The sequence below is a fragment of the Pantherophis guttatus genome, chromosome 6 (assembly GCF_059756535.1).
Source record: "Pantherophis guttatus breed Tessera chromosome 6, ASM5975653v1, whole genome shotgun sequence".
Classification (NCBI taxonomy): Eukaryota; Metazoa; Chordata; class Lepidosauria; order Squamata; family Colubridae; genus Pantherophis; species Pantherophis guttatus.
The window spans coordinates 40,982,878-41,043,825 of record NC_142068.1 but is presented as its reverse complement, the minus strand read 5'-3'; the positions used below and the strand labels follow the sequence as shown (position 1 = coordinate 41,043,825).

Sequence of the window (60,948 nt, the reverse complement as noted above, 5' to 3'; positions counted from 1 at the left end):
CAATTATACTGCTAGATAGGATAACCCATTTTTAGCTCATGAAAAGTCAAGGGGAAGTTGTGTGAGAAGTGAATATGTATATAAATAAATTGATTGAAAACTTTTCAGGCATATGGGGAGGTTTTTGATCAGTGTGTGCTACATGTTCTAACATATGCCAGAGAAACATGGACCCTAACTCACAATCGATACAAAAGCTACGAGTGGTGCAAAGAGTCATGGAAAGATACATGCTTGACATTATAAGACAAGATAAGAAGACCTGCACATGGATTAGAGAACAAACAAAAGTATATGATATCATCAAGAGAGTAAAAATAATTGAAATGGAAATGGGCCGGTCACATCGCAAGAACAACTGATGGCAGCTGGACTAAGGCAGTCATAGAATGGATTTCACTTGATAAAAAGCATCCACAAAAGAGACCTAAATGAAGATAAATAGATGACATCAACAAGTATTGTGGGTCCATTTGGCAAAAGAAAGCTCAGGACCGTAGTGGTTGGAAACATGAGGAAGAGGCCTTCATCCTGCAGTGCATACACAATAGTTAGAATGATGATTCAAATAAGTAAGAAATCAGTCTGGAATAGAGATATATAAAACAGTTTGTACTTTGAACTGCAAGTTTTCGATTGGGATGTTGGCAGCAGCCTGATTGAGGTTTGCAGATGAGAGAAAGAGGACTAGTGCTAAGAAGGTCAGCAGGATGGGAGGGCTGATGGAAGGACTTCACTGGAAGCTGCAGAGAAAACAAGGGCAGAAATTCAGAGGCATAGACCAGCCTTGTCTTTCTTCCATGTAAAATTATTCCTGAGGGTTTTGTTTTTGGTTGAAATCATATACAGCAAAAACATTCCAGATTTTATTTCTGGCGAACTGTGACCCATTCAGAATAGTTAAGTAGAACTTCTGGAATGCAATGTTTTTGTTTCATGTATGAAAGATGTTTGTTTTGTTTTGTTTTATACAGTCTCCATCTTTGGTATACAACTAAAGTCCACTAATTTGGGTTTGAAGAGGAGGCTCAGAGTCAATACAGCTCTTTGCAGGAATTCTGTGGCACCATACATTCTCTTAGGAATTTGGATGGGAGCAGGATTATGTTCTGAGTTCTCAGCTTCTTTCTCTCTCTCAGAAATATGCTATTTGTTTCTTTTTTCTGTTGAAACTGAACACTGGATAAATACTGCAAAGAATTGTTGAAACTTCTTGCCACTCAGAAGTAGGCTGCATATGCATGTTATAAATATGGGATCGTTTGCAGTTTTGTCCATAGACAGAAGCAACTTAAAATTCAAAGCATGTCTAACTTTTGTGAAATGTAACATGATCTGTTTTTCTTCTGCCCATAATTACAGTGTTATGGTTTTGGGGTTTGATGCAATGTTTCATTCCAATTTCCCACAGTGCGTTCCTGCCAGCAGGACTTTTAAGGCCACAGTTGAGTTTTCTGCAAAGAAGTGAGAGAAAGAGCATGATGAAGCACCTCTTCTGCTTACAAATAGTCCCATGTGTAAGAGCTATAGCATTTCAGTGCATTTAGTAATTCTTGGTGTTGTAATTCTTGGTGATGTAATAATAATTCTGTTCCGCACTTAAATGTATATCACCAGTGGCAACTTTGCATTGCCTAAGTCTGCTATTTTATTAATATTACGAACGTATCTTTTATGTACACTGAGAGCATGTGCACCAAGACAAATTCCTTGTATGTCCAATCACACTTGGCAAATAAAAAATTCTATTCTATTCTATTCTATTCTATTCTATTCTATTCTATTCTATTCTATTCTATTCTATTCTATTCTATTCTATTCTATTCTATTCTATTCTATTCTATTCTATTCTATATACCAGCTCGGTGACTTTAAGCCAATCACTTTCTCTCAGCCCAACTGACTTCACAGAGTTGTTGTTGTGAGGAAAACACAAAGGAGTATTAGATATTTATTTTAAAATTTTACTTATTTATTTGATTTATTTAAAAAAATAATAAAAGGGGATTAAAAACAAACAAAGAAGCAAAAATCATATAAAGAGAATCAGAATAAGCATTAACTTATGATTTGATTAGGGGGCTCCCACTGTTTTAGACCACAGTTAGCCATGAAAGCTTATAGGGTGACTTTGGGACAGTCATGATTTTAACCAAACCCACTTACAAAACCACATCATATAGTGTCTTTTTGGCTAAGTTCCCATTTCATGATAACCATTACTGGGGTTTGTTGTCATGTAATTTATGGCTTAATGGTTCTTAAACATGGCCTCTTTCACTCTGATCCAGAACCCTAAGCACTACAGGTCGTCCTCAACTTATAACAGTTCATTTAGTAACCATTCAAAGTTACAAAGGCACTGAAAAAAGTGACTTATGACCATTTTTCAAACGTATGACCATTGCAGCATGATCAAATTTCAGACGCTTTAAAGTTCAGTTTATTTATTTATTTATTTTATTTGTCAAGAACGTATTTGGTAATAAGTATAAGCATGGATTGGATACATAAAATAGGTACAAATAGAAGAAACATTAGGACAGGGACGGTAGGCCCGCTGGTGCTCTTGGCAACTGACTCATATTTATGACGGCTGCGGTGTCCCAAGGTCATATGATCACCTTTTGCGATCTTCTGACAAGCAAAGTCAATGGAAAAGCTAGATTCACTTAACAACCATGTCACTAACTTAACTGCAATTATTCACTTAAGAACTGGGACAAGAAAGGTCATAAAATGGGGCAGAATTCACTTAACAATTTTCTCACTTAGTAACAATTGTGGTCAGAAGTCAAAGACTACCTGTGTTTCATACTGGCTGTCTTTGCAGACTAGGCATACAATAGCAGTCTCAAGCCATGTGGTTAGGTAAACTATGCACATACTATGTATATACAGCATATAAAGGCAGAAATGAATGTTGCTTGGGTTGTATTTGTCTCAATTAGATAATGGACCCAAGACATTCTATAGTATATTTCTCTTCAAGGCTGCAGTCTTAGAATATCTCTTTTTGGGTCGTGCGCAATAACATCTTTAGATATCTAATTTCAAAACTTGAAATTTCAAATGGTACTATGATCCAGGTTATACTGTCTGCAGATGCACTCTTTCTGTCCTTTGTGAATATTATTTTTGCTGATATTTTGATTGGATCTTTTTCTCATGTTTTGTTTGCCTTGTCTCTCAGTCTCTATTCCAAATACTATACTTGGCAAAAACAGAGTCATGCTTGGCATTTTAAAGCCATTTTCCCGCTACAGCCTGCACAGCTGTGGGAGAAGCAGGAGGAGGCAGATCTGGCAAGGAAAAAAGTTCCTTTGCTGAACATGAGGAAATAGGAAGATGAAAACATGCTCCACCCGCTTTTTCCCAGCCAGCCATACCCTCTGTTTTCCAGCCCAGTCCTGGCAAATGAAACTCCCTGATTTCTGGTGGTGCTTGGCTTGACGTATAAAAGACTTGGAGGTTTCCTTTCCAGAGACTTTACTTTACGAACAACACTGAAGTGTTCCTGGCTTTGCAAATAAGTGACTCCTGACTGGGAATGTTTCTCCTGCAAATTCTTCTCCAGTCTTGGGCTCTCTATCACTGGGCATATGGTGAAGGTAAGTTTGGAAAATCATGTTGGCTTAATTTAAAACTAGAAGTAGTGAGTATTCTGTGTGGTTTGATTAGATTTCTGAGTAAGGAGCAGGAAGGGTGAATATAAAGCTGGCTAAACACTCTATGAATGTGAGTTGTGAAAAGCAGCGGAATAAATGTGTTAGTCTTTAACACTGTGATTTTGGCTGTAAAAGATTAACATGCTTATCCATGGATCTTTCTCTTTCTTAGTCATACTGCTTATTTTCACAGATCCAATTCACATACCTGATGGTGGATCATCTATAGTACCAAGTTACAGAATAGTCTCCTTAAAATTATTTGCCTGGGGCTAATCCTACTATTGTTTAGGTAGAAAATAACTATTTTTTTTATTTATGTTGGGTTTTAAAAATATTTAACTAATTCAGTAACCCTAAATATCATTTACTGGGGAATATATCCTGTTGAAATATGTGGAAGTGATTTCTAAGTACATGTGTGCAGAAATAGAGTGATTGGATTGAAACTTTATCTGTGTTTTTGTTTCTTGCTGCATCCAAGTCAGTAAAAATATTTTAATGACATTCTGAAATGTACAAAGAATCCGTTTGGAACTCCCAGTCATGATTTGGAAATTAGTGCTAGACCCAAATAACCATATTATAATCATGTAAATGTCTATTTATATGTAAAATTCTATTATCATCCAAGAGTGACGGTGAAAGATGCAGAAATGTTAATTGGAACAGATTAGTAATAATTTTCAGCCTTGTGCATAGAATGAATTTAGGACTATTCCTTTTGGAGTAGTCAGGACAAATTTGTGCAAATGATTAACTAAAAAGATTCCTCAGGGGTGGGATATTGTGCAATAGTTATCATGTTCTAAAGAATAACCATGTTTTAAAATAAGGGAAGATTCCATAAGATAAGTCTGGTATCCAATTTTAATGGAGCCTGAAGAACTTCAGAGAGCTTCTCTTATTTAAGCTTGGAGTTTCTTCTCATGTACAGGCACATGCCCCATATACATCCATGCATTCCAAACGCACCCATATTCCATAGTTTTTTTTAGGAATAGTGACTCAATCTTGAATCTATCTCCTATTTTATTATTGGCAAACACGCCTTGCAAAAACAGTTTCTCTCCTCCCAGATATATGATGAGCCAATTGCTTTCCTTTTTCTTATCTTCACTCTTGCATATTTTAAGGTTAAATATGCAACCATAATGTAAATCAGCTTCACATTATTTTTTAAATTTTAAAAAAAAATACAGTCCTAAAATCTTGATACAATTGCATCATTACATTGTTTACCATGGAAAACTTTGGTTTCCCCACAATATTAAACATAGCTCCGGCCATCAAAAAGTATCCCCCTCCCCACAAATTGATCAATTAAAAATAAGGTGAACTAGAGAACTTGACAGGAGATCAAGAAAATGATTTGCCCATAACTGATACTGGTGGACAGTGGATCATCTCAGAAGTGATAGATTATTCTCCCTTTTAGCCACATTTTTTGCACTAGAGGAAGAATGTTGAGGTCACCATAAACAATGGTGCCTGTCAGTCTGGCTCATATAGTGCCTTGGCAATCATCCAGTGCCACAGTCAGTGCTATGAGAAACATATTTTCAAAGGGGAAATTAGGCAGGCAACCCCACCTTCCTGAATGTGTAATACTTCCTGTACTAATCTCTCTGCTCTTTTCAGTTAAGATTACAGGATGCCTTCAAACAAAGGGAGAGAAAAGTGAGATAAAAAGATCACCCAAGCTGATTTCCTTTCCTTTTTTAAGGGGAGGGAAGGTGAGGATTGAGCAAACCCTTGCCATCCTTCACCTCTTTAGCCAGAAGCAGTAGACTGTGAAGAAGAGACTTAAACTATTACTTCCACCGGCTGATTATTTCCTTTTTTTTATTCTCAGAAACTCATACCTTCATCATGACATTGACTGCCAACTTTTCAAAAGGCAACTTTGCGAAATTTGTAGGCAATGCCGCCCTAGATGGGATACTGACCCATAGCTTGGAGGGTCATAATGAACAATTGAACGTGAGCCAGCTGTTACCATTAGAGGAATCCAACCTCTGGGAACAGACAGAAAGCAAACTTCACAAATACCTGCAGAGCTTCCAGGGAATGGTTATGATACTCTCCAAGGAAAAGATCATATCCTGTGAGTAATGAAGGAGGTTTTAAGGTGGCAATAGTTGGGAGTATATGTTAAGGCAACAGACTTTTTGCCAAAAAAACCTGTATTGCTGAGCACCAACATTTATGATTGATGAAAAAAATGACTATATCATTTCCACTATTTTGAGTTGAGAAATGTAGGCAATGTAATTTCTAAAAGCAATTTCAAAAGCAAAGCCTTACTTCCCAGTAACAAGAAATAATGAAAGAATTCAAAAATTCCAGCTTTACAAGCAGTGGTGGGTTTCAAATTTTTTTACTATTGGTTTTGTGGGTGTGGCTTGGTTGGCGTGGGTTGGTGGGCGTGGCAGGGAAAGGATATTGTAAAATCTCCATTCCCTCCCCAATCCAGGGGAAGGTTACTGCAAAATCCCCATTTCCTCCTGATCAGCTGGGACATGGGAGGCAGAAAATAGATGGGGGTGGGGCCAGTCAGAATTTTTACTACCAGTTCCCTGAAGTACTCAAAATTTCCACTACCGGTTCTCCAGAACTGGTCAGAACCTGCTGAAACCCACCTCTGCTTACAAGTGATGTTACCACATCTATTTTGTATTGTACCCCTTCTTTCTGCTAAAACTGAATTTTCAAATTAACACCTAAAAGGGGGTTGTCTCCTGTAAAGAGTGAGAATAAATGGAATTATTTTATCAGAGGTATGGAATTTATAAACAACATGTTTGTGATCATTTAGATAGCTGTGCTGTGTCTAACAGGAGTTAATACGGGTTAGTTGCAAACAAAACATGACAAGCTAATGTTCTTTCTTTTGTTAGTTAGTATATTAGATGAGGGGAATGCTGCAGCCATGCTGCATTTGGAACTCATCAAAGACTTTGTTTCTCAAGGTATTCTCCATAAAATGATAAAATAGGGCCTAGCTCATACCATAGTTAGATGAACTTTGGCGAGTACTACTTATGGCTGCATGTCAGCTTGAGGGAAGTCAGTAGTATAGAGTCAAAGAGCTTGGTCCATATCCCTATATTGTTCAACTTTTTATTAAAAGGAGTTGAGAAGACACTTACTTTTTATTAAAGGGAGTTGAGAGAACTTGGGAGTTGAGAGGACACTTACAAAATTTGCAGTACTAAGGAGGGAGGGATGGCCAATACTTCATGGGGGACGGAAGATTCAGACAACTTGAATAGTAGTACATTGAAATAAACAGAATGAAATTTAATAGAACATAATATTCCACATCTGGGTAGGAAAAAGAAAAGACCCAAGTATAATCATAGGGGATATTGGTTGGCAGTAGTCCACATAAAAAAGATCTGGGCTATGGTCAAACTCTTTTGAATACTTTGGGGTCCTAAAGGTAAAAAAAAATTGGAGTAGGTTCAGGGTATGATTTCCAAGATAGTAAAGAATCTGGAAGCTAAGCCATATAAAGAATGATTAAAGGATTCAAATATGTTTGGCCTACAGAAGAACTGAAGGAAGATATGATAAACTTTAAAAAACTGAAGGATTATCAGATACAAGGGGATGAATTCTCTAATGTTCTAGAGGGCAGGATCAAACTCACCGAGTTAAAACTGCAAGGAAGTAGTTTAAGCTAGAAATCCTGATTTTTCTGAACTGTCAGCCAGAGGTACAAGTTGCCACAATTCTCCTTTGCTGAAGGCCAAATAGAAGTTGGTCATCTGTCAGAAATGGTCTAATAGATGCCACAGGGGATGGACTAAATAATTTGTAAAATTCCTTCCAACTCCATGATTCATAGCACTGGCAGCAAAAATAAGGAGTTACGTTATCTAATAGATGTCCACAAAATCTGTTTAAGATAGATCTGTTTAAGAAGAGTCCTTTAACAGGGAAGTAAAACTGAAGATTAGAAGCCACTTTTGTAACTCCCCCCCCCACACACCTTTTATATTTCTTTCAGTTATTTTCACTTATTTTATTTTACTTTTAATTTTTGGAAATTTTCAGTTTTAAAAAAATTAGATATATAGATTCTATTGAAGTTATGATAAAGCAGGTAATTGGAAAAATGTACGTTGTATAAGAATATTCGCAAAGCCTGTTTGAGTGCTTCCTTTGTTCTATTATGTTCCATTACGTTGTGTGTGATGTTCAAATAAATATTTACTACATATTTTTCTAATGGATCTTTTGATTGCAGATCCCATATCCATATTTTGCACAAAGGGGTGCGAAGTGTCTGAAAATGGCACCAGAAGCTTCTACAAGATTTTGCTGGATGGGAGTGATTTCCTGAAATTTCACACAAAGAATAATAACTGGGAAGGTTTATCTAACACTTTGGTGGCCAATTATACCAGTAAGAAGCTGAATCAATTCCAAGAAACAACTACCAATCTACAGTTCTTCCTACAAGAAACATGTGTCAACTTTGTAAAGATGCACACTGACAACAAAAAAGCCATTACTGGTATGTGAGACAATTGATACCGGTAGTTGCAGAGAAGCCCTTGCCTAAACAGATACCCTGACAAATTATCCTGGCTCAGTCAATTCGTCTTATTCACTAATTCTCAGGAATTAGGAAAGGATATACAATAAAAGTAGCGCTGTCATCTCAATAACACTGGAGAGCAAAATTCTGTAGTATTTTGCTTTTCCTTAATAGAAAGTAATAACCTTAGAAATGCGTAACAAAACAGGAAAATACCTGATTGTCAGGAAGGGCATCCAGCCAGTATATGATCAGTTCCATCCAGTCGCCCTGACTCTAGCCTAAATAGGGTCTATAGGGGAGGTAAAAAGGGAATATTTGATAAGGTGATGTGAAGATGGGCAGAACAGGGTCTGTGATCCCACCATCTAGTGCAAACTATTGTACAAAATATTGCATATGTGGTTGCCCACTTGTCGTCCAGGGTACAGTTCTAGCTTGGGGAAGAAAATCCATGTCTGTATAGTAAATCATCACTAGACGCTTCCTTTTAGCATTTTCTTCCTGCAGAAGACTTCCTATTGAGATAGTATTTGAAATGAAAGCTGTGTTGGCAGTCATTTTAACATGTTGTTCCTGCCCTCTCCCACCTCATCATCATCCACAACACCCCGCCCCCCCCAAATCCAACCTAAAAGCAGGCCTAAATTTTCTATTTTCTTTTGCAGGGCAACGTGAAGGACCTTCACATACTCCGCTGGTGATAGGCATCAGTATCGGTGCTCTTGCTCTAATGGGATTAGCAGTTTGCCTGTTCTTGTGCACAGGTGGAAAGAGATAGCAGCACTGACACACAAACGAACTATCAGCTTTCTTGGTTTCTCAATGGAGCCGATTGGAAGAGAAACATGCAGGACTCGTAAGTGTGTGGGGAAACACACCGCTACAATGAAAAATATAGGCATCTTGTATCTATTTGAACAAATGATTGCCTTTTCTCCTTGAAAGAAACTTCAGCTGGGATAGGTGGCTTTAGACTAGGAGGCCCAGGCTCAAGTTCCCACCTAACCACAGAGTTCATTCATCACTTTGAGTCAGTCACTTTCAATCCAACTCAACCCAATATGCCAGTTTTCATACGGCATTGCATTTTATCATGCTGAGAGCACCAGGTTAGAAACCAGGAGACTTAAGTTCTAGTTCTGCCTTAGACATAAAAGCTGGCTGGGTGACTCTGGGCAGTCACTCTTTCTCAGCCACAATATTGAGCTCAGGCAACAAGCCTGTCATAGCCAATGCATCACCCTTTGGCTGATCTAGAAAAAAGCAGACATTCTTTTGTAGGAATTTTTTTTGTGTATGAAAGTAGTAATTTTTTTTTTATCATGCTGTCTCAGTATATACCTGTTTATTTTCATTTTGTGCTGGTTTTTTATTGTGACCATGTTCTATTTTATTATGTTCTGCCAGCAATGTTTTAATTTGCACTGTACTATACCCCATTTTGGGGAGGTATTTAACAATCGGATTTGCATGTTCTTTTATTCCTTTATCCATCAGGCAAATACAGTATAAAAATCTAGAATGCTCAAATTTCTTTTTGTTTCTTTTTATGTTCATCTTTGAAGGATCCCAATACAATTATAGTTGTATGAAGAATTTTAGGCAACTCTGATCAGATCACATTAGAGTTTTAACAAAGGAAATACAAAGATGGTAATACAATACACTTCAGTTGATTTTGGGTGGCTCTTTCTATACTTCCCTCCATTCCTGTAGTTCCAAAGACAATTTATGATGATAAATCCAGTGATGTGAGAAATCTTATAAGCCTGTGGACCTTTAAGAGCATTCAGAATTAGAAACTGTATGTTTTGAATTTAATTGGGTCAAGCTAGAAATGCTTCTCTCAAGAGATTTTTATAGAATGTCTTCAGAATTTTACTAGAAATTAGGATTCCACTATTTTTTCTGGATCCTTAGGATTACAATGCTTACCAGGAAACCATGAGATAACTCCATGCATTTTATTCTCATAACACTGAGCAGGCGGCCAACAATTATGAAACTGTTCCCTGTTCATCACTTCTAAGTGCCCTAAAGATCCTCCAAAAATGCTCAGGTAATTAAGGATCTTATTAGTTGTTAAACCAGAATTTAGACCTGGGGCTTTCAGTTATGAGCTGGCATAATCATATATTTAGTTATATATATTTTTTAAAAAGCCTTTTACCTGTCTTTAAGTTTCCTTTCATTTGTAGAACTTATAGTTCTTAAAACAGAAGAAAGAATGTCAAAATTGGCTGGATGTTTTTTTATAAAGTTATTCCAATCTATGCAGAGTTTGTGGCTATTTATTTCACTGCTGGCCTTTTTTTTGTTCTCTATTCATATAGTGACTTCATCAGTTTCATCCATTATAATACAATGTTGCTAGTAAATATCAGTGGGCTGCTTTTCCAGATTAAATAAAACAATTTCATTTTTAGTCAAGGAAATAAACATTATTTACTGCTAGGTCATTCTTAAGACTAAGAGGCTGATCCAGGGTCAGAAACTGCAGTCATCTTTTCAGTAGATATATAAATATGATACTTCAAAATACACAAAAGTCTGCATGAGACAGTTATGGGTGTGCCTATTAGCCAAGAGATTGGGAAAAATAGAAACTATGTGCCTTCCGAACCATACCGTGTCCAATGGTCCTATAATCATGTGAGCAGTTACAGTGTCTTTGTTGTATGTAATGAAAATATGCCAATATTTATAAGAATGAGTACCCTACACTGTGCAATATATGTAATTTGAAAATATCTGGGAAATTCTAAACACTCAGAATCTATACTTTGCACTTCTGGAAACGTATGTGCTACTTAAAATATGAATTGGCCCAAGGTTCCCACAAATTTATAATTCAGTATTCTTACTTATCTAGTTACATAAAATGTTGTAACTGTAAATTAGAGGAAATATCAATATAGAGCTCTGTTAAAAAAAAACCTAACAGCTCCTATCTAAGTGAACAAAAACAACATAGCACATTTTCTTCTAAGTGCAATGACAAAAAGGCTCTCATTTCATTTAAACCAGTTTCTCTCAATTTAACATTTCTAAGTGTTAACTTGCAAAGATCCCCTCTGATGGTGACAAAACTTAACACTTCTACAACTGTAAATAACAAGAAGCACCTGGCAGTTTAACCAGAAGAGAGGCCAGCAATTTGCAGAGGTAGCTATTATCTGCTCATGCCTCAAATTTGAACAAGAAAGATAGGGATAGGTGTAACTCCAAGATGGGCCACAGAACATCTCAAAACCAAGGTGATCCAAGATAAAGGAACCATGAAAAAAAAAATGAAAACTCATTAAGGGTGGCAAAAAAAGTAACATCAAAATATATTTGAAAACGGAACTTCAGTGTGCTAATTCTGTTAAAAACACGATCTCTCTCTCAACTGCTGGAGCCTAATTGCTCCAAATAGAGCACCAGTTGTATCCAGAATAAAGACATTTTGTTTGTTGTCTTCTGATCCATCCCAGAATTATCCTTGCTATTGTAAAAAAAAGAGGTTTCAGAGGTTACTCCACCCTCTGCATTTGTTCTACAATGACCAGCAGAAAAGACTGCAGTTTACAGTACTTATTTCATTTATCCACAAGAAAGTCCATTTGTCTCAGTCTCAATAGCCCTGCAGTCCATTATACACCTTCTGAACAGATGCTTGTTTCAGCAATTGTTTGAGACCTGCAAAATAATAAAATCACAATCACAATACAACAATACACTTGAGACTGCTACTATATTAAGGGGAAAAACAGTCATTATTCTCAATTCTCAACTAGCATATTACTCAAAATAGTTCAAAGAGGAAACCTTCAATCATACTATAGGTAGTGCTCGACTGATCCACAACTGAGCCAAAATTTGTTAATTTGTTACCTGGATATATTCAATTATTTTGAAAAGGAGACATTCACATTGTTTTGACAAATAGTTAAAGCAGAATAAGAACAAGCCAGGTGCCTTCCTGAAACAGATCCCAATGACTTTTAAGATTAGCCATTTCATTCTATAATGACCAATTTCAAATTTACGATAATGGATGTTTTCTTGGTTGCTATTTACAATATATCTTCTAAAATTTGTACTATAAGTGATCCTAGCACAGATCTCTTAATATGCTACAATGAACTGTTTTTAAAAGTGTATGCTACTATGGGGCTGCATAATTTAATAAATAAATCTACTTTGTTTCAAAACAGTTATTTTTATGGTTTTTAGCATCTCTAAACCAAAACTGTAGGGTTTTGGAATGAGTTTGGAAATCACCGAGTACCTTTTTCTTTGTGATCATCTCCTCTTCTCCATTTCTGTGTCATTTCTGTTTTTCAGATTTCCACTAATTTTTTTTTGTGTAGCCACTGTAGCTTCTTACACTGTTTCATCTTATTAGCTTCTGACATGGAATACTATTTGTTGTTGATGAATTTATTAAAATCTGCTTTATTGATGTCCAGCATTTCTATTTGAGTACATTTAAGCTTTAAATGTTTCTTTATGCTAAGAACCACAAAGACAGCCAACATGTTTAGTTTCCCACAATGTTCCTTCTGCTTCTACTTCAACCTTCTGGTTAGCATCAAAAACATGGTTAGCATGATTACCAGGTTACCCTAATTTTAGTGTATTTTAACATTCCTTAAAAATTAGAAAGTTGTCAGTTAGGGTTGTCAGAAATTTCTCCCCAGGTTTCTCTACCAAAAGATATCAGGGTAATTAAAGACCCCATTGCTGCTAGCTATTGAATTTAAAGTTAAAGATAAATGTTTCCCCCTGTCCAGTCATGTCCATATAGGGGTGGTGCTCATTTCTGTTTCTTAGCCGAAGGAGCCAGCGTTGTCTGAAGACACTTCCGTGGTCATGTGGCCAGTATGACTATATGCTGGGGTGCACGGAACACTGTTACCTTCCTAGTGAAGTGGTACCCAGTTATCTACTTGCATTTGCATGCTTTAGAACTGCTAGGTTGGCAGGAATTGGGGAATTGTTTGCAGGAATTGACAGCTCGTCACGTTGTCTTGAAATGGGATGTCAGCTTTCCAGCTGACATGCTCAGGACCTTAACTGCTGAGCCATAGCACCCTATTTAATTACATTTAGAGGGCAGCTTATATTTTATGCCTCCTTAAAAAATTGCAGTTTGCTTTAGGAAAGCATTATTCCCATCTTCTCTTTGTTTAGCAGGTGACAATTAACACCAACAACAATACTGTAGGTTGGTTTCTTGACTCATTTATTGCTGAGCAGGCATGAAACTCCTTGTTCTGGCACTTTCTGTTATTTCTGGCTCTTTTGAACTGATTGTACCCTTTAGATTTCTACATTCTGAGCATTAATATGTTGACAACCAAGGCAATGAATTTAATAATGTTTTTTCTGAGTTATCATTACAGTACTATGATACATACTTTCTCGCTGTTCTCCAGTCAACTGTTCTTTTGGAAATTCAATATCAAATGTAATGATAAGGGAGCCTTTGATGTTATTGTTATCAAAGTTTGGAAGACCTTCTCCTTTCTTCCACAGCTTGGCTCCAGGTTTTGTGATTTTATCTCGGGCAATATGGACCTAACCAAAAAAAAAAAAAAAAAAAAAATGTTGAATATTTTCAATAGGATTAACATGTTTTAAGTGGGAAGTATTTTACCAAAAATAATCATGTCAATACAGGTAGTCCTCAACTTACGGCCACAACTGAGACAAACATTTCTGTAGTTTAGTGAAACACTTGTTAAGTGAGTTTTGCCCCATTTTATGACCTTTGTTGCCACAGTTGTTAAGTGGATAATTGCAGTTGTTAAGTTAGTAAGATGGTTGTTAAGTGAATCTGGCTTCCCCATTGACTTTGCTTGTCAGAAGATCGCAAAAGCTGACCACATGACTCCAGGACACTGCAACTGTCATAAATATGAACCAGTTGCCAAGTGCCTGAATTTTGATCACATGATCATGGAGATGCAGCAAAGGTTGTAACTATGAAAAATGGTCATAAGTCACATTTTTCAATGCCGTTGTAACTTTTAATGGTCACTAAATGAACTGTTGTAAGTTGAGGACAATCTGTACTATATCTTATTGCCAACATGTGTATTATGGATACAAAAGGATTCTTTGAAAATGTTTTCAGACAAAGTAATCTTCTACCTTACCTTATGTCCATCTAAATGAGCAATATCCATTTCAAATCCAACAAGAGCTTCCACAAGTGAGATGGTAACATTTGTATATAAATCATCTCCTCTTCTTTCAAAGACTGGATGTCTGTAGTCAACATATTAGAGTATTAGTATTTTTTGTTTCTTCTGGCATGGCAAACTCACTCTTTTTACAGCAAGTGAAATTAAAAAATATTATCATTTAAACTTACTGACAAATTGGAAATTATTTATTAATTTTCTGAAGAAATCCATTTAAATCATTTTGAAATTTGAGTGAGTACAATCATGCAAAGTATGGTAATTTTTTGAGTCATGATTAGAATTAAATTATCATTTGTCCTAACACCATAGGGATATTAATTCTAATTTTACGTACTAGTGTTTGTATGTGTAAAATATCTCTGGATCTGTCATAATATGGCACAGAAAAAAACTTTTAGATCTTCACAGCAAGAGCCTTGATGGTACAGTGGTTTAGTGCACCCTGTCATTAACACAGCTGCCTGCAATTTCTGCTGGTTCGAATCTCTCCAAGGCTCAAGGTTGACTCAGCCTTCCATCCTTTCTAAGGTAGGTGAAATGAGGACCCAGTTTGTGGGGGCAATAAGCTGACTTTGTATAAAATATACAACAGAATGAAGGCTATTGCTTAACGCATTGTAAGCCGCCCTGAGTCTTCGGAGAAGGGCGGCATATAAATCAAATTAAAAAAACAAAAACAAAACTCTTTGTGTGTTTCCTTTGAAATCATCTTTAGACATTCAGTGCAGATATTTTTTCCAGAAATAACTCGACTCACCTCGTCTTTGGTAATAGTCGAGAAAGGTTTAGTCTGCTTCAGGCCACCACTGTTTCCCAGAAGCAAACACTTTTAATGCTCTATGTACTTCTTGCCCTGAAGGATAATCTTAACAGTCGGAGCATCACTGGTTTAATGGAATAATCTGCCCACCAAAGCCTTTGATTGCACAACATTTTTTCATGCAAAAATGTTAATTGCTAGTACCACTAAAGCAAATGTGTTCATTGATAGCTAATATTGAAAAAATATTGGTAAATTATTTCGTAAAGCAGAGAAACTTACTTAAGAACTTTTATTTGGAAGCGCAAGTCACCTGGTTCTCCATCAACATGAGGTTCTCCTGATGAAGTTTGAACAAATGTTAGGTATGTTTAAATATTTCATAACTAAACCATCTCTTTATAGTGAGACCTTAGGTCAATGTTTCTTTAAGATTTCTATAATGGCATGATCTACCAGGATGGGGACCTTTTCCTCAAACTCTGTCCTTGTAAGTTAATGAAATTCAATATGTATAGTGAACTAAAAAAAAATTGGTATACATTATTAAGGCAAAAGTCTAAAAATACAAGCTGGTTAGACTGAATGTGAAATCTTACTAAACTGCCTCTTTTGGTCTGCATAAAAATCTATGGTTAGCACATAGTTGTGATGTAATCATTATCCAATTCATTCAGATTATGAAATATCTGGCAACAAGAACAAAAATAGGTAGTGTTGCAGCAACAGCGATAAAAAATTCAAGGATGATAAGACTGATACACAAGGTTTCTATTTCTAGTGTCATAGGAACTCATAGCCAAGTTCTCTTGAAAATTATTATGTTAGACATTGGCCAAAAAGCTTATACAATAAAAAAGAGAAAGGAAAAATGTCAGACTTACAGAAGATAAATAATCTTCTGCACAAGATTATGTATCTTCTGTATGTATTTAAATTTTAGTAGTGTTATAGGAAATATTTTTTCAAAGGCACAAAATGTTCCAAGTATTTTTAAAAAAGCAGAGTCCAAATTAGGGTCCAAATTTCCACCTCAGTTTATTTTTATCAATTTGAAGTTTTTCATACCTCCCATAAATTATAACCTCCAATAAGATGTCAAAAGTTAAAAAATAAAAATTAAAAGATGTACCTTCCCCTATAAAGGGATATTCCATCCCATCCCTAACGCCAGGTTCTATCTCCACCTCTAACGTTCGTTCTTCATTCACAAGTCTGAGAAACAGGAAAATATCAAACAGTTAAACAATAAATATATTTATATGAAAGTGGAGATTTCCCTTTAACACTGCATTAACACTGCATTATTTTAAGTATTTTCAATCAGAGTATATTAAGTTTTATTTTACAAATGTTAGTTTAAGTCTACTCATGCTTACAGTTGTTGTCCTAGGTTTACATGCCCCTTGCAATAAACAAACCCCTCATAGGTTTACATGCCTCTTGCAGAATTTTTACGATGTGGATCATTTTATAAGTGAACATGAAATTACTTACACATTTTTGTCATGTGATTCAAATTAAACAATCAGGTATCTAAGAACATTGCAATCATAAAACAAACCATAGCAATAAAGGAAAAAATAAAATTGTTCTGTTCAAAAATTCCCATACCCTCGAATATTTGGGCAGCCTGAAAGTTGTGAATGGGACACACTTGGACTCCAACATGACAATGATCTGATATCTAAAGCTAGGCTTTCAGTGGCTGAAGCAGAACAAAGTAAATGTTCTAGAGTGGCAGTCACAGTCTCCTGACTGCAACATCATTGAGCTTGTCTGAGATCTCAAACATAGACTCATTCTAGACAACCAAAGAATGTGCAGGACATGCAGACTTTTTGCCAAAAGGATATATAGCTTTACCACATGAGAAAATAAAGGGTTTCATTCATAACTATCCTAATAGACTGTTTAGGAAGTTGATGTTAAATGGAGCAATTAGGACTGTTAGGATCATTGATGTTAAAGGGAGCAATACATACAATTAAGAACCAAAAGGATGCAAACCACTGTTTTATAATTTTTTTATTGCTATGGTTTAAAGATTGTGCTATTCTGTGATGCCTAATAGTTTAATTTGAATCACATTATAAATATTTAATTTTTTTTGTTTATTTATAAAATAGTCCAGAACATACAAATTCTGCAAGGGTTATGTAAATTTATAAGCACAACTTCATTTACATAGCTACAGGGAACACCTCAAACTTTAGCTAAATATATATGTTGTACAACAGTGTTTCTCAACTTTGGTAATTTTAAGACGTGTAGACTTCAGCTACCATGCTGGCTGGCGAATTCTGGGAGTTGAAGTGTATGCATCTTAAAGTTATAAAGATTGAGAAACACTGTTATAAGAGGGATGGCTCTACACAGGTAAAAATTTGAAGGCCGAATGTATAGATATTCACAAAGCACCTGTTGGAAATCCCTTAAAACAATTATGCCTTTCTGGAATAGCACAGTGTCTTCTACACTGTAGTACACTCCTTAATAAAAGATACATTTGATTTCAAGAATTGTCAGCAGGTGCTACCATGTATCCTCTAAATACTCTAACCCCCACCCCCCACCCCACGGCTTGAATTTGAAGCACTGCATTGCAACTTTTATTTGGCAGAACAAATCTACCAGGGATGTTATAATGACAGAGCAATTGAAAGGGTTCCTTTCAGTCACCCTGAAGATTTTCAGGCACAAAAGTTTCTTCCTTTTCTTCTCTTTTCAAGCCATAAAAAAACAACAACACCACTCTATGCCACCTTGTGGCTCATTCTGGAAATGGAATCATCCTTCCTCTCTATTTTTAACAATTATGTAAGACTGTCAATTACTCAAGCACCAAATAGCCACAGGACCTCAAACTCACTTGACATTGGGACACTCATCACAGACAACTTCTTGTGTCATCTGGAAACGTCCTGGGCCTAACTGGGTTGTCCTCATCTCTTGCCGGCAATTGCATTTTCGTTTCCCTGGTGCTTGTCTTGCAACTGGCTTGTTTCTTATAACCTGCAAAGAGGTAAAGAATGATGTTGTTGGATGCAAACTTTACAATAAATAACACTTTAGCCCTCTCAAATGAATAAAGCAAACATCTCATTTACAATACACCTATATAGATTTTGTAGCATAAATAAACTTAATATAATATAAACAATCACAAATTATGCCCTGGATTTTCAGTTAGTATTTAGTTGTGATTATTATTGATCTTTCCCTTATTTAAAATTAATAGCTCATTAACAAATAATAATTTATTAAATAATTTAATAAAATAAATACCAATATAGAGGTTTATAATCTTAGCACACAATAGAATTAAGAATTCTTTGACCATATTTGAATACTCATCCAGTTTCCTTTTCAAAAGTACTTCAATGGAGCTAGTGATATCCCCCCAGACGCCTCAAAAAGGGAAAATGTGAAAGTAAAAGCTATAAGGGACACTTCAAATCCTAGCTAAATTCCTACACTTCTAGATGATAATCACAGCGATTATACTTAATTTTAAATATAATTAAATATGCATGTAACAGAAATAAAATTTAGTTTTTATCTTGGTTCCACTCATTACTTTTTGGAGGATGTCTATCATCAAAGGCAAAGTGTCTTTGTCTGGAAAAAAGTTACACAGTCCTATTGTATATAAATAAGGCCACTGATTAATTTGAATTGCTCTCCTATTGCTTCTTTCACAAGCATGTAGCACTGAAACAAAACTGAAAACAGTTACCTAACATTCACCATGCACTGCAATTCTAAGTGGTCCCAAGGATATTTTTGGTGTTCCCTCATATTCATTCACTGACAGAAAACTATTTCTAATAATAAAGCCTGAAAAACAGATTTATATAAGCAAAGGAGATCGATTAAGCAAATTGCCTAACTTACTTCCACAAAATTTCCGGAGTATACTTCTTCCAGCGTAACTTCTAGGTCCACAATAATGTCGCTTCCCCTTGGAATGTTCCTGTCTTGCTGACGAGGATTGCCTCCAAACATGAAACCAAAATCTCCAAAGAAACTGAAAAAACATGAATATTGATTCATTTAGCTTCCTTTCTATTAAACTTATAGGAGAGCAGGTAAGAATTACTAACTAAGGCAACTATCAGTATAGGAAATAAGGAAGTTGATGGAGATTTATTGAATTATGAGAAGGAGGTACAACAGAATCAGACTTGCAAGAGTCTGTTATTATAGCCAATCTCAATAAAAGTAGTTTTAGACTTCCTACAAAGTTGATCTTTTGGTCTGATCTACCTAGTGGGGATGACATCAATTTCACAGGTCTCCTATGCTCTTTTATTGATAGGCCAAAGACTTTACTTTTGTTACTGGAGACTGGCTATAATTCAGTTTAGTGAATTAGGGAGGTTCTGTCTCAGCCACTTTCAAACTTTATCTGATTTTAATGCTGGACTTAAAATATGTTTTATTTCTTGTCTTGGCAACAGAGCTTGCATATCTCCATCAAGGCCATCTTCCTTACAGTCTACAGCAACTCAGGGAATTTTTTAGCTAAGATGCAACTCTATTTGACAACCCCCTTACTCGGAACAACCCCCTTACTCCAACTTTCATGGAATTTTATCTAGCCATGGAGAAGTAAGCCATATTAAGAGTACATTTAACCTTGGTTGTAAAAAATGGAATTGACTGGGCAAAACAGCCATCAGCTTCCTATAAAACCTGATCTTTTCTTTTAGAAGAAAAAGTATAGGTAGTCTTCGACTAATGACCATAATGGAGCTTGCCCATTATGGTTGTAAGTCATGGTGTCATAAAAGTGTGGGTCATGTGAGTGACTCAATTTTATGACCTTTTTTGTGGTAGTCATTAAGCAAAACCAGTCATTAAGCAAACATCACCATCATTAAGCAAACCAATGGTCCATGGTTTTGCCAAGAGCCAGAAATGCTGATTTTCAGCAAAACTGTCAAAATGTAGTCATGTGACTCTGGAATGCTGCAAATGCCATAAATATGGCTGTGTTGCTAAGCAACTGAAGGTCAGCGATGTGACTGGGGAGGGCTGCAACTGTCAAAACTTTAAATTTGCGTTGTAAGTAGCCCCAAGGTAGGTCTCTTGTAACTTTGCAAGTTGAGGACTACCTGCAGAAGAAATCTGGTAGATAAAAGTGGCATACACTTCCTAATCAATACACTAACTGTGAACTCTAATATTCTTATGTTGCCAGGCCTGTAACTTGTTTGAAATAAACTGATAACTAAGCCTTCACACAAATCCACTGACTTCTTAAGTTTGTGCCCTCAGTGATGAGGGTTTTCCAAATGTTAAACGGAACTGAGCATTCACATTCAGATTTAAGGCAGAGTTAACTCAACTAAACAAATAGCATGGAATGTGACTGTTATTGTCTCTGTTGCAAGACAGCAATTCCTGGTGAGGGTTCATCCATGGCTTGGTGTTAACTGAACAGGCAGACCTGGCATGTATTAATGAAACCTGATTTGTGTTCTCAGAAATGTATGCAGAACACTCTGGGTTTTAAACAACATGTACAACAGCAATGAGAATGCTGCTGGTCACAGCTATGATCAGCAGCCCTGTTTTTTATCTTGCAAAGTGTGAATGCCTATATGTCAGGCTGGAGCTCCTACTTATGACATAACTTCTAAGTCCATGGAGTAATCAGCGTTGAGAATATAGTATGTTTAATTCAGAATAGAAATAATCTCTTCTCAGATGGCCTTGATCTTTGGTGAATCCTGGGCAAAACCTGAAATAATTCCCACTCCAAACACATATAGAACGTCTCCAGAGATTTGCATAGGGCCATCATTATAAGTTCACAATTTAAGTGTTATGAACAACTTTCTAACTCATTAATTGATATAGTTATTATTCTGCTGGAATTTACTAATAGCAATTCTGCTACTGCTGTCCTTCATATTGTTTAAAACTAGTTTTAGATGCTTCATTGTAGTTTTGCTCTTGCTGAACAAAACATAAAAGTAACATGGCTGAAATTAATGAATAAGGATGCCATTGTACTATACTGTAAGATAACACTTTATCATGCAAAAAAGTGGGAAGGAGCAAAGCACACTTACTGTGAAAAAATATCTCCATGAGAACTTTGATGTCCCTCTTTCAACCCTTCTTCACCATAGGCATCATACTGCTTTCGTTTTTCCTCATCTGACAATACCTGCAGGAGACATAAACTGCATGTATTAACATAGGTTTAAGGTATTCTAAACAGGAAAATGGACAAAATTATCATTTTGCCTCCATACCATACAGATCTGATAATTTTGTTGTTGTCTGATATTTTCCAGAAAGAAATATTTTAAACTGAAAGCAGTTTGTGTCCATCCCTCACCTATGTATCACATCCAGTATTCCACAAATGGCTACCTATTCAGAAAATTATCTACTGGAAAATTGCCAGAATGCATAAAAGTGGCCAAATCACACCCAAAATTCTCAAATGGATTCTAATTCAGAAAACTATCTCCTGGAAAATTACCGTGTTTCCCCAAAAATATATATTTATATTTTTTTGAATCCCCAAATAAGCACTTGGCCTTATTTTCAGGGAGGTCTTATTATTTTGGAACGCGTGGAGCAAGACAGGGCTCCTCTTGCCGTCTTACCTGATTTTGAGCTCTGTCTCCCTAACCCTAATCAGAGGAAATGGCGGGAACCGGCTGCGCATGCGGTTAAATATTTTTGGGGAGGGCTTATTTTCGGGGGATGTCTTATTTTTGGGGAAACATGGTATTAAGACATACCTGAATGGCCAAACCATCATGTGACTCATAGGCTTTTTTAAAAATAAAAAATAACCAAACCAATGCCACCAAATATTGCTGCTACCAGGAATATTGGTGGAATATTGCTTTGATTTCACAGCCGCATCTGCTTCAAAGGCACAGTGTCCCCAATGCCTCCAAGCTTCAGAGGATATGGCCAACTCCATCCCACCACTATGCTGCTAGCCACTGAACAATTAATCATCTTGCCAGATACTCCTTTGTGGCCCACAATTAGTTTTAAGGTATCAATCTGGCATTTTTCCCTCAATGAGTTGGGCAGGCCTGGTCTAAAGAAAAAGAACATTCCAGAGTTCTCTAAAACATTCAATTTGCACACACTAAATCTTTTCCTAATTAGATGTAATTTACATCTATAAATTTACATCTATATTTAAATAGTACAACAACAAATAGGAACATGTTTCATTGATTTCTGTCTAAAAGATATCCTCAGCAAAAGTGTTATATATGCTGAAAAACAAATATGAGCAGAAACAAAACATTAAGGTCACAAAAGTTTCTAAACAGAATAATTTTGAGATCATGTGACTGTAGTACATAGGGATTATTGGGATAAAATATCAACTGTTTTTCCTCCAAACCCCACAGAACTGGCAATTTCAGGAACACTGTAATGATTTTCTGGAATTTAATCTTCAATCTTCCAAGCTGTAAGCAATTTGTGGTCGTCCCTTCATCCAGAATTTATGCATTAGCAACTGCTGCCTAATTCTCTACAGTCAAAAATATGTCTAATTTAATTTAGTAATACTTACTTTTATAAAAAACAGTGCACAGAACTGCACTTTTCATAATACTTTTATCTCTACATAACCACTGATTACCTAGATAAAATTAGCTTGCAATCTCCAAAAATAGTTTTTTGGGATGATTCTTTCCGACCAAAATATAGCATATAATTGTTTACATTATGCTACAGCTTGTTCAGAATTGTTAATCCATTTTGTCATAAGACATTTTACAGGACTGGTTATACAAGAGCAACTAATACTGCTAAGTACTTAACTATCAAAAGGACATTTCAATTCTATTTCAAGGGAAAAGATTTAGAAGAAACTGACAGAAATGAGGAAGAAGAATGAAGAATAACAGCTTCATCTGTTTGTTTTCTTTTCTGTTACATGTTAGCTATTCACTTTTACATCCTGCTGTGTGTATAAGGAAGCTTACATACAGGCAGAGCAAATCTTATTATTAAAGCATATTCTCATACATAAGTTTGGAGTAGCATGTCCCAAAACAATGCAAGAATATGTCACCTTCTTTAAACTAAAGGAAAAAGAAGAGCTCCATGGCCTTCCAAATTTGACAAATTAAACAGAAACATCTGCTTGCTCCCCACAGTACATAGCCAGCCACACATGTAAGGATCTTTATCTTGCCATTAATCAAGTTCATGAAAGTATTCTTCAGCAACAGCATATTAAATGCCAATGCAACATTCTAACACAGTTTTACACTTTAGACATCACTAAATAGGGCAGCATGAACATCCATGTTTTGACATATTTCATCTGCTACACTTAAACGCTGAAAAGAAATAAAAATCCTCTACTGCTTATTCACAAAAAAATAACACTTTCCATAAATCATTTTCAAGTACTCTATTAAATCAGCCTAAAGAAAATGAAGGTAAGTTTTCAAGAACAAAAGTCTCATTAATGTCACAAACACATTGCTATTTTCCAGTTAGTATCCATCCTACTAAAATTCCATTGAAGAGAACCATCCAGGAAGCACAGGATGCATATGTTGACCACAGACTTCTCCCAAATACACTTACCTCATAGGCAGCCCCAAGATCCTGAAATTTTTCCTGTGCACGTGGATCATCAGGGTTTCTGTCTGGATGAAGCTGAAGGGCTAGTTTTCGGTAGGCCTTTTTAATATCTTTAACAGATGCACTGCGAGGAACTCCCAAAATCTTATAGAAATCTCTCCTGAAAAACATTAAGAAGTTATTGCCTCTTATGATCCCCCAAATTAAAAAATAGCGGGAGAAAAACAATTATGTTCTTCTTTGCCATAAACTGATAATAACAAGAATAGCAAAGTACAGAGAAAGTTCTACAAGCCTTGTATTCTAAGGATAATTGCACATGCTTTCTTCTAACCTGTGATCTTAAAGCTATAGTCTTAAATATATTCATTAGTCAGTTATCATGTATATTAGGATTACACAGCAAATACAGGTAGCTCTCATGTGCTCACTCCTGGATCTAACAACCTTCCAGACAATCGCTTATGCCCCAGTCACTCCACAATTGGATTACTGCAATGAACTCTACTTAGGACTTCCTTTGAAGAGCATTTAAAACTATAAAACTATAGCTAGTGCAGAATACACAGCATTCAATGTCCCTTGGTATGTCTATGACATCTGCAAACTACACTGGTTACTGGTAAACTTCTGATTATCACCTATACAGCCCTTCATGGCATAAGACCAGGTTATTTGAGAACCATTTATCTCCAATGATTTCTGCCTGTCAACTAACATTAGTCAGTTAATGTGCTCCAGGTCCCTTCAACCAGGGGTGAAATGCGAACCGGGCGAACCGGTAGCGGACATGTGGCCTGGGTCACCGAATCGATAGCGACTGCTGGCTGGCCACATTCCCGAACCGGTCCCCTGGTCGCTGCTCACTCGCCCCGCCCTGCCCCGTTTCTGCAAAGGCAGAGCCCCCCACTTGCAGGGTGATCCAAAGAGGGGAGGAAGATGCTGCAGAAAAGGCCACCTTCCACCAGGGCCAGTGTGCCTCCCATGCTGGCTCTGCGGGGCTTGGGGCTCCGAAGCAGCCCACTCGCTTCCCACTTGGCCAGCTTCCTGCTCTCTTTGACCGCAGGTGCCACTCTGGGAACTCGGGCTGCGGAGTCCTGCGCTTCAGGGGAAGGAGGCTCACACGGCGCTGCTTCCTGCCGGCAAAGAAGCAGAGCGAGAGGCACGGAAGCTGGCGGGGCATCAGCCCCCCACGCGGGGAGAGGGCCAGGCCCGGCCATGCCAGCACAGAGCCCACGGCACTTTCCCTTCAGCGATGGCGGTGCTTAGCTGGGTGGGCCAGTGCGGGCAGCCCTTCATCGTGCCGAAGACCAGGTTACCGCACTTGTAGTCACACGGCCATCGGGAATGGAACAAGATGCGGGTGGAGAGGCCAATACAGCCCCTGCCGAGGCCGCCCTGGCTGAGTGATCGCCACACCTCCCCAACAACAGGCGCGCCAGGACCGCCTTTGCCACCGTGTGCTGTGCATGGAAGGGGCTGCCACCACCACTCTCACCGCCCTCCTCCCCGCCTGGCTCTAGACATCCGCCTGCCCTCCCGGAGCAGCACCGCCGTTCGCTTTTGTTTCGCAGCAGGAGAAGGAAAAAAGCGAATGGCACCGTGACAGCAGTGCTCGAGGGCAGGCGGACATCTGCAGCCAGTTGGGGAGGGAGGATGGCGAGAGCGGCGGGTTGTTCCAGGAAGGGCCTGGTGTTTCCCTCAGCTGCAAATGCTGAAATTTGAGGCCTACAAATTGTGTTAAAGGGTGAGCTATTGATGGTTGTGTGGAAGGGAAACAAACTGAGCGTGGGACGGAGAGAGCGTGGGGCTCTCCCTGGCCGTGGTCAACAGCATCATCCCGCCGCAGCCCACCTATGAAGTCTTTGGCTCTGTGTGCCGTGCCGATGGAGGCTTGGGGGTTTCAGTTGAGGAGCTAGCGCGCACCCAACCCTGAGGCGTTGGCAACGTGCTAAAAGGTGCTTGTTTCTCTGTCGCTCCGGGATTCGAACCCTCCCCCTAAGTAAACGTGACAGGCGACATGGCGCCTTATGCAAGTTCTGAGAAAGCTGGCTTTTGGGTTCTCGGGCCCCGTTTAAAGCCCTTTGGCCTCAGGAGTTCTACAGGAACTTTAGAATGGGACTGGCCTCCGAGGAGGAAAGAGCCGAGGGCTGAGCTTCCCAATCTTTCTTTAGGCAGCCTTGAGCACACTTAAAAAATGAGCCCTTCTGCCTGGATGCTTCTGTCCACTTTCTCACATCTCACCTATTGCTCCTTCTCAATCCACCTGGACTTTTCCCCTCCCTTCTTTAGATCGCCCTGCAGGGACGGGCTCTGCCTTTGCAAAAACGGGGCAGGTGGTTTGTATGGAGGATTGGCAGGGGGGATGTGCGGCCCTCTGGGATGGAGAGCGGGGCAAGAGACGGCTCCGAGGTTTGCTTGGGCAGTCAAGCCAGATCGTGGAGGGAAACTCAAAGCATTGGGGGCTTCAGAAGGGCATAATGTGCTTCAGAATGTGCAGCTCCTGGCTCTAACACATGACTACTAAGCCACACCCACAGAACAGATAGCAAGAATTTTTAGATTTCACCACTGCCTTCAACCAAACAATGCCATTTATTACGTAGAATTCAGAAAGTACGGTTCTCTCTGCTATAGTGTCTGCCATCTGGAATGATAGCCCCCAAAGATCTACGTAGCTCTCACTGTAATAATGTTTTAGAAGTATTTAAAAACTATGACTGTGCTCCCCCCGCTTGGGATAGGGTATTTGTGAATCCTGTTGGTGGAGATTTTTGAGGAAGGGGGTGAGTATATGGAATTTGGTGGTCCAGACATTTCAGATTTTTTCTTTGTTGTTTTTCTGTTTTTAAACTATAAGCAGTCCAAAGCAGCTCTGAAACTGGATTGCCTCCAATCAAATGGCTCAAAGGGAAAAAAAACTGTAATTCTTACACAACTAGAAAACTGTAGGCTGGGGAAGCCTGGCATAAGATTAGAAAGGTCAGAGTAATTTCCATCCTTTATTTGTTCATTTAATGCTGCATACGCCCTTGAATTTATTGGCAGAAACAGGAATAAAAAACTCTAAGTATATGTAATTGTAGTCTATGTGCTGAGTGGAAGAAATATTCTGCCTTTCAATAAAATTTTCAAAGAAGCTTTCATTTTTTTTAAAAAAATTAAAGGATTATATTTTTAAAAAATAAATTCAATAAAATAAAATTTAAAAGCATATTAATAATTTATAAAGGAAATAATAATCAAAGTTATTTAATGAGTTATATTATATGCTTGTTGCTATAAAATTATATCAAAAGTAGGTGATAACTAAGCTTTCCTCAGGAAACATTCCATAATTGGACCCGTACTGAGAAAGTCAATAAGCAAGAGGGTAACAGATTCAAACAACTGATTTCAGTAGGGTAGAGGACAGATAAAAGTAGAAACATGGATATAGATTCCAGCCACTGAAAAGAAATAAAGAAGTAACAGGTCTAAAGCGATCTTCATGACTGAAGCGGGGATCTGAACCTGAGTGGCTATACATGTAGATCATCACAGCATTCCCCATGGTCATGTGATTTACATTTGGATGCTTGACAACTGACTCACATTTATGACGGTTGCTGTGTCATGGGATAAAGCTTTTGCGACCTTCTTAGAGGCAAAGTCAATTGGGAAGCCAGCTTCACTCAACAACCATGTTACTAACGTAACAAATGTGAACGATTCACTTAACAACAGTGGCAAGAAAAGTCGTAAAAATGGGGCAAACTCACTTAACGTTTCACTTAGCAACATACTATTACCATCTGGCAGACGGTACAGGATAATAAAAACAAGGACAAATAGGCTGAAAAAGAAGCTTCTATCCCAGGGCAATAACCATATTGAATTCTACGGTATAGTGCAATATCGGGTTTTCAATTTCAATTATATAGAATGTAAAGGATGTATGTTTGTGTTTTTATTTTTTACAGTTACCCTGTTTCCCTCAAAATAAGACATCCCCTGTCTAATAAGCCTAATGGGGCTTTTGAGTGCGTGGCAATAAGGCCAAGCGCTTATTTCAGGGTTCAAAAAAAAATATAAGATAGGGTCTTATTTTCGGGGAAACACGGCACAATGTACATTTAATTTCATTGTACCATGTGCAGTGACAATAAAGTAAAGAAAACAAAATATACAGTGTGGGTTCAATTGTGGTCGTAACTCGAGGACTACACATACTCCTCACACACCACGTCCACTACAACCTCCCCAGCGCTTTAAAACACTGGACACCTCTACCTATATGAAGGCACAAGGAAATCGAACCCGTTTCCTGGCCACCCGCGAAGGGGGATGAAGAAGGAAAGGGCAACAACCACCTACAAGTCTCCATAGGAACAAACGGCCAGGGAGCAGTCCGCACACGGGGGTGGGGGGGGAGGTGGATGGAGAGGAAGATTGGAGGGTGGGAGGGGGGGGGCAGAGCGCAGCAGGTTCAACGGGCCTTTCAGAGCAGCGAAAGGGGAAGAAAGGCAGCGGGGGCTCCACCCTACCGCGGGGCCACCTGCAAACCTTAGCAGCGGAACGGGCTTTCCTTCCGGCCGCTTTTTCTTTCCCTGCACTCACCCGGCGATGGCGTCCCCAAGCAGGCACAGCAGTAGTAGAAGGAGGCCACCGAGGGAGCGGGGGGACATGGCGGGGGTCTAGTCGAAGCAGCTCTCAGCCCCTACCTTCCTCACGCACCGGTAACCATAGGCACGAAAGAGAACCCCCCGGTACAGCGACGCGGCCAATCAGAGCCCAGCAGAGCAGGCAAATCTTCATTCGCCGCTGGCCAATCACAATTGCACACTTCACCCGCCACCGGGGTTAGATTGGGCCAATGAAACTGCGGAACGTCAACAAATTAGGACGACGTGGTCTCCGTCGTGGCGAGGAGCGCCGTGATGATGTCACGCCTAGGTGGATTTCAAAGGGGAGTTCGTTTTAGTTCCGTATATTTTAAAGCAGTTTAAGTCTGGGCTTCCTTGTTGGTTTCTAGTGCTGAAATCGTAGCAAACAGGATTTTTTTCAGCCTGTCACTTACCAAAATCAACGATTTAAAGAAATAACGCAGTTATATCAACGTTAATTCTGACAGTTCATAAAATCTATTTTCTAACTGCTCCCCCCCCCGGTTTTTTTTCTTCTTCATCGGTTCTCTGAAGATCAGAATTCTTTGGCACATTAAATGATAACACATTTTTCTAATGCAGACTGGGACCAGCGAATATATTTTAAGAAAAACATAAAATGCGGTTCTCTGCAAATATATTTATAAAAGAATAATATTTGTCTCATCATCAGGTAGCACCTTTTTGACTTTCTGGGACTGGAAACTAACCGGGTTGATCTGGTTAATATTGGAGGAATATTTCTACCAATTTATCGATTTCTCTCGGAATGTCTAAAGACTTGGAGCTGCCTGCTTCAGCTGCAAATTTCTGGATGATAACTAGATGGCAGCAAAAAGAGGTTTTTGGCTGAGATTTAATGGACCCCTTGGATGTTTATACCCTATCTAGAGTATTAAGTCAAAAGCATCCCAGAAAAGGACCCTGACAAATCACCTCAGGATCTATAAGGAGAGACTTTGAATAAAATGTACACAATGAAAGAATAAAAAGTGACGTCAAAATATTATCAAACACCTAAACACGATCATTAAATGTAAAAGAATAAAACAGAGTGACTGTTCACAACAGCAGCAATAAGTAACAACTAATGACAACGCTGTGTAGATTAATTGGGAGAAGCAAATGGAGGCCAGTTTTCTGATCCGCCCAGTCTATAGAGGTCGCTATTGCGAACTCTTAAGTCTTTCAACGGTCATTCCTATTCTTGCCAATGCAGTAGAGATGCGGCGATAGCGATTGGTGGCTAGCCTAGTAATTCTACGACAGAACGTCTTTTGAAGCCTTCTCCAGGAAGCGGTTTTATTGGTGACTGAGTCAGACGTTGTGCGCAGGCGCGGAAAGAGTTGGCCGTGGGCGTTCGAAAGCGACTTGGCGGCTGGCGTCCGAGAAGCGCCGACAAGGAGAGGCGGGTGAGTGTTTCTTTCTCCGCCTGGAGGGTGGTGTCGGTCTCGGTCTCCTTTTTCGTCACTCCATCTCTCTTCGCTTCGTAGTGGATGCTGTGAGCGCTTGTTTAATAATGTATCAGAAGTGCAGCTTCTCTGTCTCTCCTCTTCTTTTTCTTGCAAAAAGCCTCCCCGCCAACACAGCCCAACAAGAAGAAAGTTCGCATCTGCTTCTAACCAGATTTCTGTATATCTCCTGTTCTATTGTCCTTGGTTGCGTGTCCTTAGTTTTAATGAAGAATAAATAAGTTACAGACATGTTTGCTCTACAAGGGAACTCACAAGAGGCCAAATACAAAGAATTCCAGACTCGTTTACCTCCCAGCCTCCATCATGATTCCCATTTTAAGGACTCTGTATCCTTTTTGCACATCAGAATCTCCTGAACCAAGAAACAAAGAATGCATCAGTTTTGGCTCCGTGCGCTTAAATTTCAACAGCAGTTAAGCTTCCTGAATAGATACATATGTGTGAAGTATGTACAAATAACACAAATATAATAAAATTTTACCAGACCTAAATTTTAGTACAGTAAGTAGTACAGTAATTTAAAGACATAGAAATGAAATAGAAGAAATACATTTTCTATTAGAAGGAATAAAATAGAAGGAATAAATTAGAGCAAGAATAGCGCAAAGCAAATTTGAAGAAAGTTTAGAAGGAATCATACCTTCAATCACACCTGCCTTTATAGGAGCTATTTAATTGGAGACAAACCATTCACAATCCTATGGAAAGTGCAAATAGAACAAATTTGTAGCAGAAGGCAACCAGCAGCAAGTAGCAGAATCAGGATGGAGGGACTAGGCTTTTGAATAACAAAAAAGTGTAGTACAAACCTCAATAACTACCTCAATAGTTGATAGAGGCAACTGAGAATATTAGAATTGAGAATTAAATCTTAGATTAATATCCAATAAAAATGTTTTAATTTTCTTGTTAGTTTGTAAAAACTAACTAAAAAAATGACTAAAACAAAAAACTTAATAAAATCAAAAAGAAAAACACCAATAATCTGAAAGAATATATTTGAAAAGAAGGATATATATACACAAACACAATTCTTGAGAAAACCCCCCAAACATTCCAAATATCTGCATTTAATTTTTCTTTCAAAAATGATGTGTAAATAGAAAACATGATTATTGCTTCTCAGACAAATGTTGACTGGATTAAACTGAATTTATTATTTACTGAAGAGTTTTTAGAGCTGTTGAGTTGTTAGGGTTTTTAAAAGATAGTTTCCCATATTTTTAAATACCACTGATATAGTTTATTTCCCAGGTTTTTACAGTCATAAAAATTACCATTTAACAATTAAGTCTGAATTAATTTGTTAAATTAGATACACTAATCTATATGCATTAGGAAATACTGTATAGCCAGTAAATTACTACAGCATTCATTACAAAATATTACTGGGTGATTTTTCCAATTTCTTTAAAAAATTATGACCTGGCTACCTGGATTCTGATTATCTCAGCACTGACAGCAAAGATGATACATATCCATTAATTTGTGCCCTATATCACCAGTTCAGAACAGTTGCAGTGTCTATAGAATTACTCTGGCAGAATGTAATATGTTGCATAGATTCTTTATATTTATTTTGGGCTCAGTTGTGGTTGTAAATTGACCACCTGTATAACATTGACAAAATTCCCTTATTAGAGATAGTTCTGGATTTATAACCACAATTGAGCCCAAACATTCCATTGTTAAGTAAGGCAGTTAAGTCTCCCATTTTATGACCTCTTTCGCTACAGTTGTTAAATGAATCACTGCAGTTGTTAGGTGAATCATGTTGCTGTTAGCAAATCTTTGCTTCTTGGAAGCTGGCTGGGAAGGTTGCAAATAGTGATTACATGACCCCTGGACAATAAAACTGTCATAAATACATGCCAGTTGCCAAGCGTCTGGATTAGATCTAATGAGCATAGGGGTGCTGCAATAGTTGTGAATTTGAAAGTGGTCATACATCACTTTTTTCAGTGCTGTTGTAACTTCAAATGGTCACTAAATGAAAGGTTGTAAGTGGAGGACTACCTGTAATATATGAAATATGAATACACCATTCTTCCAATATAGTTGATGTTCTTAATTGATACAATTTATATGTTTACAAATGAATGTTTCAACTTGATTGATCTGACATCAGGTTGGTACTTTGGTCCATTGCTTTTGTAAAATAAATTCAGAAACCACAGGATTACTATGTACCATTACATTTCTAATTATTTTATTTCATGCTTAACTTGTGAATGATCAGGGAATAGTAGGAGAGCCTGATTTGGCATAAGACATAATTTACATCCCTTTCAGACTTCTGTTGATTTTTAAATCTGAATGTGAAACAGTTATTTTTTTTTTACTTTCAAGAGGAAATGGTATTTCTTTAACTGAAACATGTATTGTTTACTCAGTTTATATCCAATGAACATTCTGGGACTTTTTGCAGGAAAGTTCTATTTGTTATGCATAGATACCTGTGGTGGGTTGCTACCGGTTCGTCCCGGATTGGGTGAACTGGTAGCGGCAGTGACAGGAGGCTCCGTCCACCCGCCTGGATGCTTCTGTGCATGCGCAGAAATGTTGCGTGGTCATACCCACAAGCAAACTGGTAGCGATGGGTTTTGAAACTCGCCCCTGATAGACATCATTCTTCTTTACATAGTATATAGTACAGAAGCTACAGTACAGTATTTTTTTTCTGATGTTAAGCTTTTCATGTAAATAAAATTCCTTTATTTGAAACCATATAAATAGGCAGTTAAATTAAACACACTTGAAGTAAAAACAGGTTATTTCATAGATTATTTTAACTGCTTTCAGCAGCTTCTGTAAGAAATGTAATAATGCCAAAATAATAAGCTCATGGATGATTTAATCACATAGTGTCATCATTTCTTCCTTTTAACCCCCTCTCCCCGCAGATGCTGATGACAGCTACTGTCCTCTTAAACCATGATAATGAAAATAATATCAAATATAACATTTTGTTTAAATTTTGTCTTGTTTTTTTTAAATTAATGACATCCTATGTCATGATGACTGCATTAACATGAGCCCACTAATTTTTTGTTGACACTAATTGAAATGCACTTAATTCAAACTGCAGTTGAGATATGTCTGTATTTAAAATCTTCAGAAATACTAACATTATCTACAAACATTTTTATTATTTGATTTTCTATTTTTACATTTAGATTTTGGATATTCCTGCTTTTGTTGTTATTCTTGGTTTATCCTTCAGAAATAATACCAAGCAAAGTGGGAGAGAAAAGTCTAAAACCTCTAAAGCATCAGTGATAGGGGTTTTTTTTGAAGCTCTTTTAACAAGAAATAAAGCAATTCACAAATATTTTCTTTGTAAGAGCAGACTAGAAGTGAGTTATGACACAATGTTGCTTTTTACCTAGTGGCAATTTACAAGAGATGCAACATATTCAAACCAACAGTTAGAGTGTTTAAAATAAGGCTGGAAACTTCAGAATAAAATAAAATAAAACAATTTCCCAAATTTCAGAAATCAGGATAAGGCTATGTTGTTAGACTAATAGTTTGTTTTACCATTGAATTAACTTGAAATGTGCTTTGGTTTTATTTTTTAAATGGAAATATTTATGAAAATGCAAATTCTTGGATGATTGATGGATTGATTCAGATTAGTCTCCCAAATGCTCTCTACTATATAGCCCCAGATTCAGACCACTTACTATGACTTTGTGCAAGTAACTCTAGTTCAAGGTCGTTGCTAGAGAAATTACTAGAACGAATATGATTCTAGCAAGGAAGGTAAAGAGATTACTGTATTTAACGAATAATTATAAAAGGGAAGTTTAACAGTGTTCTCTTCATTTGCTCCTTTGAATGAACTGCTGAGGTGAATAAGTAAAAAAGGACTGTTCAAAATCTTACGTTGTTTGTATGAGAGAGAAAGGATTAATAAGCCAAAGCTGCTCTTAAGGTTCTAAGCTCTGGCTCCATTATAATTTAGCTGCTGTTCAAAATTACTTATGAACAAGGGTCATACAGGACCCACTATTTGGCAAGTCTATTAAATACAAAAGTTAAAATGTCATATTACTCATTTTCTTTCTATGCAGAATACTACTGAATAATTTGCAATCCATGGTTGCTTATTGCCCTTACGCCCCCAGAATTTCTCATGATTGTGTTGCTGAAATTTGGCAAAAGGTTTCCATGTTGATATGAAGCAAAAGAAGCATCACTTCCAATAGTTTTACACATTTAATGCTTTCTCTAGTGGGCACATCCAAAAGGGGAAATTGGGCTGAACATTTTGATGTTTTCCATCATCCAATGAATACTCATGTTAGCACCATGCCTAATGCACTTTTTTTTTAAAATGCAGTTTTGGATTCCAAAAGTTTTGCTTGACCTTATAATAGTTGAAATTTAATGTGTATATTTTTGTAATAAATATTTAAATAGGATAAACGAGGATAAAATTTGAGATGTATAAAATAAATGTATTTAAACATAAGGTAATCAGGAGAAATTAATATGGAAAAATTCATTCGTTTTCATATATAATTGAATTGGAGACAGGTCTGGAAACAGCATTTTGTGATATTTCTGCTTTTTCAAATTCAGATATATAAACTGTACCTTTCCAAAATGGAGAAACCTTCGGTCAGTTTGTGGGTGAAGATGGAGCCTTTCATAGTGGGAGCATTGCAAATCCCTCCTCCTTCCAAATTTAGCATGCATTACCTTCGGAAAATGTCAACCTATGTCAGAATGCGCTCTGGTAAAGGCTATTATCCATACCTTACCTGGTCTATGTGGCGACACATTGCTTGTGGGAAACTACAACTAGAGAAAGAGCTGGCATGGCTTTACTTTGAGTTGTTTGACAGTCTTGTTGAGCAGACTTCAGAGAAGCGACTGGAATGGGCAGAAGTGATATCTAGCTGCACAACTGAGGAAGAGACAGAGAAGCAAAGGAATCGGGTATGAATTAATTGTATTTTTAATATATTTTTATGGAATCTAAATTTTTATTGTTCATAATTTTTTGCGTTGGTTCTGATGTCCAATGCAATCATTGTCCCAAAATGGTTTATTTCTTTCTGGACCAAACACTGTTTTGTTTTTAGAATAATTTAGACTATTTGAAATTTAAGCAATGATCTATCTATCTATTCCATTGAAGTACAATTTTCTAAATGAAAAATAACTGTACTAAATATTCTATTTGTGTTTATATTCTTTTTGAATCCTTCCTTAGTTATCCGTGGATACTCTTCAGTTCCTGCTGTTCCTTTATATTCAGCAATTAAACAAGGTTTCTTTGAGGACATCCCTTCTTGGAGATGAGTGGCCAAATCCTAAATCTAAGTCTTACAGTGGGCTAAAAGAATCTGCCAATCAGATTAAGGTATTGTTTGAACTGCTTTCCTTCAAAAATCTCTCCCTGTAGAAGGATGCTTTATGCATTTATTTGAAGATAATGTAAGAATAACTTGTTAAGTTGTAATGTACTTCCATTTTTTTCATACATTTACATTGCATACTGAAATATTTAAGTGTTTTTATAAAAAAGGGGCATTATATATAATATAAACTATAAAATAATATTTGATATCTATGTATAAATTCAAAGCAAAAATTAAGAAAATAATAATACAATTAAGTTGATTTAGCAAACTGTGTAACTACAGTACTGTTACCAAGTATCCGCTATTTAGTTAATGGTTTGATCAAAATCAGCCTTCTACCTAGTATCCTCAGAATATGTTGAATTTTCAACTGCCATTATCCCCAGTTACTTTGAACTATGATAAAACAATCAGTGCTAAATCTGTAGATCTTTCCTCTTTCTCAGTGATGCATAGAATAGAATATGCACTATAAATTGATGGACTTTCATCAAAGCATCTTCTCACATCTCTTAATACCACTTTATATATTTTTCTTTGTATCATTTAATGTGCAGGTAGTCCTTGACTGATTACCACAATTGAGCCCAAAATTTCTGTTGTTAAACGAAAAAATTGTTATGTGTCCCATTTTACAACTTTTATTACTGCAGTTGTTAAGTGAATCACTGGTTATTAAATTAGCAACACAGTTGTTAAGTGAATCTGGCTTCCCCATTGACTTTGCTTGTCAGAAGGTCACAAAAGGTGTTCACATGACCCTGGGACACTGCAACCATCATAAATATGAGTTGCTTGCCAAGTATTTGAATTCTGAACATCTGACAATGGGACACTGCAATGGTCGTAAGTGTGAAAAATGGTCATAAGTCATTTTTTTCATTTTTTTATTCTGACATTGATCATAAGTATGTAAAGAAATTGGAGACTACTCTCTGCTGCTTTTTATATTAGATGCGTAATGTAGTTTCTAGCAAATGAACAAGAAAAGATTTGATAAGTAATTTGCACATTGACTTCTACTTATATATTACTTTGTTTATTCATTTATTACATTTATATCTGGACTTTCTTAAAACATAAAATAGCATACATAGAGCTGCATCTTTCTATTTTATTGCCTAACAACAACCCTGTGATGTAGGATAAGGTGAGAGAGAATGATTGGCTCAGGATTATTCAATGAGCTTCCGTGGATGAAAGCTTGGTATCAGTTCCACATAGAAATGGCTTAAACTAAGAGAACAGTATATACATGTGATTTTGTGGATTGATTCTGGTCTCTAATATTTGTTCTTACGCTTGGTTTGAAGAATTGGAATGACAACTACCACCATGACTTTGTTGAAAACCATCTCCAGGATCTTCTGGAATTGTTACTGGACCCAGATCAGCTCAGTGCCTCCTCTCATTCTATGCACAGCAGCCTGCTATCACCCAAAGCTGTTCGAGCTCTTAGTTTCCTTATTGAAGGAAGTGTGGATCAAAATAGGACTGTCCACCCTCTTCATGAACTTGCACTTTGGCAGCCATTGCATGCCAAGAGTGGCTTCTCGAAACTTTCCAAAGCCTTCTCCTGTGCCAAATTCGAATCATGGCTGAGGGCTTGTCTGACTGGGAACCCATTTGGGGCAACAGCCTGTCTCACATCTGGAAGAAAGCTTGCATGGGCACAGCAAGGTACAATTATTTCTGATCATAGAGTTCCTACTAACTATTTGATAGGATATCTCCATTATGACTACCCAGATTTAATCAATATTTGAGTTAAAATTTACATCCCAAAGTTGTTAAATTTATTTAATAAGAATATTATTTAATAATAAACTTCAGGAACTTAAACATTTTTATTATGAAGGTAAGATGCCAATTAAAATGTATATAGGAGTTTTTGGAGCATTTCCACTTAGGAATCACAAACTCAGTTTTGGTAAAAACTTTGGTAGGTTCCAGGATGCTAAATCATACGAATCAAAGAGCAAATATAAGTCTTCTATAGTATCTCCATACCTATTGTACATTATGGCTTCATTAATATGTATTAAATACTATATACTCATATTTCCTCTTTGAATTATTAATGCTTTTTGTATTGTATTGTATCATTGGATGACTTCTGACACTACAGTACTACTTTTTTCTTATTGTTCTTGCTGGACACTGTCCTAATTAAGACTTTTTAAATACAGTCCTAATACAGTCATTTTCACAGCTTTATGACAATGTAAATAGGAAATATAAGATTTACAAAGTTAAACAGGATCTGAAATAGTGAATTATTAGCTTCTAATGCATATTTCCCTGAGTTGAGAATAGGTAGTTATATGAAGTTTTAAAGTCATGTAACATGTATTTTGACTACTGCTCAATATTTCCATAATACCATTAAGAGGGAAAATATAGTTAAGGATGCATGGTAGACATTTTAGTGCTTTTGATTTGGTAATAAATTGGTGAGTTTTATGACTTAATTTCATAATAAAAATCCTTACTGCTTGGGGTATGTAACATACCAGAAAGAAATATAACTTTTTGTTTTGTTTTTGTTTAAATATTCCGAAAGCCATGCCTTTGCTATAAAAAGAATTTCAAAGCACTGCACATAAATATCAGGCATACAGCATAAAATCTTAACAATTTGTACAAGAAAATTAAGTGCTTTTCAAATTATTCCAACCAGCTTGACTAGAATATATTTGTGAATATTGAATATTGAAGGGTTTTCTTTCTTTGGGAAATACAGTAAGATTCAGCTAAATGAGAGATTTTGGCTTCAATAGAACTATTTTTAAAAACTAATATTTTTATAATTCTTCCAGTTGAAGGAACAACTAAACGAGCTAAGATAGCCTGTAATATTCACATAGTCCCTTCAGTTCATCGTGTGATTGTGATGAGTCAGGTATACAAACAAACATTAGCAAAGAGCTCTGTTACCCTAGAAGATACTCATGTGAAGATTCATCGGTGCTGTGAATCTTTTATCTATTTACTATCTCCACTGAGGTAAGTTATTTTTCAGTTGCCAGTATTTGCAACCTATTATAAAAGGTACATACATGTATAATTGTATTTTGTTGTTTTCAGCCTTCTATTATTGGCTGTTTTTCCTCTCTTTCAGGTCTGTAACCATAGAAAAATGCAGGAATAGCACCTTGGTCCTTGGTCCAGTGCAAACTGTAGTACATCTCCATAGTTGTGACAATGTCAGACTTGTTGCTGTTTGCCATCGCTTATCTCTGTCATCTACGACTGGTTGCACTTTGCATGTTCTCACTCCAACTAGACCTCTTATATTATTGGGTAACCAAGCAATAACTTTTGCTCCCTTCCATACCCATTATCCAATGCTTGAGGATCACATGGGCAGAACTGGCCTAGCTACTGTGCCTAACAATTGGGATAATCCAATGATCGTATGTAAAGAAAACTCTGATAGGCAGGTTTTCAGACTTCTTCCACCCTCAGAATTTTACTCCTTTGTTGTTCCATTTGAAATGGAGGGAGACACAACAGAAATACCTGGTGGTCTGCCACCTGCATATCAGAAAGCCCTGAGCCAACGGGAACAGAGGATACGAATCTGGCAGAAAACAGTGAAGGAAACAGACCTGACCAAGTAAGTAACAGTTAATTTTCCAGGAAAGCAGAGTCAGGTGTTGTAATGGCTTTAGTATTAAATGCATCAATATTAATGCAAATTAATAATTAAAATTTGTTGTGTAGGTATTGTTTTTTTCTTTTCTCTTGACTTGTAGTCCCAAGGACAACTGATCCTTTTATTAATCTGTGTTTTTAAGTTTTATCAAGTAAACCCAGTTTCTTGACTTCAAATTAAAATTTAGAAAATTAATGGGTAAAATATCTTACACACCATAAATGGGGATGAATAATTCTTTTGCAATCAAGGCACTCTACTTTTTATTTTTATTTTTTTTAAAAAATCTTTTGAATACTTCAGGGTGCAGGCAGTCACATGGTGATATCTTCTGAATGGAGGGGAGCCACTAGGGTATCAAGACATGTAATGCATTTTGGGGGGTGCATTTTTTTTGTCCTTTCTATTCCTATTAATTTTAATGAATTATTTTAATAATAAATATTTTGAATATTTTTGGTTGATTAGAGGAGCTCAATAGAATAAAATAATTTCTAAAAATAATAAATAGAAATTATTTTTTCCATACTTTTAACAAGGCTGTTTTATTACACACATACATATATACAAAATGAGTTGAATGTAAGTACTAAATTGGAGATGTAAAGCCTAGAAAAAGATGGAAGAAATGAAAAAAATCTAAGCTTCTGCCTATTACTCTCATATGTGTAAAAATTATAAAAATGAATTATTTTGTTTTTATATTAACTATTTGCTTGTTATTCATAAGAAGGCAAATGTCATGAAATTTCATAAAAAATAAGTAAATGTGCTAAGTTATATGACTAAATAAACTATACTCTTCAAGTTTATACACTTGACATAGTTTTAAGAACAAACATACATAATACATCTTATTATTCTTATTATTCTTATTATTATTTGTGTTTTTTGAGACAAATATATCCATAGAAAGAAATATAAAAGATATAAATATAATGTAACCATAAAGAATATAAAAACAAAATAATTTTTATTGTAATATATATTTAAAAATGCAACCAAGGAAAAGTGAAAAAGAAAGGAACAAAAAGCAATTGAAGAAGTTTACAAGTTGAATAAGAATTTTAAAAGTAACATTAGATTAGTGCCACATAGAAAGGTGGAATTATATCAACTATATTACATTAAACCCTTCAAAATTCTTGTTAACATCAGATAATTATTATCAAAGGGAATTACTGAAAGAAGCATCACTCAAACTAAACAACATGAACTTCTATTTAATTTGGGGAAGCCTGTCTTTATTATAACAGATCAAGCAATATTCTAAAGTCTTAGGCAAAGAGAAATCCAAATTTCAGGTGTGATACAAATCTCTATGTAGAATTATGGTTCATAATTCATTTCTAGATTGAATTAATATCAGACTTGTTTTGTAAACATTACATTGGTGTATATTCACATTATATGATCTACCATTCTACTAAAAAAGAGTGTAATTTTCAGTAAGAAGCATAAACGGTCTTAGCAGCTGTCATCATGGACAGACCCAGCTGTATCTATTTTGCAGGAATATATTGCTTAATATATTGTAGTGCTTAATAAAAAAGTTGATTTTAAAATTTTGTTTCATTCTACGTGATTCATTTTTTAGTTTTATGACATAGCCACTAGGTGTGAAAAAATTAATGAAACCACTTTTACAGATTTGTTAGATTTATATTCCATGGACAAACTTGAGTCTCCTGATTCATAGTCCAACACTGTAACCATTAGCAACACAATAACTTGCTGAAATATTTTTTGAAACATTTTCTTGATCGTAAGTTTTTATATAGGTTTAAATGATTCTGTTTTATTTTAATATTATAAAAATCTTATAAAATCTTACATGTCATAAAAATCTGAACCATATCACAATAAATTAAATCCTTTAATAATGATAAAAAAAAATATGGGCAGGTGTATGTTTATTGAAGAAAAGACCTAGCAAAAGGAATATTTACACAAATGTATATAGTACAGAGCTAATCCTTTCCCTGGTTTCAGGAATCAGAGGAAGACATTTCAGATGTTAGTGGAGAACAAATTCTATGAATGGCTAGTCCACACAGGCAGCCGTCAACAGCTTGATAGCTTGGTACTTCCGGCTGCAGGATCTAAACAGGCAGCAGGATAGGAGAATCCTTGAAGCAACCAAATCATCAGGTGAGTTCAAAGGTCACATTTATACTGCACATATAAAAACTTTGTATTTTAATATAATATGGACAATTGCTCAGTAAGTTAGGTCAAAAGTTGACAGGCTATGGTGATATATTTTTTTCATAAATGTTCCAGAGGCATCGATTTGCAATGCCCTTTTGTTTTAGAATGAGAGATGTGTTGGATGTATCCTAATAGTTGTTTTATTAATTAATTGGTGCCTACTTCTATATACCTACAGACAACTATCATTTTTTCTGTCAAACTGTATCACTTAGCAAAGTCTTATTTAAGCAGTTTCTGTATCTCATCTCTTACATTCTCCATTTCTGTTTTACTGACTGTCCTAGTATCTTTCTTTATCATTGTGTTCAGCCTATTGCAATCTTCATGACTAAGGGTTTTGTCTCTTTCCAGTGTTAACATTCAGTTATTGTTTAACTAATGCATAAAACTACTATTAAGAAGATCTCACCTGTCCTCTGTGACCCCCAGACCTGATGGCAAAGCCAGGTCTTGAGAGATTTCTGGAATATTAACAGGGATGGAGCGAAACTCACTTTAAGGGGGAGAATGTTACATAAGGCAGGTGCCATAGCAGAGAAGATGTGCTGCCAAGTGTTGTTCCCTAACAGATAGGACCTGCATTGTGTCTTCTCTGCCAGAACTGATGGGATGAGTAGATGTTGTTGGAGAGAGGTAGATTCTCAGATAAACTGCCCCATGCCAAAACTCTGAACCAATATAGCCCGTGGAGCAGAGGCGTAACATGTAATGTTCTAGAACTGCCTTTGTTGTTGCTTTCTGTTCCAACTGAAGCTTCCAGGTATTCTTCAAGGGCAGTCCCATCTAGAATACATTATGGTAGTCCAGTTGGAAGATGACTAGGGCATGAGTGACTATGAATAGAATGATCTGATCCAGGGATAGGTACAACTGGTACACAACATGAAGCTGTGCAAAGGCCCTGCTAGCATGACTGCCACAAGTCCAGGAGGACTCCTAGATTACACACCGATAAATTTGGGATAATGCAACCTCACCCAGCACCAAAGATGTCATAGTACTACAACTAGGTGGCTCCAAAACCTAGAACCACTCAGTCTTTCCAGGGTCTGAAACAGCATCCTATTATTATTGTTATTGTTGCTTTTGTGATTTGTGTATTTGTGATTGAAATTATCAAATAAACTGCTACTACCATGTGATTGGAATGTGATGAGACTGCTGATTCAACAATTTAACTCTATTTGTTTTGTTATAGTTCTGGAGATGCACTGTGCCAAATGAAAAGTATTTCCCTCACAATAGACTGGGGCCAACTTGAAGTTTAGAAACATGAATTTGCTTAATGGCATTATCAAGAAGGAAGTGGACGTTACTGCGTATTTCACACTGTATGATATCATCAGTTGTCGTGGATCTTTATAGGAGGATCTTGCTATTAACATTTATTGTATACTTGAGAGCAAAATGTAGATTCCTAGCACACTTAAATGTGCAGGAAAAGGTGTTACTTTCTTGATGTAAAGATAGTGGTAGTGCTCTGACTGCTGGGTTAATTATTTTTTTGTTATTAATTAAATATTGTTTATATTAATGTTTCTAAATATATTTTATATCAGTTGTTTAATTAAATTGACACAATGATATTTTGTGCCTCGTTTTCTTTTTTCAGATTTAATGATTTAATCACCTTCCATATATTTTGGGAAAAGGGTCTTGGATGCAATGAATTGAATTCAGGCTTAAAGTAGGCCCATTGAACTGTACAGATTTAAGTTAGTCATAACTAACCAGTCAAAACTAAATTATTTCAGTGGTCATCTTTTAATATTACTATTTCTTCCATTTTGAAAGAAGGAGGTAGATCTAGGGATTCTTCTCCCCCCCCTCCTCTCCCCCCAATTTTTGCAACACTAGAATTTCAGGTCAGCTATTGAAGCTAGCATTTGGGAGTTTCAAGGTAGAAAAGAAGAACTATTTCTGTGAGTGGCAGATGGCTGGTTTTTTTCTTCAGTGTTCACCAGCAAATAAAGGAAAAATACTCCCACTGATGTGCTTCTGAAACTCCCCCTTGACAAAATATTAGCTCAACCCATAGGTAATACTGAATCTTCAAGACCTATATCTCGATAGAGTTGAGCTCAATGCATTTTTCTAATCTCTCTTTAAAGCCTTTGGAGTTAACAACCGTCCTGCTTTTTTGTCTTTTGTGTAACATGATTTATTCTACAAATTAATTATGCATCACATAGGAAGTATTTTCATTTGTTCTAAACCTCCTTCCAAATACCTGCATTAGATGGCTGGTAGTACTTGTGTATTAGAATCGGGAGAATCTGCTTTCGCTACCTGCTAAGCATGATTTCAAATTTGTACCATTATATATATATTTTCCTTCAGTTGTCTTGTAGGAACACATGACTCACATGTGTTGCTACCCTCCACTGGGTTGGAGGGTAGCAAGCCTGTGTTTGAAACCTGCGTGCTGCTGTGGGGCAGGGTGAGCTCCTGTCCTTTGCTCCAGCTTTTGCTAGGGACATGAAAGGAGTTCCCGTCTGAGTGTCCGTGGGCAATTGTGGCTAATCCTTTCAACCCAGAAGGGCTTCAGTGCTTCTGACATGAGTTGTGAGTTGTCTTTTTCCAAGCTAATGAGTGCTAAACATTTCTTATAAGAAAATAAGCAAGGTTGCCTTTTTCTGCACTTTTCCAGTTTTGCTACATTCTTTTTCAAATGCAAAACCAAAATAGTTCTGCAGAAGTGGATATATAGAAAGGGATTTTTATTTCCTGTCCCTTTTATAATGATCTTAGCATGGGATTTTCTTTTTTACAATTGCATAGGTCGGAAATACACAGTTTACACCTCTGAGGTGATGGAATGTAGGCAATGGTATGTTGATTTGCAAGTTAATCTCCTTAGATATCCTAGCATGCTCCGATAAAACTTGGGTTTGTTGTTTTAAGGCTTGCTATTTTCCTAGTGAGTTGAGGGGAAAAAAGATGAACCATGTCCACTGTCTCCATGCCTTGAACTATTCTGAATTCTGCTGAACATTTCTAGAACATTGTCCACCTATTGTCCTTGGTCAGATCCTATGAAGCAGTATCCCAAGACACACATACTGAAATCCTTAAAAAATGGCAAGTTTGAAAATATTCTGTGACCAATACCCAAAACTATATAACAACAGTTTTATATATACAAGTAGTTCTTATTTAACAACTGCCTTGTTTAGTATTTCCAGTATGACAGTGATAAAAAAGCAAATATGTGACCACTCCTCATATTTATGACCTTTGTAGATTGGTAAAACAAAAGAAACCTGAAGTGAGATCGTAAGCACAGTTGCGGTTTCAGTTAGCAATGATTTCACTTAGTGGCTGAATTTCTGGCCTTAATTTTGGTCACTAAATAAGAACTGCCTGCATTTTCTCAAAATGGAATGTGTAAATCAAGCCTGTTTAGAAACTTATCAGCTATAAGCAGTATTTTTATGAGTTATTCAAGAAATATTTTTGTTAGCTAAATCTACAACAAAAGATCAGAGCCATTTGTAGCCTTTTCCTTGGGAGTTTGCAAACAAATACATTAGAATGCAACAGCTAGGAAGATACAGTACTTTACTCAATGGCAAGCATATTACTTCAGTTAAAACGATTGCTCCATAGAATAATAGCTCACCAGGCTACTTTCCTCATTTATGCCTGATTCCCATGTTTTCTGGCATTATGCTCCACTGAGGCTTCCTTTAGTTGAATCCATCATATGTAATCAAAATAGGGGAACTGTTGCCATCACTCAATAGGAGCTGCAAGCACTTTTTATTTTGAGTATTTTTGACAGGAGTTTGGAGTTCTGACTCAGCAATGCATTCACAAGCCTAATACATTAGAATGAGGAAAAATAAAGGGAGAAATGAAGCAGCGAGGCTTGCTTTTATTTTATAATCCTCTTTGTTTTTCTAGAACTTCTGAATAGCCCCAGAATCACTGAGTCAATTTTGGAATCCCATTTTCATGACAAAGCAAACATTTATCCTAAAAAATGAGCCCATTATAAAATGAGGCTTCCTGGTTTGAGCTCTTGCAGTTACTTCTAGTCTCTTTTCTTTAGGAATATTGCACCCAACATTGATCATGTTTAAAACTGGAAACAGGGTAAGTTATGGTTTCAGTCTAAGGACATCTTTCTTTGTCCTTTTGTTAGTAAGAAGATGACATCTCAAGATTCAACCTGCTGGTGAGAACTGAGATAAAAAGCAGAGTAGATGAGGGAGATGTTTCCCATCTGTTAGAAAGCAAACTGTTAGGGAATAAATGAATGCCTGAAACTTAGTGGATTTTTCTAGCTTTCATCGAAATAGATACTATTTTGTCAAATTAAGGTCTGTCAGTATTTGAAGATGGCATCATTGAGAGTATTGGGATACACCTTACTTTTTTGATGTTTGTTTGCTTCATTCTGTGGAAGATAAGATATAGAAGTTCTGAGACTTACTGGGGTGATCTTGAAATGAAGATTTAGTCTTGCACTAAGACCAGTATGTTCCATGCAGAGAACAAGTATTTCCAGCTGTTGAAATTACAGGGGTAAATCTAGCTAGACGATCACTTTAATCTGCAGTGCCACCCAGGTACAGATATCATTTCCTTCATGTTAGTCAACAGGCCCAATTGTTTACTAACTGAGTAAGTTCAAGATTAGAATCTCAGCAGAGCAGTTCATCACTATCCACAGCTTACTGTGAGAGTAGGGTAAATGAACAAAAAGAAAAAGGAAGATTTCCTTGGTGCTTTGGATTTTGGGGTTGATTTACAAAAACTACCTTTGAACAGTTCCTTGAGAATGGCTTACCTTAAACTTATAAAAAGAATATACTCTGAGCAATTAACTGAAGGTGTTTGTTTGAAATTGTATCTCTCAATTTGAACTAGAGAAGTACCTAGTTGGATGCTCTCCCATGTTTGTTTTAAATAAGTTTCCCCAGAGAAGTTCACGTTTAACTATCATTCTGATACATAAATTGAAAGCATTTCAAAATATGTGCAGAGAAACTATCATTCACAGGAAGGAGCTTTCAAACACAAAATTCCCAGATCTTCTAACAGATCTGTATTGGACAAAGCTCAGGGGGACTTTGCTCAACATTGTTTTGTCTTCTACATCTGAACAGTTTCTCCGTTTCTACATTAGGCATCTACATTTGATGTGCTATAGCTGCAGTGATATTTTAGTACCTATTTGTGTGTGAAATGCTAGTAGTTTCCCATATCCCATATTCACTGCTATTGTATTTTCTCCAACCTGTGAACTAATTAGTACAAAACTCCAGAGTTCCTTTTCCCCTTGCACCACTTTTTTAGTGAAAATTCCCATTCGGATGTATTTGTACCAATAAATATTTTAGTCCGAGGTTGGATTTGTGCACTTTTTATTGGGAAAACAGTTCTCTGTGTGTCTCTGTGCAAACTTCTGAAGGGCTAACCCACTCCTCTCCCCAGATGGTTTGCTTCAAGTTTAAAAAGGACAAAACACCGTAACATTCTTAAAGGTTTAGATGGAACGTTAATCAAAGTAAAGACTTCCATCTTCTGAAATGTAAAGTAGTGATATATTCTAGTTACTGTAAACTTTTGATTTTAAATAAATAGTTCCTGGACAAAATCAGGAGATAAATTCAAGCAGGAATACTGTTGAGAGAAAATGTTTGTTCCTGTAACTGGTGTAAATTCTAGCTTTTATAGTGAAAAGTGAATATATGAGCAATCAGACCCCTTGGCCATACCATCTTATGTGCAGCTTTTATTTAAGCTATTTCTATACTTTTTCAAAATCTTGATTCACTGCTTCAAAGAAGACATCTAGTTAGGGATTTGGAGAGGTCTTCCACATGTTCATACTTCTGGATATATTGTATGAATAGGGATTGTGTGCCTTGATTTTAATATAAGTCTGGAAAGGGCAGATGCTCAGGGTAACATGAAATTCCTCATTTAAATCCCAGATACTAAAAAAACCCATTCATATCTTCATATCTCTTCTGTAAAGTTGGATGAAGAAAAGAACATAAATTGGATAAAAAAGATAAAATATATCTATCCTCAGATTGTGGGATCCTTGGTACTCTCAGAAAGCACCAAGGACCACACAGTTCAACCCTGAGCAAAAATATTCTTTTCTGTCATGTCCTCAGTTTGGTGCTAAAGGTATGAAAAGGAAGAAAATATTGTAGATGTGACAGATATTAATTTAGAGCCATAAAGTCTTGAGAGCTTCAGAAATTATCTTCCATTTATAAGCTTTCCTGTATAGTAAAAATAGTAACAATACCCACAACAGCAATAATATATCACCTCTATGTCTTGTATTCTTCTGGAAGATTGAATGTTATACATGGATATTTTCTTCATTTTATCCCCTTAACAACAAACACCCACCTCATTGAAACTTAAACTATGTCTCTTTGGTTCCAATCCTCAACTTGAGTCACTATATTATACTACAGTACTTTATTTTTTCTTACCCAAATCAAAGACAACCAATGGAGAGCTATTAAAAACATCACCTGGAACAACCTTGCAACCAGAGGTGAAATACTACTGGTTCGAACCAGTTTAGGTGAACCGGTAGTAAAAAAATGCTACCAGTTCAGACGAACTGGCATTTCCGACGATCAGCTGTACCACATGATTTATATGAATCTAAATCGCGTGGCACAGCTGTCCCCCACTCGCTATTCTACTTACCTTAGAAAAGGCTTCTTAAGGCTTCTTTTTCAGTGCTGCTCAGTAGCGCCTGTGCGCAAAGTGCGTGTTTGGCGCACACCACTCATGCATGCATGCGGTGAACCGGTAGCAGACCTGGGAGGATTTCACCACTGCTTGCAACCCAATTTTACCCTCTGTCCCCATGACGTTGGCCTTATTTTGTCTCCAAGCTGTAACTGAAGTATTGCATATTACTGTTCTTTATACTGTAAAATGCCAGGCAGTTGCAAAACACGCAGAGTGACAAAGTGTCAGAACAAGGCATTTTTATACTACCAAAGCTGAGATCTATGTATTCTATGGAAAGACTCTAAGCAAGGAAAGAGAGAATCATGTCTTTTATTGGTAGTGCTAATAGCTGTTCATCCAGAAGTCCTATCAATCATTTCACCAAAATTGGATGCTGCTGCAATGAGTTGATGCCATAATGAATCTTTCGATTATTTGGGGGTAACCAGCATGTCCCATGTCAGTTGTATCTTTTCATAAATCTTCTGTTAACTTGGGCAATATCTTGGCACTTAAAAATCAGTGGTTAGGTTTTTTTTTTCTATTTTAAACACCAAAGTAAACTTAACATATATTTCCCTATACTGTTGGTTTAATGCATGGGATCAAAAGATATAATTGGATATCATCAGCAACTTTGGCATTTAGTTACCCAAAGCACCAACCAGTAAAAGGGATATGGTACAAGCTCGGGTGCAGCTCCCATTAATATTTAGAGGCAAGAATTTCTCTGGATAGTGCTCATCTGCTACAGAGTTCAGACAGAGCCTAGTTTTACAGACACTTATTTCTCTCTCCTTTGCTTGTGTTTCAGATCACTTTCTATGAAGGCAAGAATTTCCAAGGATGCCGCTATGAGTCTGATAGGGATTGTTTGGATTTCCACACTGACTTGAGCCGTTGCAATTCCATCCGTGTAGAAAATGGTGTCTGGGTTGTTTATGAGCAGCCAAATTTTGCGGGAAACATGTATGTTTTAACCCATGGAGAATATCCTGAATATCATTGCTGGATGGGCCTGAATGATAGAGTCAGCTCCTGCAAATCTATTCAGTTGGTGAGTAGAATAATTTTCTTTTCTAGAAACACTTCAGAGAAACACTCTTTCCTTTTACAAAATATGGCTCTTCTTACTATGTTAGTTCACTTCCAGTAAGTTTCCTGTGAAAGAATGTAGACCTAGTCTTGGAAAGAGTAAATGGGAGGTGGGCAATGAACTTACAAGTCAGGAGAAAAGATTACTCAAACCTGAGAAAGAAGAAAGCCTTAAAATAATCCAATATAAAACAGGTAACACACACACACACACACACACACACACACACACACACACACACACACATTTTGGCACAGAAAAGTTGCAATATACACACAATTCATAACATATCATTGAAACACAATAATTTATGTTTAACATTAGCTGCTTTTTTCTCCAGAATGTCCTTCAATTGCCTGACAGGTCAATATTTCCAAGTAAAGGACATCCTTTAGAAATTATGCAAAACATCTTGCTTAGATAAAGAAAGAACTTATATTTGTAATAAATTTGGCTCAGAGAATTATTTTTTTTTATCTTTTATTATTTTTGCAAATACCTCATGGCAGTGAACATATCTAATATTCCTTCCTCCTATTTTCCTTACAACAACCCTGTGAGGTGGGTTGGACTGAGAGAAAGTAACCGACCCAAAGTCACCCAGCCTGGGGCCACTAGACCATGGGTGTCAAATTCACACCGTCACGTTGTCACATGACATATCACGACTTTTTTCCCCTTTCTAAAACGGGGATGGGCATGGCCAGTGTGTGACACATCCAACCCGCGGGCTGCGATTTTGACACACCCCTGCACTGGACAAATCTGGCTTAATATTACATTTTACTACAGCTAATAGAAAAGAAAGTTGTATTTGAGCAATGAATGAAACAAAAAGAAAAAAAAAGAAAAAGTCAAAAAAAATATTAAAATATTCAATCAGAAAATTAAAAATGGTAAGAGACTTTTGAAAAGTAAAAAAAAAAAAAATGAAGAAAATACTAAAAGGGAAGCAAAAGAACTAAATTTTACCATATTTCCAGAAGAAACATGAAAATAAAGTATAGGAATTCTCCCAAAACCAAGGAGTTCCATCTCCCTCTTGATTTAGTAAACTAATGGCAAGAAAGGGATTTCCACTAAATCAATAGTTTGTCAAATGATGATTGGGATTTTTGAAGCCCAAAACACTGGGCTGTACTTTACATTAGAAAGCCTACTCTAATGATATAGCCATCTGAAGAGATTCTGGATTTTGGTTCGACGGGCGATTAGTTTGAAGAAAGTGTCCAATTTTAACTGGGTCTAGGATACATGCTGTTTCTGTATGTTTCTCTCCCTAAAATTACAAAGTGTATAGTTTGCAGTTTTTCTATAGTGTGGAAAAAACAATTTACTCACATTGATTGTCATCAGTCTGTGCAATCCATTGGTGTTTGGATAAAGTGATGCTGAACTCTCTTTTCTGATTTTTCACCCTGCTACTGTTGATGTTCATCTCTAAAGGTCTGAATGTTCTTGGGAGACAAATGCCAGGAGAAATCAGTCTTACTGGCATTGTACATTTGGGACATCAATTGGTTTATAAAACCTTTTATTTAATGGCTCTGTTTCTTCTGTTGGTGCACTTAAAGCTTTATTTGTTAACAACTCCATGCCATTTACAAAACTGCGATGCCATTCATCAATGGCTTTGAAAGTTATTCTCATGTGATCTGCTATTATGCTAACTGCTGACCTCAGTCTCACTGCATATATTAAAACCTCATGAATGTTGCTTCACGGAGTGCTATTTTCTGTGCCATTTCATAAGCCTTCCTATTCCAGTTTCAGCTTTTTTACTAATAGTATTTACATTTTATAAGCTTACATTTTAGTATATGAACATCTGACAGTTTATTTTTTGCACCATACTAATCATATGCAGTTGACACTCCTGATTTTAATTTTACAGTCAATTTTTAGTTTACAAATATTTGCTCTTTTTCTTTGCTGCTCCCTCTCCTCCAGCCATATCTGATCAAATTTTACCTACAAATACAAATTTAAACACCAATATTTGTGGCCATTCACCTGGAATTCAATCTGAAGCAGTTGAGAAGAATGTACAGTTTTAAAGGGAAATATGGAACATTGTCCAGACTGTTTCAAGTTCATTGGACTTTGTTGTTGGGCAAAGTCCAATATAACTTAAAAACTATATCCATTACATCTGAAGTCTGTTAAATTGAGGATCAGATTACTGAGGATCTAGTGTGTGAGTGTGTGTGTGCGTGCGTGTACCTATACTTCACCATTCACTTATTATTTATTTCTTTTTAGACAGTATAGATCTACTTAGATAAATACATTTTTCTGTGGCCCCTTAATAATAGCAATAACAGTAATAACAACAACAATAATAATGTCACATGACAATAGTTTGTATATACTGTCAGAGGACAAAGGTTGTAAATCAGTATATATTAATTTTACCACACCAAAAGTTTGTGTAAATTTAGAGCTTTTTATCGGTCAAAATATTACCAAATTCGAGATTCTGGTAAGTTAATACAGAGATTCTGGTAATAATACAGAAACATTATAAGATAGCCCTGAGTATCTTATACATCTTAGAGCAGTTATCCCCAATAAGATACTCTCTAATTTTGTTATAGTGAAAATGATCCTATAGGTTCCACTGTGACAGAAAAAAATGGAGGCCACCTGCAATTAATTACAATGTAGTTTTATAACACTTGCCATTGGTGATAAACTTTTCTTGATCATCACATCACATTATAATATATAGCAGAAATGTTGCTGAAATTACAACATTTATAAAATATAATGAATACATGTATTCATCCAGTGGTGTAATGTATATATCTCCAATTGCAAGGTATTATTTGTGATAATGAATAGTCTCCATTTTACACCACATTTTAAGAGAAGGCAGAAAGGTTTGTGTTCAACTCTTTAGCAAACTTTATAGTCTCTCTCTTCTTTATTACAGACTGGTGGAGACAAATATCAGATCCAGCTCTTTGAGAAGGGTGACTTTAGTGGTCAAATGCATGAATCTGCAGAGGATTGCCCTTCTGTGATGGAGAAGTTTCACCTGCCAGAAATTCATTCTTGCAAAGTTCTGGATGGGGCATGGGTTTTCTATGAACATCCCAACTTTCGTGGCAAGCAGTATTTCCTGGAGAGAGGAGAATACAGTAAACCCATGGAGTGGGGAGCTGCAACCCCACTGGTCCAGTCCTTCCGCCATATTGCAGAATAATAAATTGCATGGAGTCTGAAGCTGATATGATAGAGACTTGATGCCATACTTGTGGGCTTCATGCTGCCTGTCATTATTCGTGGTATATGTGTCCCTTTGAGTGATCCTTTAAAGGAGATGACTAATCTCTGCACTGCTATTTTGGAAAGATAATTAAATTTATTTAGCATCAAAATCAGAGTGAGACTGATCCTTTTAACCCTGTCTCATATCTCCTTAGTTATGGTTTAGAGCATTGTTCCTCAACTTTGGCAACTTTAAGCTGTATGGACTACAACTCCCAGAATTTCTCAGCCAGAGCTGGCTGGGGAATTCTGGGAGTTGAAGTCCATACAGCTTAAAGTTGTCAAGGTTGAGAAACACTGGTTTAGAGAAAAGATAATAATATGGTTAAAAATGAGAAGTGTGTATGTATTTGAAAATTTTGTTAAGGATCTCCTTTCCTGAATAATCCAAACACTGGTTTAATAGACAAGAGAATAAGCAAAATCACTCTGAGGAAGCTTTCTCAGACACCCTCCAAATTTTCTGAGCACAAAAGTCTACGAAGAGGTTGCTTTCTTTCACACTGGCAGCTCCAATGTCCCCTTTCTCTTTATGTTTAATAATGTAGATGGATGTACAGATGTATATCACAATCATAACCCCTCTTTTTCCTCCACATATTCAGCCAATACTAGAGAGGCCAGAAGAGCCATTTGAAGAAAAAAAACAACACACCACTTTAGGGCAGCTTTCTTCCTGATGGTGTCCTGCAGATGTATTGTGGAATCTGAGGTTGAAATATCACATAATATAGAAATTCTCAGGATGGAGTTTAGCCAAACAGTAGATTTATGTATAATAGTTAACTATGGAAAAATATAAATAAAAGATAAACTAATAAAGGAGAATATTTGTACCTCAGAATTGAAATAAGTGGTCCTTGATGCTCTCTGAGCTTGCTAGTTTTCTTGGAGATGTTTCATTACCCAAAATAGGTAATATCATCAGCACATTACTTAGTTTGGGTAATGAAACATCTGCAAGAACACAAACTCAAAGAGCATCAAGGACCTCTCAAAAGATAAAGTATTATCTCCAGGACATCTTTTTAGTCTCTATTATTGGAACCTAATACTTAGGCAATAATAGAAAAACAAATATTTCATACTTATACTAGCTTTTTTGAAAAATAGAAAAAGAAAACTTCAGTTCCTTTCACCAATAAATGCTTCTTGTACACATGGTGGGGTGGGAGAGAAATTTGAGATTTGTCTCCTTTATTCTGTAACAAAATTTTGGAATTAAGTTCATTTATTTATTTGGGAACATTGTAAGCTCCTTTAATTCACTCAACCTGTGGTAAAATTATCTATGATTAAGGGGTGATCATATTTTCACTGAAGTCAATACAATTATAGCTGCTGTTTCCAATCAAGGCTAAACTTTTTTTTTTATTCTCCCCTCCCCCACCCTTCCCCAATCTATAGGTTCATTTTTTTTAAAAATTCCATACAGTTGTGTTCCATTTCTTTGCCACCAGATGTCCTCCATTTCCTTCTATACTTAACTGGAACAATTTATGAAATGTTTGGATAAACTCATTCTGTTTTCCCTCCCACATATATTATGCCTCAAGTCCTAGAAAATAACAAATGTTGATTTTGTTGATCCATTTTCTGTGCTGGGGACTCCAGGGAACCTCTGCATTTTTTGCATAACAAGCAAGGGAAGGGGACTTTTGATAATGATATTCAGCACATAAACTGGGCACTTTTATTACATGGGCCTCGCAGACTCCTCTGGTTTGATGTATGAGGTTATTAGGAAACTATGAAGCGGGGTATGTGATGCTTGTCAGGAGCTACAACAATACAGCTTCTATGAAAACACTACTGATTAGGGACAGGCCGAGTAGGGAACAATCCATGCAAGAGAGAGAGAGGGAGAGAGAGAGACCGAGACCGAGACTGGCAGGGGAGGAGAGATTGAAACTAAGCTTCAGTCTTGCTGAAGGATAGAAATCAGTGGAAACACTATTAGTGTGTTAATCTTTAAATTGTTACAGCTACAAGTCTCTCTAGGCTTTCTCTTTTTCCATGACACAGTTATATTCTAGAAACCTCTTTTATTTCATCAGTGTCTCCGTGATATGGCCTTCATTTTGTCCTCAACATACTCTTAGGATTAGTAGTTTTTGTGTTTAACCACCTAGGTAGGCAAAAAGCCAAGGTAACTTTACCATGGGTATAATCTGGCAATTTTGTTGGGGTTGTAACTAGGTGATCCTATGGTATGAGATTAGCCCGACAATTATTGGCCACTCGGGCTAGGATGGACATATCCTTTCCCTCCAGTTCAAGGATAGCAATTCTGCTCTGATCAATGGGGGAGTCTAGACCTTTCAAATTGTTCTCCAGGGAAGTTGGAGTGAAGAAGACAGACCTTTACCATTTCATTGTATAACATTACCCATACCTGTCAGCTGTTTTTGGGTTGCTTTGAAATATGGGATTAATACTCTTATGGAAGTGCATTCAGCCTGTTTTCATCTCTTTATGGGCAATAAATAAGGATAACACCATTCGACAGTATTGTGCTTTTTGAAGGATAAAGATTGGCAACAGGGGCAACAAATGATCTGCCAGCTCAAGGACTAGTAATTGCACTTTTAATCTGCTGTGAAGAATGCCGCTTTGTTTCTTCTGCAATAGACTAACAAGGTTGTCTACTTTCTGGAGTTACAATAACTCATTGGATTCTAGTCTCCTGTGACAAAGTGAAATGATTTAGGCCATGAGAAATGCCATGTTGGCGTTTAAAGTGAAGAGCAAAATGGCTGATCATTTGGGTGATAGGGAACAGTTTAACCCAGGGATAAATAACCTGTGCTAGCTAGGTAGCCTCACATGAAGTTTTCAAAGCCCTTCTGGAATGTGATACTAACTTTTAATTTTAATGTGACAGTAGTGGAGTAATTATGTTAAGGGTATTAATTTAATGACAAATAAGTTTTGACCCAGCCACCTCAGTTTTTAGAAGGATCTCTGGCATGTCATGTAAAGGACAAATGGAGAACTCAAATGGAAAAAGGCTGTCTACCACTGTTTTACACCATGACTTTCAGTTGATATGAAACTGGTCTAGCAATGCAAGATAGATCATGTAATATGTATAAAGTGTCTGGGCTGGATTAGAAATATCAACTACATTCTCAGCTACAGATGAGTGATGAAAGTCTTCTGAATTTTTCTACTTTATCAGCAGTCAGCAAAAATGACAGTACAATTTCTCCACATGTATTTCATGTGAAAATAGAACTCTTGAATAGCAGCAGCAGCATAACTGTTTTCTATTTGACCCTGTTGGGAGTTTGCCTTCCATTTTGGGTCCTATTCCATGCCACAAATCTAATATGGGGGACCAGGATGCCAGATGCAACTGTCTCAAGAATGAAAAAAAGACTCAAAAGTATTCAGTTTATATTTTACAAAAGATTCCCCATTTCAAGGACAAGGTGAAGAAGTAGGAAATTGCATCATTTCTTTGCACCTATGAGCTGTTTTGATCACTAGGGCAAATGGCGAGAGATAAGGAGAAGGATCATCAATGATGTTCTTGTATCTGTTTGTCATCTATTTTTAGTTAAATCTCTCTCTTAAACACAGAGACAGACTCTTTTATCCTTCTCTCGCTTCAAGATACATTTTAAAAATCTCCATATGTTTCTTAATCTAATTTTTACTTCATATATAATGAATTCACTGACAGCCGGTTAAGTTCATATTCTTCATCAAATAAAAATGTATTATGAGTATTTTTAATGGAATATTCTGCTACTTAATTACTCACCGTGCTTTCAGAAATCTGCTTATGTTCAGAAGCATATCCTCTAATAAGGCTCCTGCTGAATTTCAAATCTCTAAAAAATGAAAAGTTCTGAAAAAATGTGACTCATAAAAACTGCTTCATACTACTAAAGAATCAAGCTGAGAAACTTTTGTTTTGTTAGCTCTTCATGAAGAATTTGACTAGGTATGGCCTGAAAGTTACTATCTAATAACTAGATAGTATAGCACACCTCACTTTTTGTAGAAGAGAGGTAGTGCTGGAGGGTGAAATTAAGGATGTCATCAGTTTAGAGTCATTACCATGCCACAAATGGTCCAAGTCCAATCGTTCTTCAGTTATGTTGACCCTTATCTGGAGCTAATTTAGTATTGAACTTCAGTTGACTAGATTCTTGTGTATAGGCTTGAGCATTGAATCTTTGAACTGTAACTTAATGTATAGTCTTGACCAGGCGTGTCAAACTCGCAGTGTCACAGCGGCATCACATGACGTATCATGACTTTTCCCCCCCTTTGCCAAACTGGGCATGGGCGTGGCGAGCACGTGATGCATTGAGCCCTCGGGCTGCGCGTTTAACATCCCTGGTCTTGACCCTTTGCTCCTGATACCTTTGTTACAATTTGATGAAAAGGACATTATTCTATGGGAAGAATAATACTGTATTAGGTTGATGAATTTACATATTGTATTTTATATACCGGTAAGTCAGCCAGTTAGCTTGAACATGGAAGATAAGGAAAAGTTGATAACTAAACCAAAATTGAATTTTACAAGATCCAATTCTATCATTTCCAATTGGAAATAGAGGAAATGTTTCACTTATCAAGTGACTGAAGGACATGCTGTGAAAAGCTTTGCTGTCTGTATCATATCTAGATTTACCTTTTTTTTTGCCTTAAGAGTCTCAAGAAGATTAGTTTTGTGGCATCCTTTTCTTAAAACTTTGATGAAATTGCAATAGGAAACCAGCAGAAGTCCATTATTTAATTTGTCAAATTTGAATTGAAGCTGGTAAACAAAGTAAGATTTTAACTTAAAAATGCTGTTTTTTTATGTTCTAATTTACTGTCATGATTACTATAACTGTTCAATATTTTTCTAGAAGCTCAGGATAGTATATAGGTCTTCTCCTTGCAATCTTTTATCTTTCCACCAATAACCTTAAATACTAAGTTGACCTAATTTTAAAGTTGAACATGAATGGGAATTCAGACTTAGGCTGAATTCTATAACCCTTTTAACCAATTCAAAACTGAAAATGAGACTGTTACATCAAATAGCTTCCTATTTGGGATTTGAGCATTCTTGGCAATTTGTGTGGCATTTAATTTTTTGTTTTGTTTTCTTCTAGAAAGCAATTGGTTTTCAGGGAAGCAGCTTAGTGTCCCAATGTTAAATGTAAAACTGCTTTGAATAAAGAAAATTATAAATAAATCACAGTTCGGTCTATGGTCACTCACAGATTATTGAGGCATGCAGATTTTGTAAGCCCCTTGTGCTTTCTACCTGGGTTTTCCAGATAAGTGAAGCCAGAGCAGACAAGACACACATCCCTGGTTAATAGCTGGGTAATAATTAGGGACACACAAAAATCACTGAGGCAAAGGGGTCTTTGGAATACACAGAGATCCAGTGAATTTAAAGAAACATCAAAACTATATTGATTACAATGTACATTAGTTCTTCCACACATGCCCACACACATTCACATCCTTAATTAGTTGCCAAACACTAGCTGGAGGGATGGAAGCCACCAAGTCTGGGTCCAAATAGGATTTAAGGAATGGGTGGACTTCACTACCCTTTTCTATTCTCCAAAGTTCTTGCTTTGGTGATTTACAGGATTTGCAGTTACGTTTGCCTTGTTAATTTACAAGTCTGGTAGCTGTTGAAGTGTGTGGGGGGGAAGGGTTTCTATGTAGAAGAATTCAACTTCCTTTATCTGGTTCAGGTGATTAGCTCTCACCCCTTGCTTCCTTATTAACTTATTTCTTTCTTATCTACTTCCAAGAAAGGATCTTGAAACAAATTCCTTTTTTTATCCTCTTTGCTTGCATGTCTGTTTTATCTTTAGTTATGACATCTTCAGCTACTCACGCTACACCAACTGCAGTCTCTGTTGACCAATCCAGTGACTCTTGTTCTAGTACTACTATTAAAACAACAAGCTTGCCCAAGCTCCTATGCATTATATCACATGTATGCAGTGGTGGGATTCAGCCAGTTTGCACCACTTCGGGAGAACCGGTTGTTAACTTCTGAGCAGTTTGGCAAACTGGTTGTTGGAATAAATCATTAGGGCAGAGAACCGGTTGTTAAATTACTTGAATCCCATCACTGCATGTATGTCTGGACAGCAAAGCAAAGCTCATCTATGTAAATGGAAGCCAGATCAGGCTGAACTGTAGAAGCCATTTTGTTTGCCTGTTGTATTTGTCCTATATTTGCATTTTCTTTGAGTGCCCTTTTATTGGATTGCTTGATCTCTCTAGCACCAAAATGCAATTATCAAAGTTCCTTTCTCTCCCCTCCAAACAGCTTTTGCCCTCTGGTAAATATCACATTGTGTCCCAATGTTGGCAGGTAATACGAATAACAATAAAATGTAGTCAGTATTTTAGCGGAGGGGGAAAATTTAGATTACTTTTTCCAGTGGGGGCTCCCTCATTGGAGCAGGGCAGAGTACATATGGATATGAGCTACAGACAGAGAGCTAGCAATAGGAATGGCTCAGCTGATACCTTGCCTTGACAGCTAATTTCCATTTTTCAGTATCAGGGGGTCTGTTCCAGTAATTGGCATGCAGATTGTGTCTGATGGGCCTGTTAGACAGAAGAAAAGAATCTGCTAGTTAGAATAAGCCAACCCCAGGCTGATGGATGGGGCATAAGGAGGTCATTCCAGAAGAGAATATATAGGTAGGTATATGTACACACACTTTGCCGAGGAGGTGTATAAAAATTCACACTCCATGCTCTCTCCTTCGCCCTTTCTCCATTTATCCTGCAAAGTCTAATTTATCATGTTCCATTGAGACAAACCTAGCTGCCTTCCTCTTTCCTTTTTTCCACCTTTAAGGGATATTTGATAGAAGCTATTCTTGGTTTCAATAACAAGACAGTGGGGCAAAAAAGAAATTAAAATGGTACCATGGTGCATTACCAGCTCAAGATTTTCCAGCATTGGTCCCCTTGTTAATTACACGGGCAGAGTTAATTTTTTTTTCTCCATTACTCTTAATCCACTGGGCAGGCAGGAAGCTGTAACAGAATCTTGGCATTTGTATTTGTTTCCTTTGTCTAAATCATTGTTTAAGATGGTTTTTAAAACTTTGGATCTCTTCCAGTACTCAAATTCACTGAGCTTGAGAAAGTTAGACTGAAGGCTGATATGGGTTTTGTGAATGTTTACGGGAAGTACTGTGGAACGGTTGTCACCAATATTATTTTTTCCCAATCTGTCACAGCCTCTGGTCAAAACGGCCTTCCAAGTTCCTGTAACACTGTGATCTATACACGGAAAAGAAGCAATCAGTGAGATAGCACTTTATGGAATTTATGGAATTTAAGTTTCATGGTAAAGTAGCAGGCATTGCCTGCTTCTGCACTAGTAGTCAGCTGTGCTCAAGGTAAACTTCAAAGCAAGGATTGGCTCAGAGATTGGCTCTGATGCAGTGGTGAAATGCAAAATTTTTTGCTACAGGTTCTGTGGGCATGGCTTGGTGGGTGTGGCTTGGTGGGCAGGGTCATGTGACTGGATGGGTGTAGACAACTTTTTTTTTCTTTTTAAAGCATTTTTTACTACCTATTCGCCCAAACCGGTAGTAAAAAAATGCTTTAAAAAAGTAAAAAATAGGTTCTGACGATCACGTGGCGCATCTGATTCAATCAATGTCAATAAGCTGTGCCGCACAATCATCAGAACCTTTTTTTTTTTTTACTTTTTAAAGCATTTTTTTACTACTGGTTTGCCTGAACTGGTAGTTTTTATCACTATTGGTTCGCCCGAACCGGAGTGAACCGGTAGCATTTCACCCCTGCTCTGATGGATATATGAAGACAGCCCAGTTATAAAGAGCTGGATTGTGCCACTGCACGTTGCAGAATAGCCCTGGAGTACAGTGTTTGAGGTCTAGAGGGAAAGATGTAAATCACCTTCCGTTTAATGGATAATTGGTGCTGGGTCGATCCCATTTCAGGAAAGTTGTCTATAATTCTTTCTTTCTTTCTTTATTATTTCTTTATTATTTATTTATTAATTTTATTTCTATACCGCCCTTCTCCCGAAGGACTCAGGGCGGTGTACAGCCTAATTAAAAACACAGACAAAATTTAAAAATGATTAAAATTATTAAATAATAGGCCCAATTTATAAAACCCCAAATTTAAAATCCCATTTAAAACCAATTAAAATCTTGACATTGATAGCCCAGCCTGGCGGAACAACATATTTAACAGACACAGGAATGTAGTGTGGGAACTTTTGATTAGCCAAAACCCAAGAATGTTGTGTCTGCTTACCCTTATAAAGGCAAGAGAGTCTCCACCTATCTCATGCTTTCTTGGTCCATTTATTGTCAAAGCTAGAGGTAAAAAAAATAAAAATGGAAAGATTTATTGTTCCAGAGAACTAATATTTTTATTGGCAATTGATACTCTGAGGAAATGATAAAGGACAGCTAAACTTTGCTTCCCTTTATCTCTGGGATACTGAGGATGTAAGTAAAACCCTGATTTCTTTCTTCTACTGTTTCTTTGAGACACAATGTTAGATATCTTCACGATCCCTCCCTCAATGTTAGCATTATTGAATGTGAATGTCCGGCTCTTCTGAAAAATGCTAAAACCTGAATGAAAGGTAGGCTGGCCGAGTTCTCAGATATGGAAGCAGGCTTGTCTGCAAAAGGATCATTGTCAGAGATCTCTCTCACTTTCCTCTGTACCCTTTATGTTTGCG

At 36.8% G+C, this 60,948-nt stretch overlaps 4 protein-coding genes and 1 long non-coding RNA gene across 5 annotated transcripts; 3 read left to right on the top strand and 2 right to left on the bottom strand.

Moving 5' to 3' along the window:
• The first annotated feature begins 3,269 nt into the window (after window positions 1–3,269).
• On the top strand, window positions 3,270–10,493 carry LOC117678476 (endothelial protein C receptor-like). Its single transcript, XM_034439605.3, has 4 exons — window positions 3,270–3,611; window positions 5,524–5,775; window positions 7,924–8,193; window positions 8,886–10,493. The coding sequence occupies exons 1-4, from the start codon at window positions 3,551–3,553 to the stop codon at window positions 8,996–8,998; spliced, it is 696 nt and encodes a 231-aa protein (XP_034295496.2). The 5' UTR covers window positions 3,270–3,550; the 3' UTR covers window positions 8,999–10,493.
• DNAJB11 (DnaJ heat shock protein family (Hsp40) member B11) lies at window positions 9,751–29,510 on the bottom strand. The gene is made up of 10 exons (XM_034439604.3): window positions 28,369–29,510; window positions 23,773–23,929; window positions 21,261–21,358; window positions 19,075–19,207; window positions 18,050–18,192; window positions 16,310–16,392; window positions 15,460–15,517; window positions 14,367–14,478; window positions 13,626–13,785; window positions 9,751–11,901 (listed from the first exon to the last, which is right to left on the bottom strand). The coding sequence occupies exons 1-10, from the start codon at window positions 28,434–28,436 to the stop codon at window positions 11,837–11,839; spliced, it is 1,077 nt and encodes a 358-aa protein (XP_034295495.1). The 5' UTR covers window positions 28,437–29,510; the 3' UTR covers window positions 9,751–11,836.
• Window positions 28,726–42,723, top strand: TBCCD1 (TBCC domain containing 1). Its single transcript, XM_034439603.3, has 8 exons — window positions 28,726–29,827; window positions 34,478–34,837; window positions 35,115–35,264; window positions 36,579–36,945; window positions 38,085–38,271; window positions 38,387–38,884; window positions 40,916–41,074; window positions 42,336–42,723. Exons 2-7 carry the CDS (start codon window positions 34,502–34,504, stop codon window positions 41,043–41,045), a joined length of 1,668 nt encoding a protein of 555 aa, XP_034295494.2. The 5' UTR covers window positions 28,726–29,827; window positions 34,478–34,501; the 3' UTR covers window positions 41,046–41,074; window positions 42,336–42,723.
• Window positions 34,705–41,818, bottom strand: LOC117678479 (uncharacterized). Its single transcript, XR_004595038.2, has 2 exons — window positions 41,547–41,818; window positions 34,705–34,805 (listed from the first exon to the last, which is right to left on the bottom strand). It is a non-coding gene; the product is annotated as an uncharacterized LOC117678479 (long non-coding RNA).
• Window positions 42,724–45,090: 2,367 nt separating the features above from the next.
• On the top strand, window positions 45,091–52,333 carry CRYGS (crystallin gamma S). Its single transcript, XM_034439606.3, has 3 exons — window positions 45,091–45,235; window positions 48,669–48,911; window positions 51,886–52,333. Exons 1-3 carry the CDS (start codon window positions 45,215–45,217, stop codon window positions 52,156–52,158), a joined length of 537 nt encoding a protein of 178 aa, XP_034295497.1. The 5' UTR covers window positions 45,091–45,214; the 3' UTR covers window positions 52,159–52,333.
• The last annotated feature ends 8,615 nt before the right edge of the window (window positions 52,334–60,948 follow it).

What these genes read in the sequence shown, in the direction of transcription:
- LOC117678476 (XM_034439605.3), top strand. Translation starts at nt 3,551, where the DNA reads ATGTTTCTCCTGCAAATTCTTCTCCAGTCTTGGGCTCTCTATCACTGG. An exon ending in TCACTGGGCATATGGTGAAG is followed by an intron (nt 3,612 to 5,523) that starts GTAAGTTTGGAA and finishes TTTTATTCTCAG; the next exon opens with AAACTCATACCTTCATCATG. An exon ending in CAAGGAAAAGATCATATCCT is followed by an intron (nt 5,776 to 7,923) that starts GTGAGTAATGAA and finishes TTTTGATTGCAG; the next exon opens with ATCCCATATCCATATTTTGC.
- DNAJB11 (XM_034439604.3), bottom strand. Translation starts at nt 28,436, where the DNA reads ATGTCCCCCCGCTCCCTCGGTGGCCTCCTTCTACTACTGCTGTGCCTG. An exon ending in ACTCCGGAAATTTTGTGGAA is followed by an intron (nt 18,193 to 19,074) that starts GTAAGTTAGGCA and finishes ACCTCTTTGCAG; the next exon opens with GTTATAAGAAACAAGCCAGT. An exon ending in TTCCAAATAAAAGTTCTTAA is followed by an intron (nt 14,479 to 15,459) that starts GTAAGTTTCTCT and finishes TGTTGACTACAG; the next exon opens with ACATCCAGTCTTTGAAAGAA.
- TBCCD1 (XM_034439603.3), top strand. Translation starts at nt 34,502, where the DNA reads ATGGAGAAACCTTCGGTCAGTTTGTGGGTGAAGATGGAGCCTTTCATA. An exon ending in CAGAGAAGCAAAGGAATCGG is followed by an intron (nt 34,838 to 35,114) that starts GTATGAATTAAT and finishes ATCCTTCCTTAG; the next exon opens with TTATCCGTGGATACTCTTCA. An exon ending in TATTTACTATCTCCACTGAG is followed by an intron (nt 38,272 to 38,386) that starts GTAAGTTATTTT and finishes CCTCTCTTTCAG; the next exon opens with GTCTGTAACCATAGAAAAAT.
- CRYGS (XM_034439606.3), top strand. Translation starts at nt 45,215, where the DNA reads ATGTTTAAAACTGGAAACAGG. An exon ending in TGTTTAAAACTGGAAACAGG is followed by an intron (nt 45,236 to 48,668) that starts GTAAGTTATGGT and finishes CTTGTGTTTCAG; the next exon opens with ATCACTTTCTATGAAGGCAA. An exon ending in CCTGCAAATCTATTCAGTTG is followed by an intron (nt 48,912 to 51,885) that starts GTGAGTAGAATA and finishes TCTTTATTACAG; the next exon opens with ACTGGTGGAGACAAATATCA.